The sequence below is a fragment of the Mizuhopecten yessoensis genome, unplaced genomic scaffold (genome assembly GCF_002113885.1).
Source record: "Mizuhopecten yessoensis strain PY_sf001 unplaced genomic scaffold, ASM211388v2 scaffold1359, whole genome shotgun sequence".
NCBI lineage: Eukaryota > Metazoa > Mollusca > Bivalvia > Pectinida > Pectinidae > Mizuhopecten > Mizuhopecten yessoensis.
This window is the reverse complement of record NW_018404007.1, coordinates 146,707-212,880: the sequence shown is the minus strand read 5'-3', so window position 1 is coordinate 212,880 and position 66,174 is coordinate 146,707. Positions and strand designations below refer to the sequence as shown.

Here is a 66,174-nt window from a genome sequence, read left to right as displayed (position 1 = left end):
TGTCTGGTTCCGGTATTGTAATGTCTGGTCCCGGTATTGTAATGTCCGGTCCCGGTATTGTAATGTCTTGTCCCGGTATTGTAATGTCCGGTCCCGGTATTGTAATGACTGGTCCCGGTATTGTAATGTCTGGTCCCGGTATTGTAATGTCTGGTTCAAGTATTTGAGTGTCAGGTCTTATAATTTTAGGATCGTGTCCGATAATGAAATATATGATGTACATTTTGACATTTCTTGATGTGTAAGGAGAATCAACATTCAGTAAAAATTCCCAGCTCAATGCTTGATACAGTATAAAAATATAAATCGCATATGATTTTCATTCTTGTTCCCGTGTGTTATTAGTGAAGTGTCCTGGTCCAGTACTTTTAAGAACGGCGAACTGTGATCGTCTGGTGTATGAATTATCATCTTAGTTACTGATGCATATATAAAAGGATATAAACCGATTTTTTCGGGTGGACACCTGATGGTATCGGGCGGGATAGAACAGTAAATCTGTGTAGCCCGCCCCGTCTGATGGGCGCCATGCGTTACACCAATGCATTAAACATCACATATTGTTTTTTAAAAGGGAGACATTTACATGTTCGATAACATCCTTATTTGGGCGGAATCTCAATTTCAATCGCTTGTTTTTTGCCATTAACACAGGAGTGTTTATTGGGTTTCGTTTATGAAATATTGTCGTAGATATTTATATTTTATGTAATCCGTTCAAATCGATAGGAAAAACGTTTTTTAAAATTAGATAAAATAATATTTTGAACTCATTTTTATATTTTAGCAAAGTGTACATGATATGCCCTTGTCTACATACTGGCAGCACTGGGTCGGTATCACCGTATTATCAGGCCGTCTTGTAGTTTGTCTAGACTTAATCAATCCCTGTCATCACGGTTTCTAATCAAACCCGCTTTCTTTCCTACATATGATGGTTTTAAATAACAGCCTAATCACTGTGTGTGGCTGTTTTCAAGCTCTGTTTTTCTTAATTTTCAACAAATTTCTTTGTTTTAGAAAATGTCTTAATTTACTTCTCGAATTAGTCGAAATTGATATCGATGTGTCTTCACAAAATACCTAAACATCGTGCATAATAGCTTTTAATCAATTATGACCTTCACCGTGTAACCTAGATAGGATCTCAAAACCTCTTTAAATTAGCTTGCTATTGAAATACAAATAGATAACAGGACTTCTGGTAGTAATACAAGGAAACGCGTACAATGGAAAAAAATCCACTGCACTATTAATGCATGTATATTTGTATCAAAACGGCAATCGGCTCCAGTTCTATGGGGTCAAGGACATGCTACAACAGTGCCCCGTGTTTGGTGGTCTGCTCTGTCATTAGACAAATTTAGGGTTTAAAGTCTGGAAAGGCATTATTTAATTTTTTATTGGAATTTGGTGAGCACTAAGTAAACAAGAACAACAAGGTTGTCCTCTCAGCTGTTTGTGGTTGTCTTCTCAGCCGTTAGTGGTTGTCTTCTCAGCCGTCTGTGGTTGTCTTCTCAGCTGTTTGTAGTTGTCCTCTCAGCCGTTTGTGGTTGTCCTCTCAGCTGTTTGTGGTTGTCTTCTCAGCCGTTATTGGTTGTCTTCTCAGCCGTCTGTGGTTGTCTTCTCAGCCGTCTGTGGTTGTCTTCTCAGCCGTTTGTGGTTGTCCGCTCAGCCGTTTGTGGTTGTCTTCTCAGCCGTTTGTGGTTGTCTTCTAAGCCGTCTGTTATTGTCTTCTCAGCCGTTTATGGTTGTCCGCTCAGCCGTCTGTGGTTGTCCTCTCAGCCGTCTGTGGTTGTCCGCTCAGCCGTCTGTGGTTGTCCTCTCAGCCGTCTGTGGTTGTTTTATCAGCCGTTTGTGGTTGTCGTTTTAGCCGTTTGTTGTCTTCTCAGCTGTCTGTGGTTGTCTTCTCAGCCGTCTGTGGTTGTCTTCTCAGCCGTCTGTGGTTGTCTTCTCGGCCGTCTGTGGTTGTCTTCTCAACCGTTTGTGGTTGTCCGCTCAGCCGTTTGTAGTTATCCCCTCAGCCGTCTGTGGATGTCTTCTTCGCCGTCTGTGGTTTTCTTCTTTACCGTTTGTGGTTGTCCTCTCAGCCGTTTGTGGTTGTCCTCTCAGCCGTTTGTAGTTGTCCTCTCAGCCGTCTGTGGTTGTCTTCTTCGCCGTCTGTCGTTGTCTTCTTTACCGTTTGAGGTTGTCCTCAAGGCGTTTGTGGTTGTCTTCTCAGCCGTTTGTGGATGTCCGCTCAGCCGTTTGTGGTTGTCTTTTCAGTCGTCTGTGGTTGTCCTCTCAGCCGTCTGTGATTGTCTTCTTAGCCGTGTGTGGTTGTCTTCTCAGCAGTCTGTGGGTGTCCTCTCAGCCGTCTGTGGTTGTCCTCTCAACCGTCTGTGGTTGTATTCTCAGCCGTCTTTGGTTGTCCCCTCAGCCGTCTGTGGTGGTCCTCTCAGCCGTCTGTGGTTGTCTTCTCAGTTGTTTGTTGTTGTAATTGTTCAGCAGTTTGTATCTTCCTCGGCTGTTTGTGGTTGTCCTCTCAGCCGTCTGTGGTTGTCTTCTCAGCCGTCTGTGGTTGTATTCACAGCCGTCTGTGGTTGTCCTCTCAGCCGTCCGTGGTTGTCTTCTAAGCCGTCTGTGGTTGTCCTCTCAGCCGTCTGTTGTTGTCTTCTTAGCCGTCTGTGTTTGTCTTCTCAGCCGTCTGTGGTTGTCTTCTCAGCCGTCTGTGGTTGTCCTCTCAGTCGTGTGTGGTTGTCCTCTCAGCCGTCCGTGGTTGTCTTCTAAGCCGTCTGTGGTTGTCCTCTCAGCCGTCTGTTGTTGTCTTCTCAGCCGTCTGTGGGCGTCCTCTCATCCGTCTGTGATTGTCCTCTCAGCCGTCTGCTGTTGTCTTCTCAGGCGTTTGTGGTTGTCTTCACAGCCGTTAGTGGTTGTCTTCTCATCCGTCTGTGATTGGCCTCTCAGACGTCTGTGGTTGTCCCCTCAGGGAAAGGCATTATTTAATTTTTTATTGGAATTTGGTGAGTACTAAGTAAACAAGAACAACAAGGTTGTCCTATCAGCCGTCTGTTGTTGTCTTCTCAGCCGTTATTGGTTGTCTTCTCAGCGGTCTGTGGGTGCCCTCTCAGCCGTCAGTGGTTGGCCTCTCAGCCGGCTGTGGTTGTCCTCTCGGCCGTCTGTGGTTGTATTAACAGCCTTCTGTGGTTGTCCTCCCACCCGTCCGTGCTTGTCTTCTCAGCCGCCTGTGGTTGTCTTCTCAACCGTCTGTGGTTGTATTCACAGCCGTCTGTGGTTTTCTTCTAAGCCGTCTGTGGTTGCCCTCTCAGCCGTCTTTGGTTGTCCCCTCAGGGAAAGGCATTATTTAATTTTTTATTCGAATTTGGTGAGCACTAAGTAAACAAGAACAACAAGGTTGTCCTATCAGCCGTCTGTTGTTGTCTTCTCCGCCGTCTGTGGTTGTTTTATCAGCCGTTTGTGGTTGTCTTCTCGGCCGTCTGTGGGTGGCCTCTCAGGCGTCTGTGGTTGTCCTCCCATCCGTCCGTGGTTGTCTTCTAAGCCGTCTGTGGTTGGCCTCTCAGCCGGCTGTGGTTGTCTTCTCGGCCGTCTGTGGTTGTATTCACAGCCGTCTGTGGTTGGCCTCTCATCCGTCTGTGATTGGCCTCTCAGCCGGCTGTGGTTGTCCTCTCAGCTGTTTGTGGTTGTATTCTCAGCTATTTACGGGTTTCTTTTAATCGGTTCGTTGCTGTCTCCTCGGATAATTGTGTTAGTTTCCGTAACAGTTTGTGATTTCTTCTGAGGTGTTTATGATCTTCTCTTTTCATCAGCCGTTTGTTTTTTTCTGTTGATATTTGGGATTGTCTCCTTACTCATTTTTTTTTATTTTTCTCATTAGTCTTTTGCGATTGTCTCGTTAACCGTTTAATGTTTATCTTTGGCCTTTTCGGATTGTTTCCATAGCCGTTTCTGATTATTTTATGAACCGTTTTGTGATTGTCTGTTAACCGCTTGTGATTTTCTTCTTAGATGTTTTTGATTTGCAATTTTCTTGCGTATAGCTAGTAAATACTTAACCAGGCCTTGTTATAGATGTACAAGCAACTTTATGTTGATCACATACCATTCGCGTTAAATGTATAGCCATGCCAATCAAACTATATCAAGTCTGCTACCATACTGAGTTGTTATGTAGGCCTGGCCAGACATCTTAGGATGAGATACTAGAAAAATACAAGGTAATAAATTAAATTGAAATATTTGTTTAACAGATTTATATCTCGAAATCAACCCGACAATGTATAGAAACCATCGATCACAAATCAGTTAAGACTATTTGCCTACGCGATTAAGAAATGTGATCGAAATAGTATAAAAAATGAATTCATAATATTTATAAGACCTTGATGTTTCCAAACTTTAGAAATACAATACTTTTAGTATTTGGCCTGTACAGCTTGTAGTTTTGTAACTAGATCCTAATGAAGGTGCTGATTTAACTTAGCTGTCGATTGGTCTGTGCGGGTGGTCCTAGGTGTGTTGTTACCATGACGTAACTCGTTCCCGGAGGTAAGACAAAGTTACCTGTAGAGCATGCCCGCTACAATGTATTCAACGGAGGTTTTTTTTTCATCGCGTGACAAATGTCTTAACAATGTTGCAGAGAGTTGTTAGTTTATTAATTACTTAAATTCAGGACTAATAAAAACGTTATTTGATCATGACTTTCCAATATTTGCACGTCCACCGTTTTATTGCTGAACAAGAATCAACAAAAAGGCTCGTAATTGTAAGCGATAATTGTCCGGATTCATTAATACGGTAAATGAAGCAGTTAAAATAAGCTACATTTCCCCTAGATCACTAGCCTTTGGACTAAGCGAAGTGAAGCAACTAAACCAATATGCGCCTATGATATGAGATTATGGAAATACCCGAGAGCTATTGTTTTAATGAACCAATAACATGTATACAACCAGGAGGTGTTTTCCTTAATCTGTCGTGAACGTTGGAGGATTACAAGCATCGACCGTTAATGGCATTGTTTGAAGGTCATTTAGTACTGATGATAATACAGCCTTCGTGACCTCTACATATCCATATCATGCGGACAGATCCGCCGTACAGGTGCGAGTCCCTGGGGTATTTTGTGTGCTGTATGGGGGAGAGGGATTACATAATTACCTGTAGTACTACCTGTACGTCAGGTGTATTTAAGATTTGTATAATAAACTCCACTGATTATTCTAACTACATGTAGATAAAACCGATTCAATAATTTAAAATATAATTACTACCTGATTTGGTCAACATCAAACATGTCTGGCTTTTGATGTTGTTCGATAATACATTTAAAAGAAGAAAAAAACCTCATTTGAACTGCACGGTTTAAAATTTAAATTTAAATCTAGAGTATCTTTAATACTTAGCGTCCATTAATACATACTAGGATAGTATTTACCAACACTGTCATGAATTATTTCTGGCTCAAAATCGATACTCGAAAATTCTCCATATGGATGTTGTCATGAGACCAAAGCTGATGATTAAACTGTCCATACACGGATATTACATTATTCATACACCAATAATGATATTCAAACTGTCTTTATATAAAGAATTAAAAAATATAATGATACCCTATTGATCAAGAAACCCCAAATGTTAAGCATTTTATATACAGAATGCAGCCAATGTAATTTCGTCAATGATTGATTTGATCAGGGCCCGTATTCACGAAAACATTCTCACGCTCAAGCATGACTTATGTATGTGCTGAAGCTAACTTTCTTGTTACTCGTTTAAATCATGTAACATGATCAAAAGGTCAAGTGAAAACATTGAAAACATAGTCTGTAATTCTATTCAAAATTCTTCAATATCATTCATAAAATGTAATTATTTTACGTGAAACCAATGTCACAGATCAATAGAACAGCAAACAAGTACGTGAAACCACTGTCACAGAACAATAGAACAGCAAACAGGTACGTGAAACCACTGTCACAGAACAATAGAACAGCAAATAAGACCAGATACTTATTCATAGGTCGATGAAAACATACGGATATCCGGATTGAGCAACCAGGGGGGCTAAGCAAAACACAGTTCTAAGTAAAGAGAAGAACCATAAAGATTCGACCGAGGAAGTGAACCAAATGATAGGCTTGACGGTCGAACTTAGATTAATAGAATCTTTCACCCCCTTGGGGGTGAGATAGGAGAATCTCAACCCGAGGGGGAGGATTCTTAAGTTGCCAAACACGAGGCTTTGCCGAGTGTTTGGCAACTTAAGAATCTTTCCCCGAGGGTTGAGATTTCCCTATCTCACCCACAGGGGGTGAATGGTTCTTTTTCTCTTACCCTGTTCTCCCATTGTGTATCATATACACAATGTAATGATAACGTTACATGCTAAATTCAGGGTTGACGTGACGTCATTGTATTATTGAAGTGACGTCATGCCATTGTTATGAATATGGGAATCCCCCCGTCTCAACCCTAGGGTGAGACTAATAGAATCTTTCACTCCCTTGGGGGTGAGATAGGAGAATCTCAACCCGAGGGAGAGGATTCTTAAGTTGCCAAACACGAGGCTTTGCCGAGTGTTTGGCAACTTAAGAATCTTTCCCCGAGGGTTGAGATTCCACTATCTCACCCACAAGGGGGTGAATGATTCTTTTTCTCTAACCCTGTTCTTTCATTGTGTATCATATACACAATGTAATGATAACGTTACATGCTAAATTCAGGGCTGACGTGACGTTGATGGATTGTTGACTCGACGTCATTGTATTGTTAAAGTGACGTCATGCCATTGTTAGGAATAGGGGAATCCCCCCGTCTCAACCCTAGGGTAAGACAAGGAAATCTCACACCGGTAAAAGTGCGGATACACCTGTCCAGGGTAAGAGAAAAAGGGAAACCCGTTCACCAAATAACAAAACAATAGCTGTAAAACCTCACAATAATCTCTGGAACCTCTAGTACAAACGTTGAAGAATGAATGTGCAAGAGCCTGGGGCAGATCTTAAATCGGACACAGGAAAATAGTTCGGTGTTCGACTTGATGAATGCCGAAAAGTCAAAGAAACCCAAATAATTATGTTAGTGCTTGTACATGTGTATGAACCGATTAAAACTTCCCATTAAATCCACTAAAATGCAGAACATGGAAACTTCGATTTGAAAAAGAAAAAGCGAAACCTGCTTACCACTATGTGTATCTATTGATTTATGTGTAAACTACGTCAGATAGCGTCCTACTTCTTGACTTCCACAATCCAACCGTAAACTAGCTGCTCGAATACACACAGCGATATATATACTGCTAGCAACACTACACAGTAAAATAATGCTTATTTTGTCATACATCCAACACTTCTGTGGCTGCCAAGTCTTGCACGAAACAGTGGTCGATCACTAACATGTCTGGTATTGTACACTAGCGGTACACATGTACTTACCTTACCGGGATCGATACGGGTTAAAGTATGGACATCCTAGTGAAACTCACCTGAGCCTGCAATATTGTAAACAGCTACAAATACTAACGTTATGCAAAGTAGCAGGTATCAATAACATACATAGCAAATATCAATATTATACACAGCAATTAAAATTATACACAACAATAATCAATATTATTCATTGCAAATATCAAACTTTGTTTGGAAATGAATAAGACGAACAGACAGAAAAGTCGAAAGACCGTTGTGACCATGTCGTCTGCCATATTCTATTTCTCGTTGTATTTCACTCATATAAGTTACTGCCGTCATACACAACAACAAACTCGGAACTCCTGTATATGTAAAAAGTCAACAACAGGATCAAAGGAAACACTAAAACAGCCGGCTCTGAGGAGAAATCAACAAAACAGGGTTTGCCGAGACACCAAAATAACAGGATCTGCTTAGATAAAAAAACAGCAGGATCTGAGGAGGCAAAAAACAGTAGGATCTTAGGAGGCAATAAACAGCAGGATCTTAGGAGACAATAAACAGCAGGATCTTAGGAGACACAAAAACAATAGGAATGGAGGAAAGAACAAAACAACAGGAACGGAGGAAACTCCAGAACGGGAACACATAAAGATATTACCTCGCAATCCGTACCGATGATGCACGAAAAGAGTAAACAAAACCGCCAAATGAACTAAACATTGATGAAACTTAGGCAAAATATTTACAAAAGAATGAAGACCAGCTAGGTGTTCCGACAGGGTAATAGACAACATGTAAATCTACGTAAAATCCAAATAACGCCAGGTCCTCCGAGTGAGAACCAGGGTAGTGACAACATGTAAATCTACGTAAAATCCAAATAACGCCAGGTCCTCCAAGTGAGAACCAGGGTAGTGACAACGAAAGTAAAACGCACGCATTTATAAAGGAAAAACATCAGTGGTACAGTGGTAGTGTACACTGGAATACCATAGTCTACTCAATTATATTTTAGCATTTTCATCGAAACTTTTGTCGGTCAAACTTGATCAAATGGATACCCCCTTACTCCAGTTTGTGTGGTCATGCTAGCACTGTGAAGCTTTACCAAACATATCTTATTTACATGGACAACAAGATATCTGTGACTCTGCCAGTTTTAGTAAAAAGGACTGCTAAAGCAAATCTCTGAGATGAGAAGAATTTGTCTGTCCTTGACAATTTTAAACAAAATGACATATACACCACATTTTGAAACCTGACATTTATAACTAACTATATATTATGGAGAAAAGAAACATTTGAACGGGCGCTATTTTAGACGAAGATCGATATTCAATATTCTCCAAATTCCCTTTCATTTCAATGATATGCCGTTACGTGAATAGGCAGTATAAGATTAACTCTTTAACTGTGGCCATTACAGTAAACATTTCGGAAGGCGATTTATTTAAGATATAGTGGGAGCGTCTGCAACGAGCCATGGTTTGTATGTAGTCAAGGGATCCAATATAAAGAGGTACAATATACAGTGTAACTCATAAAAAAGGTACTGATGTAAAAACAATAAACCATATATGTCATGTAGAAATTGGTTTTGCTGAACAATTGGGGAGACTCACTTCATCCGAAATGCTTTAAATACGAACAATATGTGAAAAGTGACGACACATTATCGTATGATGGAGTAGTGTGGTATCAATCGGTTACTTCTGTCAACTTGTCAAGACAATAGTGTTAGCGTCAGTAAATAATGGCCTGCTGGAGAAATAACTCAATGTCAGTACTTCGTTTATAGAACTGCTCATATGTGATGAATTGATTATATCAAGACTTTAATATCAACAACCTTAACAAAACGATTGAAATGACAGCACGCTAAGGAAATTAGTAGCGACTCAAGGAAATTTCACGTTGACTTTCTTTGAGAGAACTGGAACGTTACCCTTGTCACGATGCCTGTCGTGTCAATAAACAAGATCCTCACCAGGAATGTTTATATTCCTGATCCATCAGACGTTTACCCTGACACAGACAGCGGTCACCGCCATAGTCCTCATACCCCCGATTATAGATTAACGTGCAGTGTTATCTGTTAAAATATTAGGTAACGGATGTCGCGATAACGCGTGCTACACCTTCAAAACAATCTTTAGACAGTTCTTACATATCTCGTCTAATTGTTCGGTTCGAAAGCCACGATCATTGCAAAATACATTCCAAGCACTGTCACGTGTGCAAAGGGCTTTCTTATGCCGTTCCCAATCAGATCGCCAGTCCCAAACTCTTCTGAAGATCAAAGGACTTGTTTGCATAACAACATTAGAAACATTTTACAATATTTTGCATACATTGTTCTGGTAAAAAAAGGTTGGTCTGATTTTTTCTTTGAACGGATTGCGATAAAAAGCAAGAGTAATTAAGCGTCCGTGTGATACCGATCGACGCTTGGAGCCATGGACTGGTGGGGACCTCACACATGCCGCTATTTAAATGTCGGCGAGGTGCTTAGAGTTGGGCACTCATACCGCTCCAATAACTAAATAGATGTATTTAGTTTAGGATAAATCTAGACCCCTAATTGAATTACACATCCACTTGTTATGCATGCATGTTTTTTCAAACATGATATCAACCGCGTTTAATATTAGTTATACTGGTATACAAAGCTTAGTCTCGAATACGTCTGTGTTAACACGTGTTATGTCATGTGACCACAGTTACCTTAGTACCAGTTGCTAATTTTTTCAACGATAATGTTTATTTAGACACAACATTTACCGATATGGTTCCGGGTTTAATATCAAAAGCTTCTATAATTACACACTATCAATTACTTATGAAAAACACTCTAGCCTTGCTTTCAAGAAAACTCCTTAGCTCAGATAAGATTTTTAATTAACTTGAGCCATATCTTCCCCGTATGAAATTTAATTAATGAAAAACAATATTAAAGGAGAGGTCGACTTCATATATTTGTCTGCAGAAATGTCGAAATCATCCGTGCTTGGGTTTTTCAGAATTATCTAAGATGGGAGACACACTTCTGTTTGAAGGTAGATGTTTTCACTAGCGACATTCTGCCATGCTATAACAGTCTTCTTCTTATTTTGATTAAATAGTTGTTGTGTTGCAATGTTGTGTTTATCAGCTCACATTATGCGTACAGGCAATAGTATATGCATACAAAAGCTGTCCTTCAAGGAAGTCAGAATCGAAACCGCCATTTGGTGGATATTTAGAGGATATCCTTTCTTGATTGATAATAATTACATTTCATCAGAGGCTGGATAAGTTTCTCCTTTTTTTTGTGCTACGAACGAAAAATGGGAAAATTATGTTCAACCAACTGGTGAAATAAAACTGTTACTCATCAATAAACTAGGAATGTTTTGGTTTATTTGTCTGGTTTATTTGGTTTATTTGTCTGGTTTATTTGGTTTATTTCCAATGGTCACCATATGGAATTTTCCTGTGCTCGTATTTTGTCCTACTTTTATCGGTTTTGAGTTCGACATACGGTTTTCTTGACACTCTGTTGTTCAGTGTCAGAATTTTATTAAGTTGTTCTTTACACAATGACATTTATTTATCGTCCGACAAAAAAAGTGAGAGATTGAATGCTGCATTATTTGTTATTGTCCCTACTTACTCTTACACGCTGATAGGTCAATTTAGTGTGAACATTACAAAAAGTGTCATATGTCCCTGTAGAAAATTTAAACTTAATTTTTTACTGTAAAACACCTGTTATCTCATTAATAAACTGTTAAGATCATTTTCAAGATATTAAATTAGATAAGGCGAGTTGTTTAATAGTCTATGGATATTCTCCTATGCAGTTCATGCCATTGACTGCAATTCAGTTAATATAACTGGAAATATTCGATTAAGAATTTCCCGGTAACTTGTGACGGAAAATCTATTGAAGTCCTTTAAAGTTTGTACTGGAGGGTAAAAAAACAATGAGAAAGAGGAGGTAACTATACAGTGATCAGAAAATACATAGAGCCTGAGTTCTTAGACAAAGAGACAAGTACTCATAGGGTCGGATATACACATATACAGGGTACATTAACTCTGAACTATTATTGCGACATGCATATAAATGAAATAACACTTTATAATACGACATTAACGAGAAGGAAGTTTACTGAAATGGAATATCACTGTATATAGAGTGTACCCTTTAACTAAACTAATACATAAAAGAAAGCGCATATACTTTCTTGTGTATGGTATTAATGAAATGTAATTAATATATCTCTCTCATATAACATGAGGACAGGTACAAGTCCACTCACAATTCTTGATTTAGGTCAGTTATGACGTCGTCTCAGAATTAGTTGATACGTTTGACTGGCCATAGGTACACCTAACTGAACATGACAATACAAGTGACCAACAGACCGTGTATTGTAGGTATATATCGATACGACCCGGCGTTTAGTCCTTGTGTACGCATTGTGGGTATACGTGTATCGATTGTGTAAGCAAACAGTCGACTCGGCGGTCTATGTGTTACGTTCGACAGCATCGGAGCGTTCTGGACCATATACTCGGGGTACGTAACAACACAGGTGTCTTAAGATCGGAAGTCGGAGCTTTTAAATTCCATAAGTTGTGACAGACAAGATGAACTAAAAGACAAATAGACTGTTTAAACTATCATAGAGGTGTCGGATTTGGAGCATTTCCTTACAGTAGCTCAAACTTGTGGACCGCCAATAGGCTACGGTACCGACATAGTGAAATACCAGTAATCTGTTACAGTAATCCTATGTAGCGAATGGGCTTTTACTTCGCTGGAGAGGAAGGTAACCTGTGATTATCCTAAACATAGCATATATTGTGCTGTCTTGTGGTTAACTTTCGAACCCTTGTTAGTTGATGCCTAAACGTTGGAACCAATACATTTCCATGGGGACTTAAGCGACAGGTGCAATATCACATGCTGTGAATGATTGTGTCGACACGGCAACCGTTAGCAGCTGCACAGAGATAGGTATGGTATTATGAAGTTGTATTGCTGGAACTATAAATTATTCAGTTAGAATATTAGCGTTATGGACTACTTGTCACAGTACAGTCTACCAGGAACCATACTCACTAAACTTATATCAGACTCGACGAATTGCTTGGTGGTACCAATGATGTTATTTAACGTCCTCTGGTCGGTATGGCCTTCAGTTGCTTCTGGGTAGTTTGGCCGTCGCCTTCTTTCGTGTCTGTTTAAAAGCTTAAGCTGATTTTTCTATAGTATTTTCTTACTATTCAAGTAGTGAACAATAGACTTACATTATATCACAATATTTCCATACACCATTGCTTTCTATACCTGTGCACATGAAGAAAGACTAGTTTCTGGCCTTTTCTCTAATGGTTGAATATCAATGGAATAGGAACAATACCAATATTCGATATTTTTTATTGTATTTAAATACTGTTGATTTAACAATCCACACCCGTCCATGATGCCGCGATTAATAAAGAATGATAAAAACAGGTTCTATCAAAAACGGGTTATGAAACGATTCTAGAACTTATTATCAAACATGGTGAGTTGTAATGCACACTTCAAGATAATTCAATTCTGTTATTCAAACAAATTCGGCAGTGTTTTCGTCTTGTATTCAGCACTAAAAGCACACTTGAAATAATCGATGAACTCCTACTTTTAACACATTTCTAATCAAGTTTAACAAAGCCTAGATCTACTCCCTTTTATTATAGTCGTACCAGGGCCCATCAATAACAGACAGCGTTTTATTTCTAGATAAAAACTCTACTGTTGAAAACTCTAACATGTTTGGCATATACTTCAATATCAGCGATATTGTTGAAGCCTTCATTTTGGATCACATAGCCGCAAATTGTAACATGTGACAATTGACAAGAAAATCTATGTCTATGTGTACTTCTTGTCATTGGCATTGTAGTATGCAATATAGAACACATTTAAAATAATTTAATAATTTGAAGTTTATTTTTTTCCAAATATTAATAAATGATATTTAAAAATATTAAAATGAAACAACACGAAACCCCCTTTTTTATAAGGCATGTTATTTTGTTTTTTGAGGCAATTTTCAATTTTTGCGAATGGTAATCCTAAAACTCAATAAATTAAAACAAAGTTTTCTAATTAAAATGTGAGATGTTGAAAACAATTTCCACTTCGAATAGACAGTAGAGGGAAGTAGAGAGGAAAAGAGGGCATGATTTGTTTTGTTCATCGTGTAACCTCCTCGACATATTTAAGGTCGCGAGAAGACGGGAGCGTGAGGTAACAGCGCCTTAACTAGACAAGGTCGAGGAGAACCGAGAGAATTCCCGTGTAACAATGAGGTCAGCAGATCAATGTTGGTATCTCCAATGTACCCCAGACAAAAATGACAGATAAAACCCCATAAAAGGACCATTAGACCTCACATGGCTCTTTAAAGTAAGGAACGATAGTTTGCCAGATTAAGGTATTAAGAAAGAAGCATATTAGTTTTACGTTTAAAACATCAACAAAAATGCATGTTACGAAATGTATTTAGATACAGTTACAAAACAGATTTTTTTCCCCATAAAATACCGTTATAGATAAACAGTTACAAAACATATGAATATCTTTATAAAACGAAGGCAAAACCATGTTATCTAGAAGGCTGAGAGTTTCTATCACCACAGATGGCATCCGTCGCAATGTCAGCAATCAAACCAAGAATTTTACATTTCAGAATATTTTTTATTGTACAGTTCTGAAGTACAATTGGAACTGGGCAACAGGCATAGCCTATACCAGCCCTCTCCTTACATTATTTAACGATACATATATTAACGTTATGTTTTAAATTCAACATTGACAATGCATGATGTAGTTGGAACAATATATCTATAAATTACTTCTATCGTTAAAAGAGGAATGTCGTAATATCAGTCTGGTCGTCTAACACGGACTGGAGGTCAGAGCAGACCAATTTTCCGTGTTCGATTCTATGCTGGGACCATTCAAGACCGTTGACCATCATACCAACTCGTGTAACGGTTACACATCAAGTTTAGAATCTTAAGCCAATGCACATCTGAGCCTACTCCACAATATTGATAATCATACAGAAAGGTTTGAGTGTTAAGTGGAATATTATCACTTGGAGCAGAGAATTTTAATTTAGAAGTTGTACTGGTTATCTAGGGTCTCAGTCTTACATAATGAGGTTTTATGGCTGACAATCAGGCCCTGTTAACGTCCGTATTATATCGTCAACAGGGAATTAATTCTCCGTGTAGAAAACACGTTACTGGTCAGTAATAAGTACATACACATAAACACAGAACTACAACAGTTAAATAAACGTCACGTTTGTTATAAAGTTTGGTAGTGAGGTAACCATTATTGTTATACTGTATGTAAATGTTATAGAGTTTGGTAGTGAGGTAACCATTATTGTTATCCTGTAGGTAAATGTTATAGAGTTTGGTAGTGAGGTGACCATTATTGTTATGCTGTAGGTAATTGTTATAGAGTTTGGTAGGGAGGTGACCATTATCGTTATACTGTAGGTAAATGTTATAGAGTTTGGTAGTGAGGTGACCATTATTGTTATACTGTAGGTAATTGTTATAGAGTTTGGTAGGGAGGTGATCATTATTGTTATACTGTAGGTAAATGTTATAGAGTTTGGTAGGGAGGTGATCATTATCGTTATACTGTAGGTAAATGTTATAGAGTTTGGCAGGGTGGTATCCATTATCGTTATACTGTAGGTAAATGTTATAGAGTTTGGTAGGGAGGTAACCATTATTGTTATACTGTAGGTAATTGTTATAGAGTATGGTAGTTAGGTGATCATATTGTCTTACTGTAGGTAATTGTTTAAGAGTTTGATAGTGAGGGGACCATTGTTGTCGTACTGTAGGTAATTGTTACTGAGAGAGGAGGGAGGTGACCATTATTGTCATTATGTAGGTAAATGTTATATCTGAAGCATGTATATATGTATGTTAACTGGAGCTGACAGCATGTCAATGTGAGGATGACACTGTACATTAGATATTGTGTGTAAGAATCGATTATATCAGTGATACATACTTCACCAAGGTGTCACTATGTTAACATACAAATTGTCTCATTTTTTCTCTCTCTGATTTCCGCTATTTTAAAATAGGCTTTATAAAAGCCAGTGATTAACACCAGACCATAGATAGTGTTGAGGTAGGCATTTTACTACGTAACGTCCTGACCTTTTTTAACATTAACGCACGTATATTGCATAATTATATCGACGACAGCGTATGCCTTTACAGTCAATAGCCAAGGTCGGTATTAAATAACCGTAACGACCTGTTTGTTAAGTTAGACAGCAGTAAATTAGTTTTCTAAATAAACCGCAAAACGTGCAAATTGAAATCATTGAAACACAGGAAGCCTCCATTAATTTATGTCAATTCGAAAAAAAACATGCAAGAAAGCTATTACTGTTTTCTATGGAAGATTCCAAATGGGATATTTCCCACCTTCAATTCTCAGTTCCCCTTGAATCTTTTTTTTTAATAACATGAATTGTTTGCATGGTGACTATAAAATCATGATATCTCATTATCTGTTAATGTGGAGCTTAAAAGACAAATCAACCATTTGAAAACCTGAGCTGTTTCAGTGTCTATACGTAGGGTAGCACTTACAAGGTCTCGAGTCATATTCCTGTCCCGACACAGGCAGTGGCGCCTTCATGTGTGCATTATATGCAAATGAGGCTAAATTTGAAAGTCCTAAGAAATATAATGCAACATGTTGATGATTATTATGTAACACCCCACCTGTTTAAGCATTCATTTTTCTAAGGACGGACGTTTTCCTGTTTTATAATCCTGTGGTAAACAAACACCTACAGTACTACAACCATGCTTGTTATTTGTCTACACCGTACATGTAATTATTATATAACTTGGAGAGTTAAATACACTGTACACAGAAATATAGCGTGAGATGTGTTATCTACACTGTACACATAGAAATATAGCGGGAGATGTATTATCTACACTGTACACATAGAAATATAACGTGAGATGTGTTATCTACATTGTACACATAGAAATATAGCGTGAGATGTATTATCTACACTGTACTCATAGAAATATAGCGGGAGATGTATTATCTACAATGTACACATAGAAATATAGCGGAAGATGTGTTATCTACATTGTACACATAGAGATATAGCGGGAGATGTGTTATCTACACTGTACACATAGAAATATAGCGGGAGATGTATTATCAAAACTGTACACAGAAATATAACGTGAGATGAATTATCTACACTGTACAGATAGTAATACAACGCGAGATGTATTATCTACACTGTACAGATAGGAATGGAATGTGAGATAAATTATCTAAACTGTACACAAAAATATAATGTGAGATGTGTTATTTACACTGTACAGATAGTAATGGAATGTGAGATGAATTATCTAAACTGTACACAAAAATATAATGTGAGATGTGTTATTTACACTGTACAGATAGTAATGGAATGTGAGATGTATTATCTACACTGTACACATAGTAAAAAACGTGAGATGTATTATTTACACTGTACATTTAGTAATATACCGTTAGATGTATCATCTACACTATACAGATAGTAATATAACATGAGATGTATTATCTACACTGTACAGATAGAAATATAACGTGAGATGTATTATCTAAACTGTACAGATAGTAATATAACGCGAGATGTATTATTTACACTGTACATTTAGTAATATACCGTTAGATGTATCATCTACACTATACAGATAGTATTATAACTTGAGATGTATTATCTACACTATACAGATAGTAATATAACATGAGATGTATTATCTACACTGTACAGATAGTAATATACCGTTAGATGTATAATCTACACTATACACATAGTAATATAACGTGAGATGTATTAGCCACACTGTACAGATAGTAATATAACGAGAGATGTATTATCTACACTGTACACAAAAATATAACGTGGGATGTATTATCTACATTGTACACATAGAAATATAGCGGGAGATGTATTATCTGCACTGTACAGATAGTAATGGAATGTGAGATGTATTATCTACACTGTACACAGAAATATAACATGAGATGTATTACTACACTGTACACAGAAATATAACGTAAGATGTATTATCCACACTGTACACAGAAATATAACGTGAGATTTATTATCTACACTGTACAGATAGTAATATAACGTGAGATGTATTATCTACACTGTACACAGAAATATAACGTGAGATGTATTATCTACATTGTACAAATAGAAAGATAACGTGAGATGTATTATCTACACTGTACAGATAGTAATATAACGTGAGATGTATTATCTGCACTGTACAGATAGAAATATAACGTGAGATGTATAATCTACACTGTACACAGAAATATAACGTGAGATGTATTATCTACACTGTACAGATAGTAATATAACGTGAGATGTATTATCTGCACTGTACAGATAGAAATATAACGTGAGATGTATAATCTACACTGTACACAGAAATATAACGTGAGATGTATTATCTACACTGTACAGATAGTAATATAACGTGAGATGTATTATCTGCACTGTACAGATAGAAATATAACGTGAGATGTATAATCTACACTGTACACAGAAATATAACGTGAGATGTATTATCTACACTGTACAGATAGTAATATAACGTGAGATGTATTATCTGCACTGTACAGATAGAAATATAACGTGAGATGTATAATCTACACTGTACACAGAAATATAACGTGAGATGTATTATCTACACTGTACAGATAGTAATATAACGTGAGATGTATTATCTGCACTGTACAGATAGAAATATAACGTGAGATGTATAATCTACACTGTACACAGAAATATAACGTGAGATGTATTATCTACACTGTACAGATAGTAATATAACGTGAGATGTATTATCTGCACTGTACAGATAGAAATATAACGTGAGATGTATAATCTACACTGTACACAGAAATATAACGTGAGATGTATTATCTACACTGTACAGATAGTAATATAACGTGAGATGTATTATCTGCACTGTACAGATAGAAATATAACGTGAGATGTATAATCTACACTGTACACAGAAATATAACGTGAGATGTATTATCTACATTGTACAAATAGAAATATAACGTGAGATGTATTATCTACACTGTACAGATAGAAATGGAATGTGAGATGTATTATCTACACTGTACACAGGAATATAACGTGAGATGTATTATCTACACTGTACACATAGAAATATAACGTGAGATGTATTATCTACATTGTACAAATAGAAATATAACGTGAGATGTATTATCTACACTGTACAGATAGTAATATAACGTGAGATGTATTATCTGCACTGTACAGATAGAAATATAACGTGAGATGTATTATCTACACTGTACACAGAAATATAACGTGAGATGTATTATCTACATTGTACACATAGAAATATAACGTGAGATGTATTATCTACATTGTACAAATAGAAATATAACGTGAGATGTATTATCTACACTGTACAGATAGTAATATAACGTGAGATGTATTATCTGCACTGTACACATAGAAATATAACGTGAGATGTATAATCTACACTGTACAGATAGAAATGGAATGTGAGATGTATTATCTACACTGTACACAGAAATATAACGTGAGATGTATTATCTACATTGTACAAATAGTAATATAACGTGAGATGTATTATCTACATTGTACAAATAGAAATATAACGTGAGATGTATTATCTACATTGTACAAATAGAAATATAACGCGAGATGTATTATCTACACTGTACAGATAGAAATGGAATGTGAGATGTATTATCTACACTGTACACAGGAATATAACGTGAGATGTATTATCTACACTGTACAAATAGTAATATAACGTGAGATGTATTATCTACATTGTACAAATAGAAATATAATGTGAGATGTCTTATCTACATTGTACAAATAGTAATATAACATGAGGTGTATTATCTACATTGTACAAATAGAAATATAACGTGAGATGTATTATCTACATTGTACAAATAGAAATATAACGCGAGATGTATTATCTACACTGTACAGATAGAAATGGAATGTGAGATGTATTATCTACACTGTACACAGGAATATAACGTGAGATGTATTATCTACACTGTACAAATAGTAATATAACGTGAGATGTATTATCTACATTGTACAAATAGAAATATAATGTGAGATGTCTTATCTACATTGTACAAATAGTAATATAACATGAGGTGTATTATCTACATTGTACAAATAGAAATATAACGTGAGATGTATTATCTACACTGTACAGATAGTACTATAACATGAGGTGTATTATCTACACTGTACAGATAGAAATATAATGTGAGATGTATTATCTACATTGTACAAATAGTAATATAACGTGAGATGTATTATCTACACTGTACAGATAGAAATATAATGTGAGATGTATTATCTACATTGTACAAATAGTAATATAACATGAGGTGTATTATCTACACTGTACAGATAGAAATATAATGTGAGATGTATTATCTACACTGTACAGATAGTAATATAACATGAGGTGTATTATCTACACTGTACAGATAGAAATATAATGTGAGATGTATTATCTACACTGTACAGATAGTAATATAACGTGAGATTTATTATCTACACTGTACAGATAGTAATGTAATGCGAGGTGTATTATCTACACTGTACAGATAGTAATGTAATGTGAGATGTATTATCTACACTGTACAGATAGTAATATAACGTGAGATTTATTATCTACACTGTACAGATAGTAATGTAATGCGAGGTATAATATCTACACTTTATATATGTGACGTGGACTTTTTTAATCTCTACTGTAAATGTGTTGTTTAGTGGGACAACAATACAGTCACAACGAGGCGTTATATCTTGATAAATGGGAATTTGCAGTTTAACCCACATTGAAATGAAATTTGACATGTCCTATCTGAGAAGTTCCTTACCCTAATACTTTGACTTCGTAATGTAGACAAAAAACCCACAAAAAAGGCATAATGTTACCGATGAAATAAAGTTTCTCTTAAGTTTATTTTTTATATGGATTATAGACCAATTACTGAAAACGGCCTACAGTTAGCTAACCTGATTGACCTTAGCACGACCTAGATACCCAAGTAATCATTTAGATAGTCCGTTCGCCTCGATGAGTTTGCCAAATCCCTAATTGGATTCTTTATCTCCAGGATGTAAAAATAACTTTAAGATAGATTGGTTAACAATGCGTCTACACTTAATCAGTCGAATTTTCATAGCTCAGTCCAAATTCCTGATTAAGTATTGTTAGACTAAATCTGGCAAAATCTTTGTCGTCAAGCATTAACAGTGTTTTGTAACAAAGAACATGTGTACTAGCGAAGTATGTTGATGATTTGGGACACGATACGGAAGCACACACCTGACAGTTTAACTGACCTTGCAGCACGCAATGTTGTGTCCGCTTAGACAACAATCTGCTAGGCTGACAAGGGTACATCTATCTGGGTACTGGTCGGTAAACGCCATTGTTTTTGGCAACGTTGTACGAGCTTAATAATGACCTTTACAATATATTATATCCTTCTTCAGAAAGACAACATTTCCATTTTCCTCTTGTGTAAGAAATTCAACAACCCGGCAGCATAATAACTTCCTAGCCGTATATTTGATCTCTACCTAAGTGGCTTTTCATATTAACACCGGCGTAGTCGGGTATATTTAGAGACTGTTACCTGCCTTGTTGATATCAGAGTTCTATCTGCATATCTTAGTTGGTCACGTGTTTTGTCAAGGACACGTACCTAGGTGTACGCCGTCATTTGGACAGGAATAGAAGCATTAATGATCATAAAACTCATTAACCTACGCTCATAACGCGACGTAGGTCAATTTATCATCAATACTTCACAATCATTTATGACTTAGAGATTTCGGTCCTCGTTTTGATGAAATGGTTCTGGTAATTTGCCAACGATATTTTTGTACATTGCTGACATGATTCTGGTGGCTTATTGTGTCTTTTCACAAAATATGTTAATTCAAAAAAATACTTAAATATAATTCTATTAAGTAATAGAAACGACACACATATCTGATTGAAGTCAGGTTTACATGAATGCAGTGTTCCACACGAGATCCTACATGGATTAATTAGAACCTGGTTTTGCTGCACATATGTCAGTATTTTTATTCGAATCACTCAAAATGATTTTAGGATTGCCAATGCAATCCAGAAAATGTTATATTGCATTTATTGGGTTATATTATAATTCATAAATGAGTTGTTGTTGATTAAGTAAGGTCTACACGAGGTAGGCCGATTCCTGGTAGTAGTTTACACAGAACGTTAATCAGGCTGACGTGCTGAGTGGAGTGCTGTATTGGTATACTGTGTTACGATAAAGGGATCGATTACCACCACAGGTATTTGTATCACGAGATGGTGAAATGCATACCTCTTTGTTAAAAGTGCTCGATTGTCTCCCTTGTTGTAAATCATAACATGCTTAGTTCCGATCGTACAATAGGTTAAAACTTTTGTTTTTCATTTAATGTGATAAAGACTAAATGACTTGGGCAACATGTGGTTAGAAAAATAGTCAAAGTTCGCTGTCCAAAGTACGCTGAAGACACTTTACGATCATATTCATAAGATTTTAACTCTGATGTCGATGTATCATTTCTAATGGTTAACAGAAGTATTCGATGTGTTTTAGATTGATAATAATCTACAGAACTTCGTGGATATGACGTGAAATGTGGCAGATACCACCTATGGTTCTGTAAATCCCCACTACGTTTTGTTAGGACTAATTATACTTATATGTATGCCAATAACTGTCTCCAATCATTATTACATTTTCTGCTTGCAAATCTTCCTGAACACCGGTTAATGATAGGGATACTAGCCCGCTCTGTTTCTATTAACTTTCGGAAACTCAACAGCAATTTTTAAAACTACAATGTATCACTGGTTTTAGAGGTGCATGTTATGGAATGTAGATTTTGAGGAAAAATTTCTGATAACTCCTTTAATCGAAAAGGCTTCCTCTACAAGAATATTTGATTTTTACATTCCGTTTACTACCATAGCTAGAATCAAACTGAAGGATAGTATTCGTTCTCTTTTAATGAAAGAGTTTTCTTTCTTAAGAAATGCGATTGACGAAACATATGTACGGTCGTGAAATATTTTGTAGCGTATGTTTATTGAAAAACACGACAAAAGCCAATATCAAGTTGTTGAAATATCCATGTGGACATGCTGTGCCCACTCTTTGTTGACCTTATATACGAGGCTTAATTCATCGAAAAGCCTATCAGGACATTGTCGATTCCTTCAATATCACTTTCTTATATATCCAAAATGTGCTTGTAAATAACACAGTTTGTTAACCATGTCGATGGAATACCCTCTTGAACTCAAAATAAGTGACAATACACTCGGTCATCTCAGTATAGAGTATACAGTATAAACATTAAGGACGACTTTATATGAAGCTGTATGACAAGCTTAACGATTTATTCGTTCCTAACGTTAACTCTCCCTATTGTGACAGTTATATCCCTGCTCCCCATCTAAAGTGTTAACTAGTCTGCTGAGAAGGTTATAAATTCCGTGATAATACCGAAAGCTACCACAGCACAGGTTTCATTGTATCCTATTGTATTGAGTAAACAATAGGATTGAACAGCAGGCTAGGCCTATAGAAGTTCTCTCCTTAGGATGACATGACAAAGATAGTAGTGAAACGATTAATAAGAAAATATTGACGCCAAATATATATCATAAGTAGCATAGCTCCTCAGTCTAGATAACGAATGGTATATCTCGGTTGATGAAGACTGTTTTCTGATCACCATCATGACCTCGATGGAAACACCTTATTTCCTTCTGTGATATGATTGTCCACGTGTTTGATCATGCTCTTAAGTTTGCCATGCTACGTTGTCACTGCCCCAGTTCCTAATGTGTGCACTTGAAACAGCAGACGCTAAACATTTCGGAACACCTCTTATTCAGGTCTTATTCCTGGTACTTGTTCAAGGGTTAAGTTGTAAATCTGTCCTTTCTTCATATTTTGCCCTACTTACATAGCTTTTAAACTCGATTTGTGGTTTTGGTGTCACTTTTATATTCTCTTGTCATTGCCTTTCTGTTAACTATCAGTCGGTAATTGCCCCCCCCCCCTTTTTTTTTTTTAGTTTCCTTTTTAAACATCATTATCTTCTAAACATCAAAATCTGCTATGATGAAGGTATATCGTGTATTGGGACAAAGGTGAATATGTATGCCGCCGTTTGTGAGCCTTGTGCGTGCTATTTGGTGGTTAATATAATGACCTGCAGTGATGAAATCTGAGCTACTCTGTAGTGTTAAAACACCACATTAGTGTCAGTCCATATAAGTAAATATCTCATTGTACTTCTGACATACACCAGCATTGTTCTAACCATTCCCATTATGTAACACAAATAATATTGTTTGAACCAAAGTATGCGACAAACAAGCGATGAACACAATCGGCCATCAGTTTAAGTAGGAAAATGAAAAACAAGTTAAGAACAAAAACCGGAAAGCGATGTTTCCGTCGTAAAAAAACTATGAACACGACAACTGATTTGCTTTTGATAGTCTCGATTCTGTGAGGAAGTGTCAACATAGCAAAACAATGGGGTGTTTCAAAATTGCTAGTTCCGGTATTATCAAGAAAATCTTGTCTCGATCAAAATAGTAAAATTATTTGACAAATACAGATTAAATGCAAATAAACGGACGATTGTTTTTTTTATATTTAGAAAAATCGTTTTTCGATTATAAACACATCAACATCAGAATCCACATATCAGTCCTTTCTGCGGACCTGAGCAGACAACACCAGAGTAGACCTCTTCCTCAACCAGGTAACGTGGCATTTCTTACAATGAAATTAAATAAATCTTTCCTCGCATGGTGTCTCTTATGATCAAATTACGTCACGGTCGACGACTTGTAGAAAATCAGTCCCCGAAGTTGGCCGTAACTTTGTAGCTGATATCTATACTGGCAAGGTTTACACGATATATAAGTTCACGAAAATATTAACTTTTGTAAGCAGCTGCCAGTGTGTAACGTTATATAGGGTTCCATAGGCATGCTTCCGTTTATACTATTGTATCTATCTATTTTGAGACACTGTAGACATGGAGATTTTATTCATATATGTATATATTTGAACTTTAGTACCACTGACGAGTCTTAAATGGAAATTATCATACGGTGCAACAACTGTTTCTCTGCTCGGCTTTCTACATTCACTAGCTGAAGTTTTAAATAAGCACTTCTTAACTCCGTAATTCTAGTGATTCATTAATATAAGTTATCACATTAGTATTCAAACGATCAAGCATTCATCCACTTATTAAGGTATTCAAAGGTCTGCAATATACATCTGTAAACATTTTGTTCAGTCAACAGCTGTAACCAAGGACATTTTCTTTAGTCTTCTATTTGTTTCTTTAGTCTACTATCTCTTTCTTTAATACAGTATCTACGGTCATTTTCGACAATCTTCTACTGTGAGGAGAGTTATATAATTCAAATTACTACTTTGAACCAGTGTAAACAGTGCTATTTTCTAAAAAGTAAAACTATAAATATTGTTATTTACTACAATCTAAAACAGTACTATTTTTCATAAATGATGCTTAAAATGTACTTAAATGTATTTTCTATTATTCACATTAACTTGGTTCATGTGGTAGCCTCACTGAAGTGATAAACATTGTATTCACTGACAGCCTAGGAGTATGATCCAACAGTAGTCATTTAAAAACAGAAGACGCATTGAAGAGACATCCACTTATGCGCGCTCCTGGCCTTGATAAGTGCGACATTCATTATACAAAGACTTGCATGAACCGCAATAAAGCGATAAGCTGCTAAACGCCTATTTAAATGAAGAAAAATCATATTTCATCATCCGTAGCTTTTTCAGAATATTTGAACATTGCCCATCTGTTATGGCAATCTTCTAGCGTTACCCGAGATTATGACCAGGTAGTGTTGGAGAGGAATTCACACCGTGTTCCCGGTGGGCAGGTCTGGACGCCCTGTGTGGTAACAGGCCCTCGCTGGAAGAGGGAATGTAACAAATCAATTATACACATGTTCAACCGATCTTGGATTTTTTTCTTGAAACGCCACGACGAGAATTTGATTTAGCGATATGGAAAGTTCACGTGTGCCTGTGTGATTAAGTCCGTGTAAGTTGTGAAAATAGGGCCTTGAGTATGACGTACCCTTACTGACTTTTGCATTAATTACTTTTAACATTTTATTCAATCGAATACCTGTCAATGATTTGCAAGTTTCTGGGGGAATCATGACCCGTAGAAAACACGGAGGACACAAGGATTTGATTGTGTAGCTGACGAGGCCGCTCTACCTACCGAGCGATGAGGGTCCAAGTCCGACACATACACCATTGTTGGAACCACAAATTACACCTAATGAGTCTGCCTACCGGGGTCAGCCCCGTCACGTTCCCAGTTGCCAAGTACAGAAAAACTTTATATCTTGTGTCAATCGGAATTATTCCTTTAGCAGAACATTACAAACAAATGTCCCCGGTTTTGATTTAAAGTCGTGAAGTGATGGCGATAAGTATGTAGTGAAGGCATTAATTGATTTTGTAACCTAATCGCACCTGTTCTGATAGTAGAGGGGGTTCAATGTGCATTGATGGAAGAGGTATGCATCGGAATACTACCCACTGATCACATAATCAGTCCATTAAGATAAGTAAACTAACGTATTGTTCACATTAATTCAAAGTGTCAAATTCAAGTAGGACTCAGTGAAAGTTGTTCAATAGACAGATCTGTACGACCACATAGAGTCGATACGAACCCTCCTTCGGTGAGTGAGTGTGTCTTGTCGTCTTTGAAACTCGCTGTTGTGTTTTAAGTTTATTTGAATACGTCTTCGTCATGTCTTAGTTAATTTTATCTTCACACAATGTTTGTATGGTGAAGATTTTATTTGATGTTTACTGTTTCCCTCTCATTTTCTGGTAATAATTTAACTATTTGATAAATGAAGAGTTTTGTATATCAAGTGCACTTTCCCTTTGAGAAGAAAGATATTTGTTTTATATTTCGAGTTTTCCTCTGCTTGTCTGATGATACCATTTTCTATTATGTTTTCCTTTTTCTCGCTGATGGGCTGATGAAAACTTTTTGTAGTTTTATAGGTTCATTTTGATTATCTGATGAAGATTTCTGCTTTTATATTCACAGTTTCCTTTTTGACCTACGACCCTTACCTGATACATCGCCATCATGGACCTGGCGCAAGACAGTGTCGCCGAGGTGTCTAAAGATGAACTTTCGACAGAAGAACTCCAGAAACAACGTCGGGAGAAGAAGCCATTCTTCTACTGTCGTATCGTCACCAATCACCCTTACAAAAGCTTCTGTGAGTTCCTTCAAACCTTTATTATGCTCATGTATTTCTATGTTCCTATTCGTAACTTTAAAGTTCAATGATTGATGAATTGTTAATGAAGCCAGTGTTACATATTCAATGGCAAGGAGCTCTGCAACTTTGGAGAATTTGTATTCAAGCATCAACACATTTAAAATCTGGAAACTATTGATTTACTTCACTACTCCTTAACATTGTTAACGAATGTTTAAGCTTGGTGTCAAAATAACGCTTAAAATTAAAATGCAATGCAGTTTATCCAATCTCCAATAACTATTTGTTATATAATTCCTTTATTGAACATAATAGACTATCATTCAATCCCGAACTGAAATATAAAATTAGTATTAAAATATTTCTCATCAACGGACAAACTCAAAAGACACCAACATTTCGTTGTAATACGCTTTTGGGAAGTCAACATTATGTTAGGAAAAAGGTTATTTACGTAACTGCATTAATCGATGCGGGATTCATACTACCAAAGAACGTTTGATGAACCTTAAATCTCCTCCAATGTCTAAGAGTATTTTATATTTCAATTTTCCTTTTCGATAGTAAACCTAGGTCCATATTTTGCTCTAGTTTTGCCAATTTTAAGTTCCACTACGGTTTTGTCCAAATTTCGGTATGCTCCTTTTTTTCTTAAACACAATTGCGGTATTGGCCATTGACCTACAGTTGTCAGTTTACAGTACTATATAGGCCAATGACCCACTGGTGTCAGTGTATAGTTTAAGATCAATTAATGATCTACAGGTGTCATTTTACAGATAATATAGACCAATTATCTACAGGTGTCATTTACAGTATAATATAGACCAATTATCTACAGGTATTATTTAGAGTATAATATAGACCAATTATCTACAGGTGTCATTAACAGTATAATATAGACCAATTATCTACAGGTGTCATTTTGCAGATAATATAGACCAATTATCTACAGGTGTCATTTTACAGATAATATAGACCAATTATCTACAGGTGTCATTTACAGTATAATATAGACCAATTATCTACAGGTGTCATTTTACAGTATAACATAGACCAATTATCTACAGGTGTCATTTTACAGATAATATAGACCAATTATCTACAGGTGTCATTTACAGTATAATATAGACCAATTATCTACAGTTGTCAGTTCACAGTGCAAACGCTTCCGTAGTTTTTATGTTGTGTTTTTTTTTTCATATTGCTTATATTACTGTTTTGAAAAAAGTAAAACAATTGTAGCCTTTAACTTCGGTCGATGCGTGGATTTATTGACCCGAGAAAAAGATACATTGATCGAGGACGTATATCTTTTCTCGGACCAAAGGCTGTAATTTAATAATGTAGACCAATTATCTACAAGTATCATTTTACAGTATAATATAGACCAGTGATCTACAGGTGGCAGTTTTCAGTATAACATAGATCAATGTTCTACAGGTGGCAGTTTACAGTATAATATAGACCAATGTTCTACAGGTGGCAGTTTACAGTATAAAATATAGAAATGATCGACAGATATTAGTTCACGGTGTAATATAGATCAATGTTATTTTGTTGTCAATTATTGGTATGATATAGTTTACAGTATAAAATATAGAAATGATCGACAGATATTAGTTCACCTTGTAATATAGACCAATGTTATTTTGTTGTCAATTTACAATTAACGGTATGATATAGACCTGCGTGACCGTCACTTGTACCAATAACATATTCATATATAGTCGGTCTCTTACACCAATAACCTATCCCTGTGTTAAAGGTGTTACGATCACTTACACCAGTATCATATCCTTGTGTTGTAGTTGTGGCGCTTGGCATACAGATTGGTATCGTGATGACTACCGGTATCCTCTTCCTCAGTGGCTATGACCTGTTTCCAACAAGCTTCGACACACTCCCGATGGAGCTGTATTCCATCCCATACAGACTCCGAGACTATGCGAACCGGGATAAAGACAACTACGATGATGCATTCGTACGACAACTCGACAATACAGGCTTTCCGTCGTGGGAACGAGGCCTACGACATTCTTTGTCATCCCTTGATCTTTACTATAGCAGCGAGGGTGGAAATATATTTACTCGGGAGACATTTCAGCTGATGCAGCAGGTAGAAAATGACCTGGTAACGGCCTCTGGCTACTCGTCTAGTTGGTGCCAAACCAATTCCTCTTCTCTCGCTTGTGTCAATACAGTGTCTATCCTACGGTATTTTGACGGCACGTACTCTGGCATCAGTGCCACGTTCAATGATCCTACCTTCAGTAACATCCCCAGCGTGTTGTATGAAGCATACACCAACACACAGACCAAGGCAGACTTCGAGTTTTTCCTCCCAAAGTCCTTCGTTATTACCGCTACCAGGGCCGAAGGGACGATAACACGAAGTATTCTTCCAGTAGGCTGTTCAGTTAGCGGAACCTACTTGTGTAAAAATATGAAAAACGTTGTTGGAGACTTTCTACAAGGTCCTATGAAAGATAAGTTGGAAAGCTGGAGGGAGAAGCTCACTTCATTTGACTTCTGGTATTACAGCTATATCCTGTGGAACAAAGACGTAATTGCACAAGCAATGACCGACATGATGCTTGCCTTGGGCAGCATGGTATTTATTTTTTCTTTCATGACCTACCACACCAAGTCGTTGTGGATTGCCGGTTTTGCCATTATTAGCATTATAACAAGTTTCCTAGGAGGCAACTTGATATATAGAGTTATTTTTGACTTTCGATATTTCGGTTTTTTCCACATTCTTGCAATTTTCATCGCCCTTGGTATCGGAGCAGACGACCTGTTTGTGTTCTTTGATGCTTGGCGACTGACGTCTTTTCACTCATATCCTTCCCTAGCCCACCGACTGTCAGATGCCTTTAATAAATCCGCTCAGAGTATGGCTACTACCTCCCTAACCACGATCGTAGCATTTCTGTGTAGCGCCATCTCACCTCTCCTGGCTACCAAGTCGTTCGGGGTGTTTGCTGCGATCACTATCTTCTTTAATTATATGTCAGTAATAATTTTCTTCCCTTGTGTTGTTACAGTGTATCATTTAAAGTTTGAACATTTTAAGTGGCCATGTTTTCGTTGTTGTCGTAAGAAAACATCTGATAGCAGTGAAAATGACAAAGTCAACAACAACTCTGTTAAACCGATGCAGAGCATATTCGTTTTATCTGATGGGAAATCGGACATTACAACAAACGAAAAAATTGGACAGACTGTACATAAAGATCTTGATGATTTTCCGCAGAAACAGAATGGACAAGTGCCCAATGGGCATGTGTCTAACGGACATGTGACTAATGGGATAGCCAATGGCCATATGTCCAATGGAATTTCTAATGGTAAAGCCAACACTGTCAACAAGACAGATGGAACGACTTCTAAACCCAACGACAAACAAACGAGACAAACAGATAGGAGCAAGGAGAAGAAGTTGGTTATTTTCTTCCGAGATTACTACTTCCGGTTTATCACGCACAGGATTGCTCGCTGGTGCCTACTTCCTGTGTTTGTTGTTGTTGTCGCAGTATTTGCCTACCAGGCATCCACTCTGGAACCAGACAACGAAAATGTAAGTTAACTCCACAAAGACGTGAACCCTTTAGACCGATATCTTATATCTTAGGGTTTACAACAACCTTGTATTAAAACAATTGCCTTGCGTAACAGTCAGTCCTTCCCTAATAGGTTCTCTGTTAGGTACTTTTAATTAAAAAGCAGCCTTTTTGGTGTTTCTTTTGTGGTATGATTATACGTTTAACATGTCTTAAATGAATGGCATACATGTTTACAGAACAATGCACATTTGTGAACATGTTACAGATGCAAGTATGGAAGGATTCCCACCATTACAGTAAGGCGATAGATGCTGAGCAGTACGACTTCTATGTGAGTGCGGACGAGAACCTGGTCACGGTACACATTCTCTGGGGTCTAAAGAATAAAGACAGGTCCAACTGTCACTTCTCCGATATCACTTGTGTGGGCGACAACGTCTACGACGATTCATTTGACCCAAACCCAGTCGCAAATCAGCAGGCCATCATGGTAAGTATACATCATCTAACCTTTTGACCCGGAATCACTTTTAATAACTTTTGGCAGGTTATCAAGATAATACCTTTCATCATCCATCCATTCCTGTATGTGAGTTTTAGAAGACAATGAATAATTCTACAAATTAAGCTGAAAAGCAGCGGGGTTGAATAAATCGTACTCTTGTATTTAGCTCTTAGTGTAATAGTGTCATGATGGATGTTTATATCCGTTGTCAATGTATCCACAAGCCATCATATCAGCTAAGGACATTACCATGGTGTGGACATGTGGTGATTTACTAAGGAAAACAGTTTATCGTTTTCTGGGAACATAATATTAGATTTATCACCACATGCTTAGCCACGTACAATGTAGCAGTTTGAGGTTTGTTGAATTGTCACTTTCTCGTTTGTAGGATTTCTGTAGTAGTCTGTATAGTATGTCTGCTAGCACACTGGCGGAATACGAGATCAAGACAGATTCCAGTGGTAACCCCGAGATCGCCTGCTTCACCCGGGACCTCACTACATTCCTATCGGTAGGCGTCAATTGGAACTAGCATGGGGCTTACTGTCTCTGCGTTAACTATATAAATAACAAACATGAGAACCATCCATGTGCTAATCATATACCATTATCGTTTAATAAAATACGTGGAACTATTGTGTGATTGATGGCCACTGCCCTTTAAGCGGTGACGGTGTAGATGTTTCCTCAGAATATAACAGACATATCCCATTCAGAGTATTGCATTGTACTTTATGTTTCAGAACATAACGACGGCCCTGTCCATTGACGTGTCACTTCCGTGGGACTACACCAAAGTGTCAAATCTGATGACCGCAGAGTCTACTCATTACGATGTTTCTCAGTTTAACTCCAACTTTCCAAACATATTAGAGGTATGATAAAATAATAAAACCGTTATAATATTTTCTAATATAATAACTGACAAATATCTATCTATCATTGTCTACGGCTACATGCTGACCACAGGTCAATAAAGTACTAGTGTTTTCTATTGTATCTCTAACGAAGAAGAGTTCAAATTTTACGGATTTTTTTCCTGACTCGGAGTTTCTTGCTTTTCTGGATTTAACAGAAGACTGGTGTCATACGTTCTGTTGGACATGTTTGCCCTTCTGGAGCACATAGTATTTCCTATAGTTTTGATGTCACCCCAGTTACCGTGGTAACCGTCATGTCTCTTTTAAGATCAAAATGTGTCATTATGTGTGGACATATTGGTTAATATTTGTTCAGATCCATCCTCTATCTTATCAAATTGTACGAAACAGCTCATAGCGTTTTACTGAAAAAGAACTATACATCTCAAGAATGTTGATAAATTACTGATAAATTGAATATACAAGATACTGTATCCATACAGATTATGTCACAGAAGAGGATATTACATAACATTGGATTTTACAGTTAACTATACACTACCGGTTATTATAAAGTTAATACAGAACCGGATAGTAGAAGGTTACATTGTATTATACAGATAGCTGTACACTAACTGGTACTATAACGTTAACTTAGTTTATACTGTACAGGATGTATAAATGAAAAACATATTGCACAAATAGCTATACAGTTCTCGATATGTTAGAATGTTACATTGTATTGTACAGATAGCTATACAGTTCTCGATATTAGAATGTTACATTGTATTGTACAGATAGCTATACAGTTCTGGATATAAGAATGTTACATTGTATTGTACAGATAGCTATACAGTTCTCGATATAAGAATGTTACATTGTATTGTACAGATAGCTATACAGTTATGGATGTAAGAATGTAACATTGTATTGTACAGATAGCTATACAGTTATCGATATAAGAATGTAACATTGTATTGTACAGATAGCTATACAGTTCTCGGTATAAGAATGTTACATTGTATTGTACAGATAGCTAAACAGTACTGGATATAAGAATGTTACATTGTTTTGTACAGATAGCTATACAGTTCTCGATATAAGAATGTTACATTGTATTGTACAGATAGCTATACAGTACTGGATATAAGAATGTTACATTGTATTGTACAGATAGCTATACAGTTCTGGATATAAGAATGTTACATTGTGTTGTACAGATAGCTATACAGTTCTCGATATATTAGAATATTACATTGTATATTGTACAGATAGCTATACAGTTCTGGATGTAAGAATGTTACATTCTGTTGTACAGATAGCTTTACAGTTCTGGATATAAGAATGTTACATGGTGTTGTACAGATAGCTATACAGTTCTCGATATAAGAATGTTACATTGTGTTGTACATAAAGCTATACAGTGTTTGATATAAGAATATTACATTGGATATTGTACATATAGCTATACAGTTCTGGATATAAGAATGTTACATGGTGTTGTACAGATAGCTATACAGTTCTAGATATAAGCCCGTTACATTGTATTGTACAGATAGCTATACAGTTCTGGATGTAAGAATGTTACATTGTGTTGTACAGAAAGCTATACAGTGTTTGATATAAGAATATTACATTGTATATTGTACATATAGCTATACAGTTCTGGATGTAAGAATGTTACATTGTGTTGTACAGATAGCTATACAGTTCTAGATATAAGAACGTTACATTGTATTGTACAGATAGCTATACAGTACCGGATATTAAAATGTTGCATGGTATTATACAGATAGCGGTGCAGTACTGGATGTACAATGGCTATGCTAAGACATTCACAGATGACTACGCCACATACAACAGTATGTTTGGGGAGGAGAAGGGGGCGTGGTCTAAGCAGCTCCTGTCTGACACGTGTAAGTTTACGCATTTTTTCCTAAAAGAAATAATGTGGGGGGAGTACTCAAGATGTGGATCGATGTTGCTTTCTTTTAAAGCTCATGTAAGACATAGGGACCTATAGACTTTAGATATTTGAGATAAATGGTATAACATTTAGATTTGTGATATACGATATATTTTTTAAATAAATTACATAGCTTTTTTTTGCAATTGGCGCCAAGTTACTTAGTAGCGGAATTTTCTTGCGATATAAATTGCTAGATTTAAGGGTCAACTTCAATAAGCAGATCCTCATTACAATTGACTAGAATTAATGTGTTGATGTTTGCAAATACAATAAGAACGTGATGTATTTATTGCAGCCATTTACTACGGTAACAAGATGAAGTACATGATGGTATCTATCAACACGACCATTAATAGGTTCACCACGGGCTACGCCGAGGGTATTCCGAAGGTGGAGAGGTGGGAAAACTTCATACAGTCAGAGGTAAGTCCGCTCAATATAACAGCCTCACAATACGGGTGGGGCTACGCCGAGGGTATTCTTAAGGTTGAGAGGTGATGAAACTTTACATAGTCAGAGGTAAGTCCGCTCAATACAACAGCCTGACAATAACGGGCGGTGGTGCTACACCGAGGGTATTCCTAAAGTGGAAAAAATGGGAAACTGTATACAGCCAGAGGTAAGTCCGCTCAATACAACAGCTTCACAATATACGGGCAGGGCTTCACCGAGGATTTTACAACGGTGAAGAAGTGGGAAAACTCCATACACTCGGAGATAACTCCGCTCAGTACAACAGCCGCACACTAAGTGCGGGGCTATGCCAATGGTATTCTAAGGCGGAGATGTGAGAAAGCTTCGTATACACTTGGGGTAAGTCCGCTCATCACAAAAGCCGCACATTACGAATGGGGCTACGCCGAGGGCATTACCACACGGAAGTAGTGGGAAAACTGTATACGCTCGGAGGTAAGTCCACTCATTATAACAGCCTCACACTACGGGCGGGCGACGCCGAGGGTATTCTTGAGGTGGAAATACTCAATACACACGGAGGTATGTCCGCTCAATACTATGATTCATCCCAAATATCAAATCAGCGAAATTGGAAAACTCGTGCAGAATGAAGATGTTTTTGTTAAATAACGAATCTCCAGAAAATAATTTTCAGAATTGTAGTGTCTTTCTTAATCTATATCGAATTTTGTTTTGTACAGGTTGGTAAGATGCCTACAGGATTACAGGGAGGTTTCCAGCTTACGCGGAGTATATGGCATTGGCTGTACATACAAAAGGTAGGTCGGTTTCAGCAGTTCACATTACAACCCAGTTTGTTGATGCTGCTAGATGTATTATTCTGCTGTGGTATACAGAAGGTGTTATGATCATAGCTGTTTTTATTTAATTATGGTGTCTCTGTCAACAAACCAAAAGCCTAAAATCGGCGGCAAATTATTTGCATGGATTGCATCCAACTGCATATATATCTTTCTTTCGCGTCTTTCAAAATGTGTGTGGAGACGGCTCCTGGTGCTTAATTGCCTCTCATTTATGCCAGTATATAGAGCTACTTTGCTCTTTTGATGAATTGATTTGTCATTTTCCCGTTGTAGGAGATGGAGAAGAATGCTGTGACGGGTATCGCAGTGGGCGTGTCCCTAGCCTTCCCCATCCTCTGTCTGTCGACCATGAACGTCATAGTTGGCAGCCTTGCCACGCTGTCCATCTGTTGTACCACTATCTGTGTCATCGGGGTCATTCCAACGGCAGGGTGGAGACTCGGGGTAAGTGGTCGGAGTGAGCTGTGAATTAACGTTAATTGGAAAGCTGTACACTTTATATACTTTGTAATTCACTGTAGTGTACAAAAGACAAAACTTGGCTAGTTTTACCGCAGTGGCGTTTATGTACAGGGATTGTTGGCTGTTACTCAGGCTCAATCATGGCTACCTGGCATGACGCTGGCTAATACACACGTTGTATCCACTGCTCTGTCTAAATACTGGCGTAACATTTGTTATGTGAACTCTCAGCGAGTCTGTTTAACTGCAGCTTGCTTAATTATTTCTTCAGTTGTAATGTTCGAAGCTAAGAAAGTCTTTTTCAAACCTTCCCGTGAACCCTCTGTGTCGCCTGCACTAGGTCCCATTTAGATATGTGCCACAATGTTAGGGCAACAGCTTTCTTCAAACTCCTCTGTACCGTTTGTCGCAAGTTATTCAAACATCTGTTCGTCAAACCATGGGATCTTTTCACTATCACCTTATCCAGAATATGTTTCGGTGGAGATGGAACCTGCCACACGTTTCAATAAGATTGCAAACCATTCCGTCCATCTTCAAATGCTGTGGTCGTTTCTATCATTAAACTATAAACCCATCTAAATATCCTCACAACACTAAAGGATGTTATCACGAGAGGCAAGCTTTCCATTCTTTAATAATAATTAATACTTTGCCAGAGTGTCTATAAATTACAAACTTATGAAGGGTCTCAAATGTGCTGGTAACTACTGACACTAGATAACAGTTTCTATCACATAGACAATAGCTTGACAGTGAAATATTACAATCCGACATTATTTTCTGTAAAATTGTACCATAAGTGAAGCTAGCACCAAATTTCACAACCGACCAAACATCATATTATAACCAAATATAATAATTATAATGTTTATTTCAGGAAATAGATCATAGACATCACATGTAACATGACAGTTGACATACATATAACAGTACCACATACATATATATTGCTAAAAAAAATAAACAGAATATCACAGGTTTTTGGGGCAGTCCAAGGAGCAGGTGAATTGGGGCATCCCCTTCCTACAAGCTCTCCGGGCGCTCAAATATTAATGAATCTACATGCATTAAATTATCGTCAGTAATAAAAAATTGTATTATCTTAAAATATTATATTATATATGAAACTAAAATTCATAACTGATTTTAAGATATAGGTTATTATATTTATACAATTAATACTACACAAACATTTATCTATAAACCTGAGGATAGCCCATGAAAGCTCGAAAGCTTATTTACAATGGGGTCCATGTTATATTGATCACGGGGAAAGATTTTGGCAGGAGGGAATGAATGACAACATATTAACTTAAATATAACTTAAATATAAGTATCTATTTATAACTTGTTTTTTTATAAACGATGAGCACATTTACGGGGTATTTATTTAGGCTTGATTGCTATTGTCATGTAAATAAAGTGATACATTGTTATACCTTTTAGATCTATTATAACCAATGTAACATACTACTAAAGTAGTTTATCTACACAAAAGTCGTTGCCAGTATAGTTATATATGTTGTTTTATATTTTAGCTGCTGACGTCATTAAATATGACCATGCTCGTGGGATTAGCGGTGGATTACGTTGTGCATCTGGCGGAGGGATACAGAAACTCGCTGCATAAGGACCGCCTCCACAGAACACGTGACATGTTGGAGGAGATGGCCACCTCGGTGTTTTCTGGCGCGTGCACGACTCTTGGTGCTGCTCTCTTTATGTTTTTGGCGAAAATAACTTTTTTTATGCAGTTCGGCATCTTTTTGTTCTGCACAATTGGATTTTCATTATTTTTTTCCCTTGGTCTTTTCTCCGTTTTGATGGGGTTGATAGGCCCTCAAAATGACACCGGTTCCCTAAGGCCAATTTTTAATTTCATAAAAAGAACACTTAAAAAATGTCTATGTTGGAGGAAATCAAAAGTCGTGAATATTGAGAATGGAGATAGCATCAACAATACCACACATCAGAAGTGAACCAGTGAAGGCAGTATTTTAATTGCCTTTAGAGAAATATTTTTATACGACAAAGACGTCAGATTAATGTATTTACGGCGTACCACATAATGTATCGCATCATTTATGTTCCTACAGTAAACCTTCAATACAGTGTGAAGGCTTAAAGAGTATTCAGGAGTGAAATAAAATACATTGCTGTGACAGTGCTGATTGGACAGTGTATTCAGCTGTAAGGTAAAATATATTGCTGCGACAGTGCTGATTGGACAGTGTATTTAGATATGAAGTAAAATACACTGCTGTGACAGTGCTGATCGGACAGTGTTTTTAGATATGAAGTAAAATACATTGCTGTGACAGTGCTGATTGGACAGTGTATTTAGATATGAAGTAAAATACACTGCTGTGACAGTGCTGATTGAACAGTGTACCGGGCTAGTACTGTAGTACGAGTCATTAAACAAGACTGTGATAACCACCACTGCTAACCATTTGATAAATGAGTACGTATCTTTGTTATTGTTAAGGGAGTTGTGTTACCAGAATATTTGTTAATCATTGATAAAATCGTTGTGTTGTTGACATAATTATGAAAACTTGTTGATCGTTAAACATACTGTTAGTTACTTTATGACATGACTTAAAGCATTATTCGTCGTTCATCGCCTGCTATAAATTACCGTGCACATTATTTGATCTGTATTTAGAGAGGATCTTACATTAGTGTTCATGTCATATTCAATCTATTGAACGAGTTTAATAAATTAAATATGACATGGACACGAATGTAAAATTGTATTTATCACGTAACATTCATAGTTTAAAAAATAAAAAATAAACCAATCATGTTATACCAGCTCACTCTGTAAAGGTCAAACCCAAAGTGATCCGATCATACTGCTCTCTTGTTTAGCGCAGTGGAAAGTAGTTCCATATTATATTTTTGATAATGAACAGTTTTCAATGCAATGAAACTAATAATGACAAAAAAGACATTTCAAATTCATTCAGTAGCGAAACATTGAACTTTATCAGAAAAAAATAGTAATTTAAGCTGAAAATTTTAGTGGCGTAGTAATATGTTCCTACGGATTTGACCAATCGCAGCACTTTAAGGTTTTATAACACGTGTGTAATACCCTTGTTTATGACATAGTAAAATGGGCCATAATACAGGATTTCGTATTAATCCGTTGGCCAAATCTCCTCGTACATCCATGCCAGATGAGCACATAAGTGTAATAGTCTTTTATACTTAAACATATAATCATGTTTGTGTCAATGTACATCTCTGACGTGTCATACCTTGTACATTACTGACATGTCATACACTGTACATCACTGACATGCTATACACTGTACATCTCTGACGTGTCCCACACTGTACATTACTGACGAGTCATACATTGTACATCAATGACGTGTCATACAATGTACATCGCTGACGTATCATACAATGTACATCTCTGACGTGTCATACACTGTACATCTCTGACGTGTCATACCTTGTACATCACTGACGTGTCGTACACTGTACATCACTGACATGCTATACACTGTACATCACTGACATGTCATACACTGTACATTACTGACGAGTCATACAATGTACATCGCTGACGTATCATACAATGTACATCGCTGACGTATCATACAATGTACATCGCTGACGTATCATACAATGTACATCGCTGACGTATCATACAATGTACATCTCTGACGTGGCATAGACTGCGAGTCTATGTCGTGTCATACCTTGTCAATCACTGACGTGTCATACACTGTCCATCTCTGACGTGTCATACCTTGTACATAACTGACGTGTTATATGCTGTACATCACGTACATGCCATACACTGTACATCACTTGCGTATCATACATTGTACATTACTAGTGTACCACACACTGTACAACACTGACGTGTCATACACTGTACATCACTGACGTGTCATAAACTGTACAGCACTGACGTGTCATACACTGTACATATCTGACGTGTCATACACTGTACACCAATGACGTGTCAGACAATGTACATCTCTGACGAGTCATACACTGTACATCACTGACGAGTCATACATTGTACATCACTGAAATGTCATACACTGTGTATCAATAACGAGTCATACATTGTACATCACTGAAATGTCATACACTGTGTATCAATAACGAGTCATACATTGTACATCACTGAAATGTCATACACTGTACATCACTAACGAGTCATATATTGTACATCACTGACGTGTCCCACACTGTACATCACTGTCGTGTCATACCTTGTACATCACTGAAATGTCATACACTGTGTATCAATAACGAGTCATACATTGTACATCACTGAAATGTCATACACTGTACATCGCTGACGTGTCATACACTGTACATTACTGACAAGTCATACCTTGAACATCACTGACATGTCATACACAGTACATATCTGACGTGTCATACACTGTACATCTCTGTCGTGTCATACCTTGTACATCACTGGCGTGTCGTACACTGTACATCACTGGCATGCTATACACTGTACATCACTGACATGTCGTACACTGTACATCATCGAAGTGTCATAAACAGTACATTGTACATCGTTGACATGTCATACACTGTACATCTCTGACTTGTCAGACAATGTACATCACTGACGTGTCATACCTTGAACATCACTGACGTGTCATACACTGTACATCTCTGACCTGTCAGACAATGTACACCACTGACGTGTCATACACTGTACATCTCTGACCTGTCAGACAATGTACACCACTGACGTGTCATACACTGTACATCTCTGACCTGTCAGACAATGTACATCACTGACGTGTCGTACACTGTACATCACTGACATGTCATACACTGTTCATCTCTGACGTGTCATACACTGTACATCACGCACGTGTCGTACACTATACATCACTAACGTGTCATACACTGTACATCACTGACGAGTCATACATTGTACATCGCTGACGTATCATACAATGTACATCTCTGACGTGTCATACACTGTACATCTCTGACGTGTCATACCTTGTACATCACTGACATGTCATACACTGAACATCACTGACATGTCATACACTGTACATATCTGACGTGTCATACACTGAACATCACTGACATGTCATACACTGTACATATCTGACGTGTCATACACTGTACATTACTGACGTGTCATACAATGTACTTCACGGACGTGTCATACCTTGTACAACACATATATGTCATACACTGTACATCTCTGACGTGTCATACACTGTACATCTCTGACGTGTCAGACAATGTACATCTCTGACGTGTCATACACTGTACATCACTGACGTGTCATACACTGTACATCACTGACGTGTCAGACAATGTACATCACTGACGTGTCATACACTGTACATCACTGACGTGTCAGACAATGTACATCTCTGACGAGTCATACACTGTACATCACTGACATGTCATACACTGTACATCACTGATTTCATACCTTGTACATCACTGACGTGTCAGACAATGTACATCACTGACCTGTCGTACACTGTACATCACTGACATGTCGTACACTGTACATCATCGACGTGTCATACCTTGTACATCATTGACGTGTCATACACTGTACATCACCGCCGTGTCATAACTTGTACATCACTGACGTGTCATACACTGTACATATCTGACGGGTCACATACTATACATTATACATCACTGACGTGTCATGCACTCTACATCACTGACATGTCATACACTGTACATCACCGCCGTGTCATAAACTGTACATCTCTGACGGGTCACATACTATACATTATACATCACTGACGTGTCATGCACTCTACATCACTGACATGTCATACACTGTACATCACCGCCGTGTCATACACTGTACATCTCTGACGTGTCATACACTTTACATCACTGACGTGTTATATGCTGTACATCACGTACATGCCATACACTGTACATCACTTGCGTATCATACATTGTACATCACTGGTGTACCACACACTGTATAACACTGACGTGTCATACACTGCGCATCATGCTTGTGCCATACAATGTCAGTGGCATACACTGTTATAAGTTAGTTATGGCTATAACATGAAAGCATGCCCTGTCAATACATAGAATATTAAGTATGAAGTCAGATTAAACAGAGGACCATACACAGTAGTTTATTGTACTGTTACATATTGAAATAACATGAATTACAGAGAACAGGGCAACTAGTATACATATTATACTTATAATCAGTTTTACAACGATATCTGTGTGACTGATTTTCTCTTTGCAGAGGAGACTTACATGTATACGCTGACCAACTGATCAATTTAATTGCTTTGGAGCTTTGGTATGGTGTGACAGAGACTAGGTGCATTGTGTGATGTGACAGGGGCGTTTGTGAATTGTTTAGGGGCGTGTTCACTTGACTTCTCTTCACACTTAAGTGCTGCGACCACTAACTGTATCAGATATTATGTTAGGATTGTTGTTTAATGTAACTGTCATGTTTCATAACTTAAACATTCCATTTTATGACTCAATGCAATGACTAATAAATCATTACTACGATACTATGTTATTGCAGTAGTTTTATTCTGTGTGTAAAAAGTTCATTCGGTTTTCATTTGAAACTCAAATTGTCAATTCCTTTCCTTTTTATTGAAGTTATATTTCAACTTAAAAATATAATAATAATAGAATATGTTGACGTCGTTATCCACATTGTCGACATATGCAAATCGATGGCAGAATTACGCTACCATACAAGCCTTTTAAGATGGAGCATAAATATATCAGAATCCGCTGTTTTAGTACTTAAATATGAACATCATTGTTCTACTACGAGTCAACAGTCAAATGTATTGGATGTGCAGTTCCCGTGCCAAGTTGAAGGTTAAAAACATGTTTCCCCTATATAGCTATATTTGATGCATTTCTACATATTGTTTTTATCATGTCTACGGTGACGCTATTGAAACGAAAATTAACATTAATTAAATTTCACAGTATGTTCACTTCTTTCCATCTAGCGGTTTTCAAGATGTGACGAATGATTTAAAGGAAATTTACATTGTTACGACATTTAGTGGTCTTACAAAAGTTCAACAGTAAAAATTGAGATTAATTACCATAATTTAAAAACCGATTAAGACAAAATATAAAATTAATATGAAGAATATTCGAACCCCATTCTCTATCATGACGCACTTCTTCTATAGCACTTGGGTTGACTTCGTTAGTGTTCACTTCCAAATTAACACAAACATGTAATAAAGAACAAACTACCAGCTTGTGATATTTATTTGGAAATGAGACTGTAAGTTATGAAATTATCTGATCAGAAAGTAAACATATTAGACAGATATTAACAAAGATAAGAGGAGTAGCAGAATGGGATTCAAGAAGTGTATATATAGCAATGCCAAATGAAACAGGGAAACAAATGTTAAATATCAGTAAACAACGTATAAAAACACACGAGAATGTTGAGGGAACAAAATGAATCGGTGGAAAGCAGAATATAAACAATGGGGAACAATGTACTACACGGTAACAAAAAAAATAATTGAAAACAATGGACTAAATTAGTTAATATTGGCAAACAAAGTATAAACAATTGAAATCAATGGACTAGACTGATTAATATTGGCAATCAAAATATAAACAATTGAAATCAATGGACTAGACAGATTAATATTAGCAAATAAATTATAAACAATTGCAATTAATGGACTACATAGGTTAATATTGGCAAACAAAGGATAAACAACTGCAATTAATGGAATAGACTGATTAATATTGGCAAGCAAAATATAAACAACTGCAATTAATGGACTAGACTGATTAATATTGGCAATCAAAATATAAACAATGAAATCAATGGACTGCACTGGTTAATATTGGCAAGCAAAATATAAACAACTGCAATTAATGGACTAGACTGATTAATATTGGCAACCAAAATATAAACAATGAATCAATGGACTTCATTGGTTAACATTGGCAAACAAAGTATAAATAACTGCAATTAATGGACTAGACTGATTAATATTGGCAATCAAAATATAAACAACTGCAATTAATGGACTAGACTGATTAATATTGGCAACCAAAATATAAACAATGAAGCAATGGACTTCATTGGTTAACATTGGCAAACAAAGTATAAATAACTGCAATTAATGGACTAGACTGATTGATATTGGCAATCAAAATATAAACAACTGCAATTAATGGACTAGACTGATTAATATTGGCAATCAAAATATAAACAATTGAAATCAATGGACTAGACAGATTAATATTGGCAAATAAATTATAAACAATTGCAATTAATGGACTACCTTGGTAAATATTGGCAAACAAAGTATAAACAACGAAAATCTATGGACTACTTTGGTTAATATTGGCAAACAAAGTATAAACAACTGCAATTAATGGGCTAGACCGATTAATATTGGCCATCAAAATATAAACAACTGAAATTAATGGACTAGACTGATTAATATTGGCAAATAAATTATAAACAATTGCAATTAATGGACTCCCTTGGTAAATATTGGCAAACAAAGTACAAACAACGAAAATCTATGGACTACTTTGGTTAATATTGGCAAACAAAGTATACACAATAAAAAACAATCGACTTCATTGGCTAATATTGGCAAATAAAGTATAAACAACTGCAATTAATGGAATAGCCTGATTAATATTGGCCATACAAATATAAACAACTGCAATTGATGGACTAGACTGATTAATATTGTCAAATAAATTATAAACAATTGCAATTAATGGACTCCCTTGGTAAATATTGGCAAACAAAGTATACACAATAAAAAACAATCGACTTCATTGGCTAATATTGGCAAATAAAGTATAAACAACTGCAATTCATGGAATAGACTGATTAATATTGGCAAGCAAAATATAAACAACTGCAATTAATGGACTAGACTGATTAATATTGTCAAATAAATTATAAACAATTGCAATTAATGGACTCCCTTGGTAAATATTGGCAAACAAAGTATACACAATAAAAAACAATCGACTTCATTGGTTTATATTGGCAAACACAGTATAGATAATTGAAATCAATGGACTTCATTGGTTAACGTTGGCAAACAAAGTATAAACAACGAAAATCTATGGACTACTTTGGTTAATATTATTAATGGACTAGACTGATTAATATTGTCAAATAAATTATAAACAATTGCAATTAATGGACTACATAGGTTAATATTGGCAAACAAAGTATACACAATAAAAAACAATCGACTTCATTGGCTAATATTGGCAAATAAAGTATAAACAACTGCAATTCATGGAATAGACTGATTAATATTGGCAACCAAAATATAAACAATGAAATCAATGTACTTCATTGGTTAATATTGGCAATCAAAATATAAACAATGAAAAACAATGGACTTCATTGGTTAACATTCGCAAACAAAATATAAACAACTGCAATTGATGGACTAGACTGATTAATATTGGCCATCCAAATATAAACAACTGCAATTGATGGACTAGACTGATTAATATTGGCCATCAAAATATAAACAACTGCAATTAATGGACTAGACTGATTAATATTGGCAATCACAATATAAACAATGAAAAACAATCGACTTCATTGGTTAATATTGGCAAATAAAGTATAAACAACTGCAATTAATGGACTACTTTGGTTAATATTGGCAAACAAAGTATAAACAATAAAAAACAATCGACTTCATTGGTTTATATTGGCAAACACAGTATAGATAATTGAAATCAATGGACTTCATTGGTTAATATTGGCAAACAAAGTACTTGTATAAACAATGGAAAACAATTGACAGCATGGGTTAAAATTGACAATGGTACATAAGATCAACGCCGTAGTTACTCATCCTGTTTGTCAAGATGGATTGTGACGTAGAGGTCCGGTGACATTTAATCCCTGACGAAGGGCTAAGCCCAAGATTGGAAAAAGAGTGACCTTTTAGTTAGTTATCAATGAGTAAGTACACAGGTATATTTCATTTAGTGTAAACATAATTTTTTTTAATTCATACAGAATGTAAACAAATTTACATACGGATATACAGAAACAGGATATAATTGCAAGCCCTAAGTGTTACTTATGTATTAATTTATGCAACTGTTTATTATTAAAATGTGTCTTAATTGAAGTTATTTTAATTGGCAAATAATATTCTTAATAACATTCAATATATCACAATAACTGTAAGAATTTGTATTGGAAATATGTTTTTGAAGCATGGATAATCTTATCAAATAAACACTTTGTATATCATTCTCCAGATACATTTGCCAAAACACCAATATGGTATAATAATGTAATTAAAGTAGATAACCAGGGTATTTTTTTTTTATCGGGATTGGTACAATAAAGGAATTATTATTATTAGCGACTTCATCAATAAAGACACTAATTTGTTTTACTCTTTTCAGGAATTTCAACAGTTCTTTGGTATAAATACAAACTTTCTAATTACCAAGGACTTATTTCAGATATTCGAAGACATATACAGAAACAAGATTTACCGTATCCTATCTATCATTTCATACCAATTAATCTAGAAATACTTTTCCGCAGTAAAAAAAAGGGACATTTTTTTTTATTATTTACTCAGTAAAAATAATATAATATCTACTGGTAGAAAAAAATCGGATGACATTTTTAATTTTGATAATGAAACATGGAGGAAAATATATAAAATGCCTTTTCATATAACCAAAAATTCAAAACTACAGTGGCTTCAATTTGCTGAAGTTTATTTTAAGATTACTACTTACAGTTATAATATGTAATGTTATTGGTCACTAGTATAGGAGTTGTTTTGTATCCATTTTTCCTATCCATAAGACATCAAAATATGTTTTTAGCTACTTAATTGAAGTCATTTTAATCGGCAAATAATATTGTGTTAATAACACCATGGATATCACTCCATGCTGCTTTGATTTCCCTTTTCCCAGTCTCAACATTATTTCTATATTTATTTCAATGTACGTATTATTACTATAGTGTCGAGTATCTATGTGATAACGTTTGAGCCGATTTTTATGTATGTTATTATCTCCCTTTTACATAATTTTTCTTTTGATATGTTTGCGACCCTAAATAAAGTTTCATGCATCTTGTACAGTCAAAGAAAAATCATAAGAATCGCATTTAATAAGTTTACAGACATATACGCTTATTATAGTAGAGAGTTTTAAACAATTTTGTAATAAATGTTGAAACAACTGCATCGGCCACACAAAGGCAAGGAGCCCGGAAGTTAAACTCGCACATGCGTAGCAATAACGCGCGAAATGAGAAATGGAAGTAGACTGTAGACATTCGTCGATGGTTCTTTTACAGTAAACAAAATTGCAGAAGAAGAAAAAAGAAAGAAAAATCAACACTATGGAGGAGCCACAGAACACAGAGGTAGGTTTAATAATATATCCAGGAACGCTGTAATAGCTTTGCTTTTTATCCGATTAAAAAAATCCTGAATCAGTCTTCTGCAAAATGTAAACAACGCGCGACAACAATAATAAAATTAGAAACTCTCCGTCTCGCTATTCAATAACATGGACAAAAATCGTAATATATGAACATTATAACTTTGTAATTAATATGTACTATTTGGAGTCTGGTGTAGAGGATCAGAAATGAAACTCTACAAGAAATAAGCTTATCATTTAGCTTACATGTTCGCCCCGGGGTCGTTGTTTCGCCATAAAAGTGTTTAGGCTGATTATTTTGTAGCCAGTTAAAGTAGTGTTGTGCTTATAGTCACATTAAAGTCTTCCTTAGTCTTCTTAATGATAGACCTGTACCACAATGTCCATCTACATGCATACGGACGGTATGCTGCTCCATCAAAGACTTGACTAGACAAAGGTGATTATATCCCTAGTGCGATCATCCTTGAATACGGCGCCATTATTTGGGACCCTTATACCAAAAAAGAAACCGACAAACTGGAACGAATACAGCGCTTGGCAGCCAGATTCATCTCAAATGACTACAGATCCAGGGAAGATGGATGTATCACAGGGATGCTGGAGAAACTCGGAACTACCAACACTCCAGGTCAGGCGAGCACAACAGAGGGTCACATTTATGTACAAGGTGGTTGAGGGGTTGATACCAGCTATACCTTCAGCTGAACATCTAACAAAAAACAGACCAAAAAGGAACATCAAGGCCAGAAACTTCTCGGACTATATATCGAATGATGTGGTGGAAGCATCAGTTATAAATAACACAAAATCTTATACAGTACCAAAGTACAACTGTGATCAATATAAAAACTCACTCTTCGTACGTACAGTTATAGAGTGGAACCACCTGGAAGATGACGTAGTATGTGCCCCTAATTTGGAGGCCTTTAAGAGTGCTATATAACGCACCAAAAATCAAACTGAGCTGCTCTCTCTCTCCCGTTGTATAAAAACCGGAACCGGGTACTGCAACGTACTGATACAGATGATACAGATCTCAACACAACATTATAATAAACCATAAGTTCTTAGAACTGTTAAACAAAATTGATTGTGAAACATAAAAACAGGAACGTTAATCATTAAAAACATTTAACATGTTATTTATTTAACTTTAAACAGTTATGTTTATATATATACATTTATAATACACAATTATGTTTATATATATACAGTGCCAACAGAATTGGGAGAAACAAACGTAGTGTGAACTGGATTTTTGGCAAAACAAACCGGATTAATTTTCATTCCTTACAAATAACTAACTCCTGTGGTTTATGTACAACTCAATCCATCAATATTACATTGAATGTTTCAATAAAATGTTTCAATTGGTTTTGCAGACTGTGGGAGTGGAGGTGATGGTGAAAGAGGTTGACTCACTAGAGAAGGCTGACTCAGGAATGGATGAGGACAGCCAACACTCTTCTGTACAGGACAAATCAGAAACAACAAGTAAATAATGGCTACTTCAAATGGTTGAGCGACTGTACAAAACAAACTGTCAAGTAGATGTATATATCTTACTATAGTTGTCACATGTGTATGTCCCCGGAAGCTAGGCTAAGTTATATGTGTAATTACATTTCTGAAACTTGTATTTAAATGATGAATTCTAGACTTTTGGTACCAGCAAATTTTGATACCTAAATATTTGATGTTTCAGTACTTTTTTGTAAAGACAAAAAAACACTGAATACCAAGAGAAAACATAGCTTTTCTCCGCATACTCTAGCTTCCTACCACATTAGGACCCTGAAGTTGATCAAATAGCTTGTTTTATAAGGCACACTTAGTGTGCAGTGATAATATTCCAATGAAGTACTTCAGAAACTCAGGAAAATTAAACAATACTTTGATGCATGTGAGTAAAGGACAGAAAAATCTTATGTACGTAATATAGCGAAACAGACTTCGTATAAATCCATTTACATCAATAATATAACCAAAATGAGAGACTGGTCACTTGGGTTCATGTACGTAGAAAATATATTATTTTTTATTGATATGCGTTGCTGTAGGTAGGTGCTATATGGTAAAGCAGATTTTTATGTCAGCACCATAAATTTCAAGAATTCCAAGTTTTTTACATGGAAGTGCACTCTGGCCCCACACCTGACATCTATTAGTATTGATATATCTGTCAATATGTCAAAAGTATGGTATTCAGACAAGAAGAACAGTGTTCCCAAAAAACCCAAATGAGGCGTGTTCATCCTCAAAACAGTTGGTTGTTATCAACCCCCAGTTTTCAAAGATTGTCCTATGTAACTAAGTAATAAAATATACCCCAAATATAAAATTCAGTGGGAACACTGGAAGAAACTAGGACTAGGAATACCAAGGCCTTTGGTCCGTAGTTGATGCGAGCAATGTATCATTACTATGGGATTCATACCTACAAAATATGTTGAGTTGACAAATATGTAGACAAACATTGCACACACATTATATTATACATTTATAACCTTATTAAGATCTGTCTTACAGAACTACTAGAAGGCGATGCTTCTGTTCACTATGACATAATTATAACCTTCCAGTTATTGAAGGTCGTCATTTGCTAATTGTAGAATATTTAATGAAATGATCTGGAAATACACTAAATGCAAATTAATAGTATTTCATTAATGAAATGAATGTCTATATATTTTTTTTTAGATGCTGGAGAGATAAGTGACAATGACAAAAATCCTGCTCTACGATTAGAAGACAGTGACGATAGTGATGACGAAGACATTACAATAAAGCCAAAGAAGAGAGTAAGTGTTTTAGTGTAAAGGCTCCCTGTAAATATGTGGATGTGAACTTATAAAGGTGGACACAAAAAGAGAACATATGATTATTTTAGTAAACATATAATAATTTTCCCTCAGAGTTACATATTTGGGCTTGTCTCTTGCTCAGTCTTTTGTGCGAAAAGGGCGACCAGTGCTTTTTGTCGGTTAATTAAAAATACACAATGACAGTGACTAAGCTTGTTCAACAATATCTTGTCTGAGAAATAATCACATGTAAACTCATTAATGGGACTGTGGGACTTAGCAGTAATGTAAATCACTAAATCTTTGCTTTTATAGATGAAGACAATATTGGATGATGAGGAGGAGGAGGAGGATTCCTCCATTCCTGGTATGTTACCTGAGCAGATTTCCTGACAAAAAGATGTTCATTTCCTTCTTAACTGTCCTTTATGTGAATGATCACAAACATTACAAACAACCTACTTAACTTGTATAAATCCACTACATGTATATGATTTGTTTTTAAAAATGTCCATATTTTTGAAAAATCATTTAATATTAAAATGACAGCAAATAAAATTATAAAAACAGTATTCAGGAAATAGGAGTAAAAATAAAGTCCATGCATATTCCCAGAACTTAATTTTGCTTTTCCTGTTTTCATTAGTTAAAACAGATAGTATGTGAATAAAAATGAAGAAAATAGCATTCTTGTATAAGGCAGTTGGAGTATCAATCTCACTTAAATGTTTTAACAATTCTTGCAGGTCCTTCAGATGAGTCGAAAAACAAAAACAAGGTTGAAAAAGTAAGTACAATAATGGGTCTCAATTTGCTACATTATGGTAAAAAGATCAAAAACTTAAAAAATATAATGATCAATCTGAAAGTGGGAAGTAAGTGCTATTACAGAATTTACTGTACTGGATAGGATGCTTTAAAATTCAAAATGACTAAATTTTGAATACAGTGTTGAATTTGCGATTTGGTAATTGTAAAATATATGTCTAGTGTCACTTGTCAGACTAAAAAAAATGTTTATTGTGTTGAATTTGTTGCTTCACCTTGTAGCAAAATTCACAAATTTGATACCTGGCACTGTGACAATAATAGCCATGTTTACGAACAATAATATTTCTAAATTTTTTATTTGACAATAACTAACAAAATAAGTACTGGACTGAGCTTTTCCTGCTACAAATATTCTGGTGACATTTAACACTGTATGTGACTGTTACAGACAGCAGAGGAAGTTTTGGATGCTGTTCTCAACTCTAATGATACTGATGAAGGTAAATACTTTTTCCTTACATCTTTACTTGGAAAGTATTTGTCAACGGGTTTCATATATGCCTATTCTATAAACCCACATTTAGAGAAAGATGTTTGATAATTGCTATGGACATTTAAAGGCTCCACTATCCGTTGTATTGAAGTCATTGCAGGTAATTCTGAATTCATAAAAATCAAGCCCCATCAAATGTTTAATTGTATAATTGATCACATGTTCCAGATTCTGACAGTGAGAGTAGTGACAACGAGTCACTAAAGGCTGTCGCACAGAAGAAGAGAAAGGTATGGACAATTGAAATATCTTGTCGGTCCAAGTATTACTAAATTTTGTTATATAGACTGATTCCTTTAACCTAATACAGCCATTACATCAACTTTTTCATCTTGCTCTATCTGACCAATAAAAATGAAAACAAATATTTTGGGATACTTGAATTGGTGGACATTTATGGAACAAAGACCATTCATAAATACAGTATATAAGGTGGGCAGTGTTGGTATTATATTATGATATCTTAAAATATTCTGTCTCTCCACCTGTGGCAGTTCTTTGTCCCTCTCAGCAAACTCCCAAAGAGAGATAAAAGTTCAGTTCTTTGTTGCTGTGAAACTTAATCAATTAAATCATATCCTGTGTCATTTCGAACTGCTGCATTCTAAAAGTACAATCACAGAAGCACCCTGACCAGTGACACTCGTTACATATAACTAATCATCCTGTTTTATCAACCTCAGTTCGATGGCCGTAAGTTCTAGGGGTAATTAGGTAAGACTTGACTGATTTAGTGCTTCTTTGTGAGGTGTTATAAAATGTTATTTGTAGTACTGATATAAAAAGTTCCCATTGTTCTCTAAGGTAGACCATTGCCCTAAAGAGAAACATCATGGGTCAGTATTATATGATAAGGGGACCAGGCAGGGTCCTGTGCCTTCAGAGGGATCAGATAGTAAATATTGGGGGTTGGAGAGACAGTTCCACTCAAAGAGAGATAGTTGACATGTATGTTATCCAGTAGTGATGTGTGAACTGAGAATGGTTTAAACTTTACTTACTTGCACCTTTCAGAAGTTGCCGATCCTGGATGAGTCGAGCAATGGTTCTAGTGTCTCAAGCAGAGGTTAGTGTGGTTATATGGTATTTTAATGAGATTCGGAAACTACCAGGTTTTTAATCATATCTTCATGTATTCCAAAAATTGTCAAAACATATTTTTGTGTTACTGTACTATTAGTAGGTGTTCAAACTCTACGGAAAAAGCATAACTTTTAATTTGAGATAAAATGAGGCCAATATAGAAAATTGGTTTTACTGAACTTGTAGAATCTCTTCTTGTTTTAACATCAGGTTGATTTTTAAACTTGTAGGTCTGGTTTTTTCTGTGACTGATAATACCATTGAATGTTTTAGGTACAGAATCTGGGCCATCCACTTCTGAGCATAAGGTAAGCTAATATAAAACTATATATATCAAGTTAACAGTCACAAATTTGTCTGAATTCATTAGAACTGGAAAGTGTCATACCTTAGCATTGTTTTCCTTTTTCCACATATGTTAATATTAAGATAAATTAAAAATGTCTTAGTTTTTTCCTCTAAACAAAATTGTTCTGAATTTAGTGGAACTTGAAAATTTCATATCTTAGCCTTGTTTTCCATTTCCTTCAAACTTTACAATTAAAGTCAGTTAAAATGTCTATATTTCTATCGTATGTGGACTTTTGGTCTAACAACTCTCTTCTTTTGTGTCGTTAGAAACCAGACTTTGGAAATGGTGACTTGTTTGATGCTGAGAGTGACAGTGATCGTGACAGTGGTAAGATTTCAATAATCTAAAATAAACCAAAGTGAATTAGTCAGGGTAATAAATGCACATTGTATTGCATGATTTTATACTACTTTAGTGCTGATAAAATATTTCCAGTGATATTTTTTATGTTTTAAGTTTTCAATTCACAATTTTATGTTTACTGATAAGTATTAAGAAGTAGTGTAGTCTGGCTGCCTGGTGATGTACCCTACATGTTTTATGTAGTCTGGTTGCCTGGTGATGTAACCTACATGTGTTATATACAGGAGATGAACCAGCCCAGAGTAGCAATGATGAAGCTGATGATGAAGGCTTTGACGAAAGTACAATCGACCCAAAACTGTTGAAGCAATTAAAGAAGGTAGTTATTATTTTTTTTCCTTGTCCAACTCGATGACCAAATTATCTTCAGTAAACAGGTGATTTGATGCAAAAATGTTCTTCACTGAACTGGCTAAGCAAAGGAATATTTTTTCTGAAGCAAAAAAAAGTTGTCTTTGTTCTCCTTAATGCTTTCATATCTTTATATTATTAAAGAACTCCAACTTAGAAGCAAAGGATGTTTTTGTATGTGAATGGTTCATTTTCAGGGAGCAGCCAAAAAGGAGACTGTGCGGTCCAAAAGGAAGGCAAAAGAGGAGGCCATTCTCAATATACATAGTGAGACCCAAAGGATGGTCAGAGGTAAGAGCTTACGTACTGAAGATGGCTGACTGTTTAAAGAGTTCAAATTATCAGAATATTGCGATTGAAAGTAATATTTCATTCTTCTAACATTTCTGTACCTCTTGGCAATACCAAAATATATTGAACCTTCAAAAACGAAATGTTGTTTTAATTTTAACTATGGAATAATGTTTATTGATTAAATGGTTACAGGTAATTGAATCAAACATACTTTTACAGAGTCTCGTGTAAGCATTCCTTACCACAACCCCAGCCCCAGGCCGCTGCAGGACTTCCTGGGTCGTGCCTTACAGAAACAGCAGCAGTACAAAGCCTTGAAGGGGGCTAGTCACTCACGGTCAGTTTTAACCCTTAGGCTGCTACGCACAACAAGTCGTTTTGAAAAGTCGGGCCGTCAGTGCTACGCACGACTATAGTCGTTTCTCGGTCTGTAGGCTTTGATCGGTAGCCAGGAAGTGTGAAGTCGGGTTGTTGCTATACCAAACCCGAACGCGTATAGTAGAAGGCTTCTGATTGGTTGTTTTGTCATTACTTTCGATATTCACGGCAGTGTACCCTAGTAATAACCAAAGGTGTGCGAGAGAATTTCAAATCGAAAAAAAATCATAAAAATGGCAGACGTGTAGATTGAAGCGATGATAATAAAAGTTTAAAAGGGTTTGGCATGGTTGATGTGGAAATACTTCGGTGTTACATAATATGTAACTTTCCAGTAAACGGCTTTGTGCTCTACGCAAACAGGAAAATATCGGCGGACCGAGGCGCACATGTCGTCTGCAGGTGAGGCCGAATTGAACATTGACATTGATACGTTTTGAGCCGATTTATTTCTTCAAACTTTTTATCGGTGATTTAATCATAAACTAGACCGTAGCTAAGATATATCTATATGCCGACTGTGACAGTAAATTTATTGAATGGCGACCTGAAACCTGTAGCAAATCACATGCAATTCTTGACGAAATACCTGACCTTTTTACCTGAGAATCTCCGTGTAAATATACAGCGTCTTATGTCAAAAATAAAGTTTATAATCTCTGTTATCATTTGCTAATCACATTTGCGAACGAAAATAATTTTAAAATGATCTTCCTCTTGCTTAAATCCGATTAATTAAAAGTTTCACATTTTCTTACCTTTATTACCACCTGTACAGGTAAATACTGAAGCAACTTTCGAATTGAAAACGTTAATATAATCTAGAGACAACAACGAACAATTTTCATATAACTTTTTTTCACATATAACAAATATTTTCCAAGTTATGCACATTTGAAAAATCAAGTAAATGAATTTATATTTCAATAATTAATTCAGCAGTGGTGTCCGTTTACATAGAAATCAATATAGCAGCCTAAGGGTTAATATATTTCAGTAAAACAGATATTATCCTAAAAAAATACAATCTATGCACTAGAATTACATCATTCTAGGAAAATAATTACCCATACATTTAAATATATATATATTTATAGGGTCATAAATGAACCAATAAGTATTGTTTGAAATTAATGTATCTTTGAAACTTGTTTGCAAAACGTTTTGATTTTGGTCAAGTTGAATTGCAATGTGATTTGCGATATGACTGCCTAAGATCCATCTGAGATCTCTTGTTTTGGGAGTAAAAAGCATATTTGTATACAGTATTTTGTTTCATTTTGACAGTAAAGCACAGTTGTGTGAGGAAGTTTTATCTAAAACCAGATTTTCCAGTCCAAAGTTATCATCCACTGATTGCCAGGGTATGGAGGTAGATCTGTCGGTAGATAGGCAAACTGCTGACATATCGGACAGTGCTCAGCCTACAGAAACTGGGGTACCACACACAGGGGCAGACAGTGACAATGACAGTCTGCCAGATCTTCAGTCACATAGGGACAAACCTGGTCACAGTGATAGTTGTCTTGAAAGTAAGTCAACATGTGGACAATCTGAGAGTAAGTCAACATGTGGACAATCTGGGGAACTTCAAAAGGAACCCAGCAACCTTGACTTCGATGAATTACCAGACTTAGTTATAGAGGAAGAAACAACAAATACCAATAAAGTAGAGAAGCTCAAAATGGAGTCGTCATTCGAACTTCAAGGTATTGAAGACTCGAATAAAAAACCAGATTCCGATGTGTGTGAGCAGGACTTGTGTAAGGACAGCTGTGCCATGGAGGTGTGTGACACCACAGACCAACCTAGTAGTGCTGTTAGTGGAGATGTGGATACTGAAGTGTCAAACAAAGAGGACACACCAAGTACAAAGCTGGCTAACCGGGGGACACTTGGTGACCTGTCGTCCCTCCCTCGCTTAAGTGGAGGACCCAACTCTTTCATCAGTCTGGATGAGGACAGTGGAGGCTCCACCCCCAAAAATAGAGAAATGTCAATATTTATGGAGAGGTTTCTCAGACATTCACAAAAGAAAGAAAAGAAGACATCTGATCAGGATGTTCAGATCAGGTAAATTTTTCCTTGATTTGGTTTGGTTTATTTGTGTTTTACATCCTATTAACAGCTATAGTCATTTAAGGATATACCAGGTTTTGGTAGTTGGGGAAGCTGGAGTACCAGGAGAAAAACCTCTGACAAGCACAATACATTGGTTTAGGACTAGTAATCATAGACTTGCCTTGATATCAATTTATGTTTGATACTTTAATAACAAATATCTCATATTAAAGCAGATGAATGGCCAGTTGATTTGTTAATAGAAATAAAACAAACTTAGTTTTCGTTCCAAGCTCAAGGTAGTGATGAAATATTTTACTTTTACAGTGTTGTACAAAAAGAAAAAATGGCCCCTGACCGTGAGGAACTGAAGGAAAGCACATTCACATACCATGCCACACCCATTGAGGATAACCCTCTTCTCAAACTGGACACGCCAGGTTAGTTCTAGGTCTGCTGAAATGGACCAAAAAGTATTGCTCAGAATCACATTCATCAATAATTTTACTGTAGAATTCTTTCACTATTGTAAAGTCTTATCAAATTGCATTGTCTTATAGGAGCAAAGCTACTGGCTCTTAAGTCTCAACTGTCGGTGGTGATGGCTCAGAAAAGGGAGAAGAATCGGTTGAAGCACCAGCAGGTTTATGACTTGGACAATGAGGCAGGCTTTGAGGGAGATGAGGAGGAGGCTTTACTAGATGATGAGGCAGAAATGTCTGACCATTCCGACACAGATGTTGAAGATGACGACTTTGAAGAACAGTTTGGAGATGCTGATGAAGAATTGGAGCAGGATGAGGAACCAAGAGAGGTAAAATAACAAGAAAAGTAATTAATACAAGTGTAATAGAACCTCAATAATCCAGACAGTTTTGTTACAGGTAAAAATTATGAAATATGATACCTCAACTGTTAGTTGTTTGTTTTACCAAATGACCAGCTTTTTAGGTCACCTGAGACAAAGTCTCAAGTGACCTATTGCAATCGCCTTTTGTCCGTCGTCGTCCGTCGTGTGTCCGTAAACAATTTACATTTTCAACTTCTTCTCCAAAACCCCTGAACCAATTTCAATGAAATTTTGCAGGGACCTTCCATGGACAAAGGTCAACAAAAATAGTTGCCGGTTTAGTCCTACGCCCCCAGGGGCCTGAGGGGCGGGGCCAAAAAGGGTCGAATTGACTAAAATTTCAAAAATCTTCTTCTCAAGACCCAGATATGGTAGAATCAAATACTCTTCATAGATGGAAGGGTCTTAAGGTGCTTTACTGAAATTGTGAATTTCTTGACCCTGGGGTCTCACGTTTCCCCCTGGGGAGGGGGTAAACTTTACTATAGTTTATATAGGGAAATCACATTTTGGACCAACATTTGTTTAATTTCCATTGGAAGTAATTCAATTTGGGTTAGCATTATCAGTATTAGGTAGCAGTTTGATAGTATGCACCTATGAGCCCTGACTGACCCCCAGGGGCTGATGGGTGGGGCCAAAAAGGGTTGAATTGACTGAAATTTCAAAAATCTTCTTCTCAAGACCCAGATATGGTAGAATCAAATACTCTTCATAGATGGAAGGGTCTTAAGGTGCTTTACCGAAATTGTGAATTTCTTGACCCTGGGGTCTCACGTTTCCCCCTGGGGAGGGGGTAAACTTTACTATAGTTTATATAGGGAAATCACATTTTGGACCAACATTTGTTTAATTTCCATTGGAAGTAATTCAATTTGGGTTAGCATTATCAGTATTAGGTAGCAGTTTGATAGTATGCACCTATGAGCCCTGACTGACCCCCAGGGGCTGATGGGTGGGGCCAAAAAGGGTTGAATTGACTGAAATTTCAAAAATCTTCTTCTCAAGACCCAGATATGGTAGAATCAAATACTCTTCATAGATGGAAGGGTCTTAAGGTTTATGACCCTAGGGTCTCACGTTTACCCCCTGGGGAAGGAGGGGGGGGGGGGGGGGGCAAAATTTATTATGGTTTATAATGGCAAATGATACTTTGAATATTACATGTTAATAACTTGATTGGAATTATAACCTTGAGTTGACAGTTTGATACTTTGAAAATTTTGAGCCAGCCCTACCCCCAAGGGCTGTAGGGTGGGGCTCAAGGGAGTCAGTGTGCTAAAATTTCTTCATTTTCCTTGTTTAGAATCAGAGGTGCTAGTTTCAAATCCTTTTTAGTCTGAAATCTGTATGCTTGATATTGAATAAGGTGGTTTTATTGTTTTTTGTCACTTTGAATAATATTTCTGTTCATGTTAAAAACGAAATCAACTCTCTGTATAAATATATCAGGTGACCGTTAAGGCCCATGGGCCTCTTGTTGTTTTTGCACTAAGGATGGCCGCCATGGCCTTCTTATTGGCCGAGACAATAATGGTTATAACTTGAGTTCTGTGGGGCCAACTACATGCAATTTGATACTTTGTGGAGGTGATGTATAGCCTATTAGGGGACATATACTTAAGATCAACTTTTATATTTTGGAATTCAAAATGGCTGCTATAGCCTCAAATTGGCTGAGACATTAAAACCTTCATTAGTTGAACAGAGGTATTAGTATGCCTGTGGCTTCCCGCTCTATTTTTTGTCAGATTAATCAAGTACAAATTTTGTTAACATGGAGTTTACTAATAATTAACTTATGACACAGAAAATTGTCAATCCTTAACTATTAATTTGACTGTCAGGCAAAGTATCTTGACAGAGTATTAATGCAGTAAAATGGATAATTTGGTGCGGTGAAACTGCATAGGCTTTATCCCAAATGTAGGCACTAGTTTCTGACTTATTGATGAAACTTTTACTTCGTGTGTTCCATAGTCAGACATTGTGTCACCACTCAAGATTGACAAAAAGTGCCTCTGTGTGCAAATATTTCCTTCTTTGTTTTAGTTGGCCTAATGGTGATCCTCACGATGTTTCAGGACATACGCTTTACAGAGCACAGATTTACTTTTGTTCATCAAGAAAATTCCATATCATATCCCCATATATAATTATTTCAAGCCAAGGTATAGAAATACCATCACCAATAGATACGAAAATAACAAGACCAGAACCACAGACAGATTAGGATATTATTCATTGTCTAAACACCCAGGGGGATGTCTTTCTTAATGCTACAGGCCTTAGCAGATTTATCTATGTTACATACAGAATGTATAAAATCAATTTATATTTGTTATTCCAGAAGAATCCGTTCATGGATGATGAGGCTGAAGAAGATGAGGAAAGCGAGAAAGAGGATGGTGATCTCAATCTTAAGTTACAGTTGTCCGACAATGAGGAAGAAGAGGAAAAAGAAGGTATTCAACTGTAAAATTATATCTGTAGCTGGGAAATTTCTTTAGTAAATATTAGATAGGTTAAGTAAAAAAATACATTCATGTTTATAATATATTTGTTAGAAAGAATTGTGAAATATGTGTTATAAGATCTGAATTAAGGAAAAGATTTCTACAATAATGTACTTAACTGATATTGATTATGATGTTTTTTAGAAGAGGTAGTGAAGGCTATGTCAACCAAGAAGAAAAGCAGAGTCCTGCAGATCAGCGATGACGAAGACAGTAATGCTGTAGCCTGTTCGATGGACTGTGCCCAGCGATCCGCCAAAGAGGTGGATAATGTCCAGCAGTCGTCTGGTGTCGCAGACAATGTCCAGCAGTCGTCTGGTGTCGCAGACAATGTCCAGCAGTCGTCTGGGGTGGTAGACTACGACCAGAAGTCCACAGGTGCAATTTAAAATCTGTAGTGTTTTGCTCAAAGTATTATTGACTGAAAGAGACTATGTTAATTTTATAACAAACCAAAAATAATTTGTTATATATCTAGAATACCTGCACTGCACTGAAATCTTTAATCAATGTGTTGATAAAAGGTATTCGTTTGTGCTCAAAATGTTTATGCTATCCGTTGATATTCCACACAGTGAAAATTAATATTCTTGATAGCTTTAGTATATTACAGCTTATTTACGGAATTTTTTTCAGATGCAAAGAGTATTGAAACAGGGGTGTCAGCCTCTCATTTTCTAGTACCCCACAGTCTGGAGGAGTCGCGGGCAGTGGAGGAGTTCTCTCCCTTCTCCAAACACCTGGCTTCCATGTCAACTTCCCCAGTAAGTTTGGTAGTTTCATGAAAATTGTTCTATGTGTAAGGTATTTAATTCGCACATTTGATTTGTTTATTACTCGAGTCAACCAATACTTTTAGCTCGCCTGGCTCTAAGGGCCAAGTGAGCTTATGGCATGGTGCGGCGCCCGTCCGGCGTCAACTTTTTACTTTAATCAACTTCTTCTCAGTAACCAAAAGGCCTAGGGTGATGATATTTGGCCAGAAGCATGCTTGGATGAAGGGCTACCAAGATTGTTCAAATAAATGACCTTCATCAATTTTCAAGGTCACAGGGGTCAAATATGTTAAAATTTTTAAACAACTTCTGAATAACCAAGAGGCCTAGGATGATGATATTAAACCTGTAACATGCTTGGATGAAGGGCTTTTAAGTTTGTTCAAATAAATGACCATGCCTTATATTCAAGGTCACAGGGGTCAAATATGTTAAAATCTTTTAAACAACTTCTTCTGAATAACCGAGAGACCTAGGGTGATGATATTTGGCCAGTAACATGCTGGGATGAAGGGCTTCCAAGTTTGTTCAAATAAATGACCTTGACTTATATCTAAGGTCACAGGGGTCAAATATGTTAAAAACAGTTAAACAACTTCTTCTGAATAACCAAGAGGCCTAGGATAATGCTAGTAACATGCTGGGATGAAGGACTACCAAGTGTATGAGCTCCGCCCATATTCAAGGTCACAGTGGTCAATATATGTTTAAATCTTTAAATGATTTGTTCTGTATAACGAAAAGGTCCTGGGTAATGATATTTTTCCAGAAGCATGCTGGGTTGGAAGACTATAAACTCTGTTCAACCTAATATTATAATGTCCTTGTTCGACATTCAAGGTCACAGGTGTCATATGTTTAAATCTTTTAATAGGTTCTTATGAATAAAACACTGATATTTTGCCTGTAGCTATATTTTAGTCCACTTTTAAGATTACAAGTGTGAGATTAATACCAGGTGAGTGATGCCTGTTGTTTTAGATATTTTACTAGTAGTGTATACGAGAAAAAAACACTTTCGCTGACCCCTCTTCCCCACATACATTTGCTCCCTAGTGCTAGGTTACTGATCACTTCATTTCATAACAATCAGGGAAACGGCATAACTCCTTTCAAAGATTTCAAAATTGGGAAGAAATTGCAAGCACACCACTTCCTATAGTACTGAACATTCATGTTTCATAATAATTAGCTAATAATGTAAATAAGAGCACTTAGCAAAAAATGTTTAAAGGATATAAGTAAAGATTCCTTGTTCACTAGAAACCCCCAACTGTTCAGTTATATTCTCTTTTGCTCAGTTAAATTTCCCAAACAATAGTGGTGTCATGTCATTAACTCTTAATATCAACTTTGACATTGTGTGATGTACAGACACAGAAAAAGCGCATGAACCTGCCCCCACCCATTGAAGACTCCCAGGATCTTTATGGCAACAACCAAGCCCTGCCGCCGACACAGACACAGAGTGAGATGCCCCTCTTCTACCTGGAGGATTCTCAATCACAAATGTTAGATGCTGATGGGTAAGTCTATTACAGGACTCGCTGGAAGTCTCCATAGTAAAGTGTCAGGTGCTGACAGCTAAATCTACCTAAAAAGCTAAGAGATAGTCTGGTTAAATCTTCCCATCAAGCTAGTATGATAGATACTTACAGTCAGTATAGCTGGGGGACTAAAGTGGATGGTAAATCCTCCCTGAGAACTTGTAGACATTTTGTTAGACATTGGTGGTTAAGTCTACCTGTAAGTCTGACCCACTGTTATCAGTGGTGGACATTGTGTTAGACATTGGTGGTTAACTCTACCCGTAAGTCTGACCCACTGTTATCAGTGGTGGACATTGTGGTAGACATTGGTGGTTAAGTCTACCCGTAAGTCTGACCCACTGTTATGAGTGGTGGACATTGGGTTAGACATTGGTGGTTAAGTCTACCCGTAAGTCTGACCCACTGTTATCAGTGGTGGACATTGTGGTAGACATTGGTGGTTAAGTCTACCCGTAAGTCTGACCCACTGTTATGAGTGGTGGACATTGTGTTAGACATTGGGGGTTAAGTCTACCCGTAAGACTGACCCACTGTCATCAGTGGTGGACATTTTGTTAGACATTGGTGGTTAAGTCTACCCGTAAGACTGACCCACTGTTATCAGTGGTGGACATTTTGTTAGACATTGGTGGTTAAGTCTACATGTAAGTCTGACCCACTGTTATCAGTGGTGGACATTGTGTTAGACATTGGTGGTTAAGTCTACCCGTAAGACTGACCCACTGTTATCAGTGGTGGATGCTGTTTTAGTCTTACTATAGAACCTGCCTGATATAAATACATCATGTAGAAGACAATGTAGTTTGTTTTGACTATTACTTGCTGGTACCAAGACCCTTCTACGTTTTATAATTGAACGGATTCCAGTTTTTACCAATTTTGTTCAAAAGGTTGGCATGGGTACATGATGAAAACTTGATATTTTCCTGATAAATTTTGATGTACATTTTATTTCAGGTTTTTGAAGGTTGGATCAACAGGCAAGAAAAACGTGCGTTCATTTACTCTAGGTAACACAGATAATGCAGAGTCATCTGACATGGATGAACTATTAGGGCTTTGCTCAGGACGATTTGGTGGTGAGTGGAAATTGTATTGATAATACTGTATGTGGAGGACTCAAATATGGCATCAGTTGTTTTGACACAGACCACTCGATAACCTGATAGTTCATAAAATAAGTTTCATTTGATTCATGAATTTCATACAAATATTGTATTGATACCAACTCGACAAGAAATGTTGCTTGGTTTGAGAATTGATTTTATTTGATGAAGCTCACCCCTTAATGTTGACAGCTACTCAGAGTGAGGATAAGAAGTCCTGTAAGAGTCTGTTTGGAACCCAGCAAACACAGGGCAACATGGACGAACTGCTGGGGCTCTGCTCCGGACAATTCGCTGGCAGGTACGAGGAAACTTTGTTGACAAGAGCTTTTGAAGTGTTTGGATTATCACGTTTTAAAGTGTCTGCCGAAACAGCTGGGTGAATGGGTTATCTCCATATTTATTTTACATAAAACGGGTAAATCATGAGAATGCAAGAAATTAAAACATTATACACTCTATAATTTATGATTTTTCCATTGAATATTATGTTGTAACTATAATAATGTACATTTAAGCAGTGATTTGATATCAAACTTGTTAGTTTTATTTATTCAAAACTCAGTTACATTTCATTTTTGTTGAACTTTGTTATGGTTCTGTAGTTGATTTAAGAGGTTATTATCGTGTGAAAATAGTACAACTGTTTTTTTACAACAATTATGGAACGAGTCTATAATGTTAATCATTGTTGTTTGCTTGGGTAAGGGGTTGGGTGTCTTAATATGGGAGGAAACTGAAGTTGTTGGAGAATACTAGTACCCAGGGTCTTTTAGGCGACTCCATACATTCATGTCTATTTCGGGGTATTTAACCCAGATCACTGCGGTGAATGGTGAGTACACTATCCACTGCACTTTCAAACCATTGAGGTAAAAATACTGATTTTATGGTCACAATGTGTTGTTCTAGGTACATATTTGTGTACTAAGCGTCATGTGAAAATAGGGAGCATTTAGATAAAAAAAAATGGTGGAACACTTTACATCCATGTTGCGATGTTACAGAAAAAACTTTATGCTTCCAGTGGTAAAATGCCTCAGGATTCACAGAAGACAGGAATGAAGCGCAAGTTGCCATTAGATGATGATGATGAAGAGGAGGAGGAGGAGGAGTTCAGGATAGTGAGTGATGAGGAAGAGAAGTTCGATCATAATGACAAGGTGAGCGTAACAGAGTAGTGCATTTTATTGAATTCCTTCCATCAAGTAAAATCTCTGTATTTTGTTGTTTTTGGTGTAATGTTGACTGCTCTCTGTATTTTGTTGTTTTTGGTCTAATGTTGACTGCTCTCTGCATTTTGTTGTTTTTGGTCTAATGTTGACTGTTTTTGGTCTAATGTTGACTGTTCTCTGTATTTTGTTGTTTTTGGTCTGATGTTGACTGCTCTCTGTATTTTGTTGTTTTTGGTCTAATGTTGACTGCTCTCTGTATTTTGTTGTTTTTGGTCTAATGTTGACTGCTCTCTGTATTTTGTTGTTTTTGGTCTAATGTTGACTGCTCTCTGTATTTTGTTGTTTTTGGTCTAATGTTGACTGCTCTCTGTATTTTGTTGTTTTTGGTCTAATGTTGACTGCTCTCTGTATTTTGTTGTTTTTGGTCTAATGTTGACTGCTCTCTGTATTTTGTTGTTTTTGGTCTAATGTTGACTGCTCTCTGTATTTTGTTGTTTTTGGTCTAATGTTGACTGCTCTCTGTATTTTGTTGTTTTTGGTCTAATGTTGACTGCTCTCTGTATTTTGTTGTTTTTGGTCTAATGTTGACTGCTCTCTGTATTTTGTTGTTTTTGGTCTAATGTTGACTGCTCTCTGTATTTTGTTGTTTTTGGTCTAATGTTGACTGCTCTCTGTATTTTGTTGTTTTTGGTCTAATGTTGACTGCTCTCTGCATTTTGTTGTTTTTGGTCTAATGTTGACTGTTTTTGGTCTAATGTTGACTGTTCTCTGTATTTTGTTGTTTTTGGTCTAATGTTGACTGCTCTCTGTATTTTGTTGTTTTTGGTCTAATGTTGACTGCTCTCTGTATTTTGTTGTTTTTGGTCTAATGTTGACTGCTCTCTGTATTTTGTTGTTTTTGGTCTAATGTTGACTGCTCTCTGTATTTTGTTGTTTTTGGTCTAATGTTGACTGCTCTCTGTATTTTGTTGTTTTTGGTCTAATGTTGACTGCTCTCTGTATTTTGTTGTTTTTGGTCTAATGTTGACTGCTCTCTGTATTTTGTTGTTTTTGGTCTAATGTTGACTGCTCTCTGTATTTTGTTGTTTTTGGTCTAATGTTGACTGCTCTCTGTATTTTGTTGTTTTTGGTCTAATGTTGACTGCTCTCTGTATTTTGTTGTTTTTGGTCTAATGTTGACTGCTCTCTGTATTTTGTTGTTTTTGGTCTAATGTTGACTGCTCTCTGTATTTTGTTGTTTTTGGTCTAATGTTGACTGCTCTCTGTATTTTGTTGTTTTTGGTCTAATGTTGACTGCTCTCTGTATTTTGTTGTTTTTGGTCTAATGTTGACTGCTCTCTGTATTTTGTTGTTTTTGGTCTAATGTTGACTGCTCTCTGTATTTTGTTGTTTTTGGTCTAATGTTGACTGCTCTCTGTATTTTGTTGTTTTTGGTCTAATGTTGACTGCTCTCTGTATTTTGTTGTTTTTGGTCTAATGTTGACTGCTCTCTGTATTTTGTTGTTTTTGGTCTAATGTTGACTGCTCTCTGCATTTTGTTGTTTTTGGTCTAATGTTGACTGCTTTTCTACAGAATGAACTGAGTGACGATGAAGATGCAGGAGAAGGAAATGACACAGATAATATCGAGGACAGTGGAGATGAAGTAGATGGGGAGGCTCCTAGCAAGTTTACTGGCTTTACTGCTGGCAATAAACATGGGTAGGTACAGGAAATAAACTAACGTGGATATTAGGTTTACTGATGGCAATAAACACAGGTAGATTCTCAAATCATTCCATGATTTGCTTAACTCTGAAATCTTAAATTTTCCCTCAGATTTACGAATCTAGATAAGATGTGTGACCTGATTGAATTAATCATTTGAATATATTACCAAAGTCTCTTATTTGTCCTGTGAGTCAGTCCAGTCTCTGCTGCCTGACGTGGTTAATGAAAGTTATTATACTGATAAATATAATACATTACATTACAATTACATTACAATGTACTTTAAACCTGGTTTCATCAGTCTTTTCAGTTAACTAATCTTTGTTTATTTTCACATTTATAGACTTATCAGGAAAGATTTTGTAGATGAGGAAGCCGAACTGTCAGGTAATAACCAGATATAATTCAAAAATTAAATTTTGATTTTTAGGTCACCTGAGCTTTAGCTC

The 66,174-nt window shown here is 36.4% G+C and overlaps 2 protein-coding genes across 3 annotated transcripts in view; both read left to right on the top strand.

Annotated features, from left to right (window-relative positions):
- The first annotated feature begins 11,869 nt into the window (after positions 1 to 11,869).
- LOC110460241 (protein dispatched homolog 3-like) lies at positions 11,870 to 39,173 on the top strand. 2 transcript variants are annotated; one of them, XM_021513064.1, is made up of 11 exons: positions 11,870 to 11,985; positions 26,768 to 26,945; positions 28,760 to 30,531; positions 30,783 to 31,007; positions 31,414 to 31,536; positions 31,769 to 31,900; positions 33,678 to 33,801; positions 34,150 to 34,277; positions 35,012 to 35,089; positions 35,408 to 35,578; positions 37,138 to 39,173. In XM_021513064.1, the coding sequence occupies exons 2-11, from the start codon at positions 26,810 to 26,812 to the stop codon at positions 37,576 to 37,578; spliced, it is 3,330 nt and encodes a 1,109-aa protein (XP_021368739.1). In that variant the 5' UTR covers positions 11,870 to 11,985; positions 26,768 to 26,809; the 3' UTR covers positions 37,579 to 39,173. The 2 variants fall into 2 exon arrangements, with proteins under 2 accessions (XP_021368739.1, XP_021368731.1); XM_021513056.1 differs by having other exon boundaries at positions 11,870 to 12,426.
- Positions 39,174 to 46,879: 7,706 nt separating this feature from the next.
- LOC110460235 (claspin-like) overlaps positions 46,880 to 66,174 on the top strand; it is a 31,783-nt gene continuing 12,488 nt past the window's right edge. Inside the window, exons 1-25 of the mRNA XM_021513041.1 lie at positions 46,880 to 47,009; positions 48,415 to 48,526; positions 49,733 to 49,833; positions 50,152 to 50,203; positions 50,583 to 50,623; positions 51,056 to 51,107; positions 51,329 to 51,390; positions 52,175 to 52,226; positions 52,517 to 52,551; positions 52,862 to 52,922; positions 53,183 to 53,277; positions 53,507 to 53,600; positions 53,823 to 53,940; positions 55,269 to 56,054; positions 56,370 to 56,482; positions 56,603 to 56,856; positions 59,243 to 59,357; positions 59,553 to 59,786; positions 60,045 to 60,172; positions 61,559 to 61,710; positions 62,692 to 62,813; positions 63,033 to 63,141; positions 63,868 to 64,003; positions 65,589 to 65,716; positions 66,069 to 66,112. Coding sequence (XP_021368716.1) covers positions 46,986 to 47,009; positions 48,415 to 48,526; positions 49,733 to 49,833; positions 50,152 to 50,203; positions 50,583 to 50,623; positions 51,056 to 51,107; positions 51,329 to 51,390; positions 52,175 to 52,226; positions 52,517 to 52,551; positions 52,862 to 52,922; positions 53,183 to 53,277; positions 53,507 to 53,600; positions 53,823 to 53,940; positions 55,269 to 56,054; positions 56,370 to 56,482; positions 56,603 to 56,856; positions 59,243 to 59,357; positions 59,553 to 59,786; positions 60,045 to 60,172; positions 61,559 to 61,710; positions 62,692 to 62,813; positions 63,033 to 63,141; positions 63,868 to 64,003; positions 65,589 to 65,716; positions 66,069 to 66,112 — 3,220 coding nt within the window. The 5' untranslated portion in view covers positions 46,880 to 46,985. The remainder of the gene's footprint in view (positions 47,010 to 48,414; positions 48,527 to 49,732; positions 49,834 to 50,151; positions 50,204 to 50,582; positions 50,624 to 51,055; positions 51,108 to 51,328; positions 51,391 to 52,174; positions 52,227 to 52,516; positions 52,552 to 52,861; positions 52,923 to 53,182; positions 53,278 to 53,506; positions 53,601 to 53,822; positions 53,941 to 55,268; positions 56,055 to 56,369; positions 56,483 to 56,602; positions 56,857 to 59,242; positions 59,358 to 59,552; positions 59,787 to 60,044; positions 60,173 to 61,558; positions 61,711 to 62,691; positions 62,814 to 63,032; positions 63,142 to 63,867; positions 64,004 to 65,588; positions 65,717 to 66,068; positions 66,113 to 66,174) is intronic.

Bases quoted from the DNA above. Each gene is read 5' to 3' on its own strand.
- LOC110460241 (XM_021513064.1), top strand. From the start codon at position 26,810: ATGGACCTGGCGCAAGACAGTGTCGCCGAGGTGTCTAAAGATGAACTT. The intron at 26,946-28,759 runs GTGAGTTCCTTC...CTTGTGTTGTAG, and splicing joins TCACCCTTACAAAAGCTTCT to TTGTGGCGCTTGGCATACAG. The intron at 31,537-31,768 runs GTAGGCGTCAAT...TTTATGTTTCAG, and splicing joins ACCTCACTACATTCCTATCG to AACATAACGACGGCCCTGTC.